This window comes from Phyllopteryx taeniolatus, chromosome 4, assembly GCF_024500385.1.
Source record: "Phyllopteryx taeniolatus isolate TA_2022b chromosome 4, UOR_Ptae_1.2, whole genome shotgun sequence".
Lineage (NCBI taxonomy): Eukaryota > Metazoa > Chordata > Actinopteri > Syngnathiformes > Syngnathidae > Phyllopteryx > Phyllopteryx taeniolatus.
The window spans coordinates 8,302,917-8,375,005 of NC_084505.1; the positions used below are offsets into that span (position 1 = coordinate 8,302,917).

General features: G+C 40.5%; 3 protein-coding genes and 1 long non-coding RNA gene across 6 annotated transcripts in view; 2 read left to right on the plus strand and 2 right to left on the minus strand.

Annotated features, from left to right (window-relative positions):
* Positions 1-25,021: 25,021 nt before the first annotated feature.
* suclg1 (succinate-CoA ligase GDP/ADP-forming subunit alph) lies at positions 25,022-57,142 on the minus strand. The gene is made up of 9 exons (XM_061772278.1): positions 56,908-57,142; positions 56,085-56,185; positions 48,313-48,429; positions 47,930-48,142; positions 47,569-47,626; positions 47,279-47,362; positions 43,522-43,673; positions 33,451-33,639; positions 25,022-25,474 (listed from the first exon to the last, which is right to left on the minus strand). The coding sequence occupies exons 1-9, from the start codon at positions 56,939-56,941 to the stop codon at positions 25,448-25,450; spliced, it is 975 nt and encodes a 324-aa protein (XP_061628262.1). The 5' UTR covers positions 56,942-57,142; the 3' UTR covers positions 25,022-25,447.
* Positions 57,143-61,962: 4,820 nt separating this feature from the next.
* Positions 61,963-64,973, plus strand: cisd2 (CDGSH iron sulfur domain 2). The gene is made up of 3 exons (XM_061772289.1): positions 61,963-62,182; positions 62,884-63,098; positions 63,833-64,973. The coding sequence occupies exons 1-3, from the start codon at positions 62,080-62,082 to the stop codon at positions 63,920-63,922; spliced, it is 408 nt and encodes a 135-aa protein (XP_061628273.1). The 5' UTR covers positions 61,963-62,079; the 3' UTR covers positions 63,923-64,973.
* Positions 64,604-72,089, minus strand: part of si:dkey-162b23.4 (sodium/hydrogen exchanger 9B2) — a 24,517-nt gene continuing 17,031 nt past the window's right edge. For all 3 annotated transcript variants that reach the window (XM_061772282.1, XM_061772284.1, XM_061772283.1), the window contains exons 9-13: positions 69,909-70,058; positions 69,667-69,775; positions 69,049-69,185; positions 68,777-68,960; positions 64,604-66,476 (exon numbers count right to left, since the gene is read on the minus strand). In XM_061772282.1, coding sequence (XP_061628266.1) covers positions 66,415-66,476; positions 68,777-68,960; positions 69,049-69,185; positions 69,667-69,775; positions 69,909-70,058 — 642 coding nt within the window. In that variant the 3' untranslated portion in view covers positions 64,604-66,414. The remainder of the gene's footprint in view (positions 66,477-68,776; positions 68,961-69,048; positions 69,186-69,666; positions 69,776-69,908; positions 70,059-72,089) is intronic.
* Positions 70,466-71,589, plus strand: LOC133477489 (uncharacterized). The gene is made up of 3 exons (XR_009788382.1): positions 70,466-70,763; positions 70,909-71,004; positions 71,355-71,589. It is a non-coding gene; the product is annotated as an uncharacterized LOC133477489 (long non-coding RNA).

Here is a 72,089-nt window from a genome sequence, read left to right on the forward strand (position 1 = left end):
GTGTGTTTTTTTGGACATACTTGCCAAATAAAGATGATTCTGGATTCTGATTGTGATTCTGATACAATCACAATCAACTTCAACCTTTGCGTGATGAAGGATGTCACTGGATTTTCTGGTTTAAAAGTTGCTCCACATTAAATTGTACCCATTAGAACATGAAACATTTTTTGTATGCATCTTAGCCAAGGTCCAGTGAGCAAATAAAAAGTTAATTGTTGGCATGCTTGAAAGGCTGCCAAACAGTTTATTGGGTGACAGCGACGTGAATACATTATGACTTGACGTCTGCTTTTTCATTCAGTGAGTTGCCAGCAGTAAATTTAGACCACAAATACATCCGTCTGGTCTATTATGGTTGAAGGAATTGCTGTCAGCTTGCCAAAATATTCAGCAACAGCAAGAAAAGGACATGGGTGGTCACTGCCCAAAAACCTGCAAGTTGGACCTGGTTCCTATCAATAAAGATGACAGTGTGATCATCCGTTTCCCAAGTTTATCTCTCTGCATGTTTTATCACCATCAGCCGCTACGCTATCCGAATAAGTAACATTATCTCTTGTATAAGTGTGCATAAGAGGGTGACTCACTTAAGTCAGGACACTGGTAATTTAACTTGGTTGCCTGCCAAATGCAGGGACTGTTTGAAACTGAAAGGTCCTCTTTGATTTACTTAAAAGTGTTTTTGACCATCGAAGGCGAGAAAGCCACATTAAAAGACTAGGCCCATCTGTAAATTTAAACATGCATCTTGAGCAACTCTCCATTGCAGCTTTCTAACACAAAAGAAGAGCGAGCCCAGTGTGGCCCTCAGTCTTTTATCACTCGGTGCCACATGCAGGCAGAGATGAAGGTTGAATGTCTTATCACAGACACACCATTTAGTCCCTCTGCTTCCTGTAGAAATGTGTTGAGCAATGGTTCCAGCCCCTGTGATCTCAGCAGAGGTGATTGACTCTGTGATGAGCTAACCAACAACAACCTTGATAAATATTACTCTGCGGACATTGTGGTCAGTCCTTTGTCACAGGGTGAAAGTAAAAATAAATAAATTTAGCCATTGCAAGTAAGTCACAAGATGCTGCCATCTGCACCCCACCGCGGATGCACTGTCTACAAAAATAAAGCCCTATTTCTCCTACTTCAGCAGCCCATTTAGGCAGCAAACTAGGTGGACCTGATTTACTTAAGAAAAGTGATGCTACCGTGAATAATGTCCATCCCTTGTTAGTATTTTTGGGCCAAGACTAATAAACCTTTCAGAGGCGTCAAGTTCTTTTCTTATCTACGGTATTCTGAGGTGTAAAACCACAAAGTTGCCTACAACACAAATATGGAGTTAACTTTTCTCAGAGTTTAGCACTAAACATATACTGTATGACCACGCAACACTTGTCATAGTAACAAATTTGTATGTTAACATATGCGAATCAGCATGTTACCTTTTCCCTGACAATTTTGTGTGTTTCACAGGAGGATAGCTTAGGTACTAATAGTGTAGCTCAAAGCATATACTGTACGTAATTCTGTGCTCACACTCTTTACACTGAGGTTTTTTTTTCTTACTGGCAACAGTGTTGCCATTATGTTATTGCCAGTAAGTTATGGAGTAAGACCATCAATTTGACCTTTTAACTTTGTGTGAATGACTGTATTCTCTTTTAAAAAAAAAAAAAAAAAAACCTTTGAAAAAGTCTGGTTCCAGACTACATTGTCTGAAACACAATTTCAAGGGCAAAGGTTTAGCAGAGCAGCACTGACTTTTGTTGGATAAACAGATTAGCCTTAGTTGAAAGGGTTGGCTTCTGATAAGTGATGTGTACTTTATTGCTGAGTAAAGATATCGACATGGCGGAGAGTATTTTTTGGGGGGGGGGAGTGAATTTGTGGGTTGAGATGCGTGCGCTCCAGATCTGACAAGTGCATTTTAGTGGCTAGTTAATAGAGTGATGAAAATACAGAAGCTGTCTTTGGGGTGTGGTCTTTGTGGTGGCTCAAGTGCACATCGTATTCACTTTTTAGTCTTGGGGCCTAACAAGTAGTCACCCCCCTTAGTCGGCATGGTAACAAAAGCTATTTGGAGCAGTAAAGGGGCTGTTTTATCAGTGGTTCAGATGCATGAGCCAAGACATACCTCTCAAAAGTGGCTAATTTCAGCCAGAATTAGGGTGCAGTGGAGTGCAGTATATGAATACTTATTTGTAATATTTTAATTGTGCTCATTTTAAACACTGTACCTACAGTATATTGTTTTCATCCTCAGGGTATTTTCTGATGAAAACATGTCACAGACATATTATTAAAAAATCTGACAACGGTTTTAAATTGTAAAAATGTCATGTCCATTAGCCGGTTTTCACTGTGAGAGCAGAAAATTGATAAATACTGACAAAGTATCCACACAAAAGTAAGATTATTGATTATTTCTTTTATATTAGGAATTTTATTTGAAGAGGAACCTTGTTGAATCAAGTTAACATCCTGATTTTTAAAGTTGTTTCCAGTTTGTGTCAATTTGCAATTTTTCACTCATTGCTGACTTATCGACATTCACATCAAGCGAAATGGCTGAATGATGAGCTACGACGAATTTCAAAACATTCTCCTATACGGTGGTAGCAATAATCACTAATTAAGCCATGAGGGAGACAATAACTTTGAACATTATCTGTTTTTAACATGAAAGTCTGTGCAGTCTGCCATGAGGAAATGCACAGATAAAGGCACTTGAACAGTCAGCAAGACTCCTCACAAAGTCTGCCAGTAACTCCCTTTGGGCACAAGCTATCTTGTAGCCAAATGACTGATTGCATTGCAGATCAATGAAAGCAAAAGTTGTAATTTTGGATATCACTAATCTAAAAGTTGTATCCACAGAATATATAATATCATTTTACTATCTGCATCTTCAGCTGCGGCTATACAGCTCTTCTTTTACAAGTGATTAAAGATGAAGGTTCATTGAAGAAAAAAATACTTTTACGGGTCTATTAACAATTCTGTACCTTTGTCTCACGGATTGCACCATCCTGGTGAGGATACTAATGGGTAGTTTCACCCCCTTGGCAATGTATGGTCATGTGACATTTTGAAAGCTTATAGTGCTCAGTCAATCTTTTGCACAGCGCTAATTCAGTAACATTGCAGTATGACTTCCGCTGCGGAGCGCTGCAATAATCATAAAAGCATTATTGGTCTATACAATAATACAAGTACAAGACAGACATGAGAACATGTACAGTGGGTACGGAAAGTATTCAGACCCCCTTACATTTTTCACTCTTTGTTATATTGCAGCCATTTGCTAAAATCATTTAAGTTAATTTTTCTTCCTCATTAATGTACACACAGCACCCCATATTGACAGAAAAAATGGAGTTGTGAAATCTTTGCAGATTTATTAAAAAAAGGTTCATTTCTGCTGCACTTAAGGTTTCTAAGAGCATAGTGGCCTCCATTTTATATATATATATATATATATATGCATACTAGGGATGGAACGGTTTGACTTTTCCGGTCCGCGTGTGTCCCGTTCGGTTCATAGGCACGCACACTTAATTTGTTCTCATTTTACTAATGTGGCATAGCAGTGAGGGAATCCTAAGGTAATGCGAACAGCACTGATACAAGCTAAGATGGCCGCGTGCGTATGGTTGCGGTGGCTATAAGGTGTGTTCAGAAATACTAATAAATAATATCTGACACCCCAATGCTACTCTGAGAAATTACGTTCCAACAGCAGTTGGAGTTTCTGTACGGTCCGGACTGTAGTATAATAATAATAATAATAATAATAATAATAATAATAATAATAATAATAATAATAATAAAGAATATTTACAAACGCACCCATAGACGTGCCTGAGTCAATGTTGAACTCTGGGTAACGTAGTCACAATGCCCGTTTGTGGCGCTATCAATGGGTTGTTATCTTACATAAAAAAATACATTTCCCGACACCTATACGTTCATCGCATAGATCGCATCGCATTTGTTTTTAGCAATTAATTGGCTCCCAGGCAACATTGTAGGTTAGGAAAAATAAGTTTGGACGCATTTCCTAGAAAATATATACTGCTGAAACAAACCTCCAATGATATACAGTATACATTTGTGAATCCTAATTTGGTATTGAGATATGTGTCAGACCGACTTCAACAACCTGAGGATACGCAATGCTAGCATGCAGCTAGCCAGCGCCCGTGAAAAGTAGCCGGCATAAAAAGTGGTCGATATACACGGTCTGTTATAATTCCTACAACGTTTACCTGATGCGGATATAAATACCCTCAAATTAAAGCTGAAAGTCTGCAGTAAAAGCAAATCTTGTTCGTTTTAATTTAAATCCGATAGTGGTGATGTTCCAAGCCAAAAAGATGAGACGAAAGTTTATGGAGTGAGCTTTATGCATGAGCGGAGTTCATTCATGTATAATTTTCATTAGATACATAAAATAATCACTCCTATTGGACATGAATTATGAAACATGTCCATCTTTGTCACATAAGACCTATTTAATAACTTCAGCTTTCAGTTCTGAGGACCGGGGTTAGAATCCCGGCCCCGCCTGTGTGGACTTTGCATGTTCTCCCCATGCCTGCGTGGGTTTTCTCCGAGCACTCCGGTTTACTCCCACATCCCCAAAACATGTGTGGTAGGTTAATTGAAGACTCTAAATTGTCCGTAGGTGTGAATGTGAGTGCGAATTGTTGTTTGTTTAATTGAGCCCTGCGATTGGCAGGCGACCAGTTCATGGTGTAAAGATTATGTGTCCTCACTGGAACTCAAAGTTCTGTCAGCGAGTCTCAACCCGAGACTGCCAAGTCATTACAGAAGAGCAGCGGCAGTGGATATTTCAGATTTGGGCAATGAACACCTGGGAAGAACGTCGTTTATATGTCACCACTCTGTTCACAAAGGTTAACATAAAGCAAAAGAAAGTTGCTGAGGGATCCCGACGCAAGTCGTCATTGTCCTACCAACTGAAGCTTCAAGATGGAACGAGTCTCAAAGTGTGCAAGGCACTTTTTTCCTCTACACTTGGTCTCCCTGAAAGAACCATTATACAGTACACTGGCTGAACAACGCCACTCTCTAAATCTGGTCCTAAGAGGGGCAAGCATGCAAAGCTTGAAACTGATGTCAATGATTTGCTTAAGGATTGGTTGAGGGACCTGCCTACTGTTGATTCACACTACTGCAGAAGCATCTACAGAAGACCTGCAAAGACAAGAAGTTCCTTCATTCAGGCACAACCATCGCCGCATCTACACCGGGAATATCAACAGGCAGCTGCAATTACTGGAGTGACGGCAGTTGGAATTCGATATTTCACAAATGTCTTCCATAAAGAGAACTACTCTCTATTCATTCCGCGCAAAGATCAGTGTGATGTTTGCGTTTCATTCAAACATGGTAATATTAGTGCGGCCGAATATGATTTTATGCTATGTTGTTATGTAGTTATGTTTTATTATCGACTGAGTTGAAGGTTGAAAATTGTTCCCATGTCCAAAAATTAGCCCAAGTCATTTATTCCTCTTCCATAACATAATTGACAGACATTGTTATGACAATGTCAATGGTCATCCATTATCATTACTTTTTTGAGTGCAATGATTAATAAATATCATATGTTCAAAATTTGGTGGTTTCTTGTGTTTTCTGAAAAATGTCAAGAAATGACTTGGGCCATTATTTTAAGAGGGTGTCGTTATTCAAGGGGACTTAGATGAGCGCCCTCTATTCACCAGCTACCGCTGAATATTCCGTCCCATCTGTGAATGCACCTGGAAGCAATAGTCCCTGAGCTAAGAGTTTTAAGGACAGGTTGGACCGAAAATGTGGATTTAAATAAACATGTCAAACCTTCGAAAAGATCCACGCTCTTGCAGGTATCTTGTGGAACAGTGCGCAAGACAAATACTTGCACCAGAGATAACAGAAAAGAGCCAGAGCGCTGTTGGTTTAGAATTCATTTTCCTGATGTATGAAGCAGAATTTAGCGGACGCAAAGATTATTCATCTGCAACCCCAGCACAACCACTTAAGCCTTACATCTCAACAACACAGCAAATTGTAAAATGTACTGGAAATTTCCATCAAGGGTTGGAGATATTCATGAGGCAAATGCAAGATCCAAAGACATCCACTTTAAGCCGGAATATGGATTTTCCCTGTAGTTGCTATTTGATAAGCACAGGGAGGCCCGTGAGACACATTACTTTATAAAAAAAAAACTTTATAAAGTCAAGCTACACAGGAGAACAACTATTGTTGACAACACAACTGATCTTTCTGTCTCTCCTGTCTATGTAGAGAAGAATTGGCAAGAAAATGAAATTCATTCAATTTCAGGTTTGATAAGCTCTTAAGTGAGTGTAAGAGATGGCCTTAGATGCATAACTGACGGCATGTTAAAAGCAAATCAAGTGCTTAATGCGTCCTCCGCCCCCACACGAGCATTTTTTCCTCTTTCATGCAAATGTAGGAAATGAAAAAGTTTTTGCTATAGAAAAAAAAAAAAAAAAAAAAAAACAGTGTACAAGCATGGAAGATACGCACAGCAAAGAAAAAAAAAAGCTACACAGACTTGAAACGGAATAACATGTCATTTTTATGGAGGTTTTCTCAGGCTACGGCCATTAAAAACAGTCTATACTTGGGACGAACGCCCAATTAAATAGTAGTAATAATGGTTTTGTTTCGTTTCTTCTTTAGAACAAAAGCACAAAGGAGTCCTTTAAGTGCATGACAAACTTCATCCTGGTACCCTTGAAAAAGTCATTTAACATGGACTGACTCCAATCAGTGATCAACTGATAACTGTTAACTGCAGCTACTCCGAGTAATAATAATAATACATTTTATTTATGTAGCGCATTCGAAGGTACTCAAAGCACCTTAGTTGTGTGTAAACATATGGAAGTAAACACACTATCAATGTTAAAGGAAGCCTGTTATAAAATTTGTTTACGTTATAAAACAGTGCCCAGGTGTCTTATTAAAAGGTCTCTGATATTCTTCCATCAAATTACACAAAGGATAAAGAATAACAGCACACTGAGCAGCCACAACCACACTGGTCGAACTTGATTGGTTTCAGGGAGGTAGTTTTGTCTCATGCAAATTCTCAGTACTGCTTGGGCATTGCAACAAAGCGAGCGTTCATCACTGTTGCTAACTTAGCAACATCATTGCTATTTGTAGCGACTTTTCCATCACTTCTCATGACTATTTTTCCAAAAGGCTATTATTCTAAACAGAGCAAGCCATTTCAGCTGCGTTTCCAAACATGTACAAAAGAAACCAGTCATAGCAAGCTTCAGGTTAAAAGGAGAGAGGAGAGCCAAAGCTTATTTCTGTGAAAATGAAAGATTATTATTATCATTATGATTATTATTATTATTAGTAGTAGTAGTAGTAGTAGTAGTAGTTCGTAGTCCTGGGAACTGTTTTAAATTGTGAAAAAAGTGCATAACGTCTCTTCTTTAAAAAAAAAAAAATACCAACACAATTTGTGACAATCAATATTATAACACAAATGTTCTATTACATCAGTATAGTGAACATCTGGTTGCATAGTCTGCCACCACATAGTTTTGGGCAAACATTGGGGTCTTGTTTTAGTCTACCTGGTAAATCTAAATCCAATATTTATTCTCCTGTAAATCCTCCTTGTTTGCTGCTTTGGCACTCTGCAGCAGTGTTCTGTTGTTGTTGTTTTTTCCTGAAAACATCTGCCATTTTTGGCAGAAAATAACATTGAGGGCAACAGTGAAACAATGGACTACAGGAACTAACTGTGATCCTGTATGAAAGGCTGAGGGGAACACTGGGTCAGCAGATCATTTTCTAAAGCTTCATCATATGCAAAAATACATCCATTGATTTGATACAATTCAATTAGTGAACGCTATTTATAATCTAAGTCAGTGGCAGCATAAATAAAAGATAAAAACTGTTCATTTAATCTCAAGAAATGACAATCATAAAAAGCCACTCAACAATTACGACACTAAAATTGTCCCTAAATGCCAGGGCATAGGCGACATAGGAGGTCGCAGAGGGCGCCATCTGCTGGAGGGGTGCACTGCCAGCGCCCTCATCCTTGGGAAAATTTTATTTCAATAAAATCATAAAATAATTAGTGTCACCCACTGGCGCCCCCTTTACGTTTCTGTCTTGAAAATAACAAAAGCAATTACAAAATGAACTAAAGTAACTATGTTTGTCACTTGGCAAGTCACGTCACATGACGTGGGGGCGCATCTCAAGTCAACGAACGAGCGATCAGTCAGAACAGGACCGGTGATTATTATTTACAATTTTTTTTCCATCATGGAAAGGACAGCTAAGCCCTCAGTTCTGCAAAAGAAGAAAAGCGGAGGAGGAAAAGAAGTCAAAAAATAAAGGCAACGTTATGTCCACATATCTTTCAAATGTCTAGCTAGCTTGAAATAAAGTAAGCATTAGCATAACACGCTGATGGCGGGTGCCCAGACGGCCTTCTTTTTTGAGACCTAAATGCGTGTCCGGCTGAAATTTCAAACTATTCAGGGATTCTCGAAGTTCTACTAGTTAGTAATTACTCTAAATGATGGTCTGAATAAAATAATATAAGGTTTATTTGTACTGTCTGTATTGCCAACTGTATATGATACCACCAAGTTAACGCAGTGATGTTATAGTGTGGATGTACTGTATGTTTGAATTTTTGAAAGTTTTTGTCGCCAACGCGTGCCAGTGCAGAACATGTCTGGTGCATCAGCTTTCACCAGTGCACCAAAACCCGAGTTTCATCCCAGCATGACTGGAGCTCCATCCAGACAAACTCTCGAAAGTCGATCCCACGAAAGATTGTTTTCTCTGAAGATGTCATGCACAAATTTCTTCAAGTTGGCTGCTTTAATTGTTTATAATTAAATTGCAAAGCTGTCTTGCAAAATTGGAGGCTGAATTTTGCTGGGCTTGAAATCAGATCTGAAAATACTTCAGCCAAAATGTCATCTATTCTGCTCCTGATGTCATTTGAAATAGACTTATTTCAGAAGCTTTTCCCAGCATGATATTGGTCATCTTTTATAGGCGTAAATGCACCTTATTGTTTTGATCTAAGAATTATTTTTTTTTTTTTTCTCACTCCAGTACATGTAACTAAGCAATTTTGTGACTGATTCGACTTACTGTACATCTTGCAAAAATCAAGCAATGTCTTGACTTGACATGCTTTAAATTTCATCAGGATCAATTACAATTACATTGCCACCGTACCTTGGGACTTGCTTGAAACTTGATCTTTCCTCTGCAAATTGTTGCCCCGCCTCTAGTTATTTAGCACTGTCTACTTGCCTGATAACTTGCTTCTGAGCGATTAGCCTCAACATGGCATGCTAATCAGTAAATATCCAGTTTTATATTCTGTAGCTTTGTCTTAACTATTATAGATCATTTGTGGAAAATTAACCTACTCAGTCGACATCTCCATTGCCCTAATCTACACTACTAACATGCATAGCGGAAAAAAAATACATTGTATATTATGTACATGCATAGTAGTCAATGTGTATCTATTGAGTTTTTTATTACATTCTAAATTATAGGAATTTAACTATTGTTAATGTTGTTTTACTTAATTTTTTTATATATAAATTAAAGCCAATTTTAAAAACAGTGCTACTCCAAGTCTTTTTTAAACGTATATAAATTGCAAATGAAGGGGGCACCAAATAAAATATCGCCTCGGGTGCCAAATTGGCTAGGGCCGACCCTGCTACATGCAAACCAAATAACCACATTGATTTGGAATTTTGTCTTGTAAGGGATGGCTTAAACATGCAATCTGTGCCTCTCGAATGGTTGGAGGGTTGACAAACATGTAAAAAAATATGTTCGAAAAGGCTAACAGGAGCGGGAACAGAAACTGATTAAGACTTTACAATGCGGCATAGCATCAGCAGATCTTCCTTGCACCCTCGCAGCCCACTGTACATTATTGTTTTTTGTTTTTTTTGTTCTTGTGTTTGTATGTACACTTTTTACAATCTTACTAAAACTAAGAAACTAACTTACTGCATAAAGTGGTAGTCACCAAAGGTGAAGCTTACTACGTTTGTAACTTGTAGTTATAGTTACCCGGCAAGTTATTAAAACATTACATGCAGAGTATTTAAAAATCATATTTTACCAGTGACAAACGTTTGACCGCAGTGATGGAACTATAATATAACATATTTCCGTCATTTAAGAATTTGTGTATTTGTAATCCAAACAAATTAAAGGTCCAACAGCCTCCAGGATTGTTGACAGGACTATGCCTGTCAAAACATTCACTATTAAACGAAACAAAATTAGAATACGTGACATGACATAATGTACAGCTTTAGAAGGTAAGGAAGAAGCTAAGGCAAGGTAATTATAAAAAAAAAAAATGTAAACAGTGGCGGTCCCGGAGATGGATGAAAGAAGGGCCCTGTCAGTTTTCCTATACACACGCATGCACTCACGCACACACACAGACACACACGCACACACACCAGTCCAGTGAGTTTTACAAACTGGTTATTGCTCAGATATAGCTCAGCTGTGTTGTTGGGGTGTTATGAGAGTACCTATGGGGTTTAACGCCAGTCCTTACTGACCCTATTTCGGAGCCTTCAAACCTATGACCTTTAAATCACTCTAAATTCATTCTCAGCCGTTTCCAGCTTGTTGTTATATATTAATATTGGAGCTGCTTCTTCAATGGATTTTGCTCTTCCTATCAACTTGCCCCCAGCCACACCAACACTAGTATTAAATCGGATAAAAGGAGAAAGACAAAATTGTCTTTAACTCTCAGAGCGGTAGACCTCTTGCCTACACCTAAAGTTTGATGGAAAGGCAGCAAATAGGAGTTGATCTTAAAACGTGTGCTATGAAGGAAGCAGTGGGAAAACTCCCATCTGAGAAAACACCACAGGAAGTCATTATGTAGAAAAATGTGAAAATGTTCTTTAGCTTTAAGTTGATCAAAAGCGCATGTAAAATGAACACAGTGTTGTGAAGAATTCTCCGACTGTGACCAATACGACAGTCAAGAGCTTGAGGTAATCATCCTCCATAGACGTCCTACAGTGAAATAGAAGTTACAATATCATCAGCGAGGTGCTCTAAAAGGCCCTGGGTGAAATGGACACTGGGTAAAAGGAATCAAGAGACCAACGTATTAAAAAGACAAAGTTGAAAGGTTTTTCAGCTGGTCTAATGCTTCCCAAGTGGGCCGGGATAATTTGTTTATCTCTTAATTTGAAAAATTAATGTCCTGTAGAATGTACTTCGTGTTATACTGCATTGACAGCAGCTCCCAAATAAACGAAAGAGAATTCATATCACAAAATATACCTCTGCACATTAAAAGCCACCTCTCTCTGTGGGATTAGGACGCTGCTGACAATCCTAAAGGGGGGAATCCTGATGAGAAGTATAGCAACAGCTGGCAGGATGTGATAACTGTCCATGGGAGCCGAACGTTAAAGGTATTACTGCAAATAGTGATGCGTGTAAACACATCTCTTTGCAGGGAAGAAAAATGCACTGTCACCCCATAGGATCAATATTAAAATAGGGGATATAATCTTGGATTACTACTGCTAAATTTACACACCGCAAGAAATGAAAAGGCATGAAGATGGAAGAGCAAAACTGGATAAATACAGGGAACAGGAAATAGAATGCGTATTAAAGTCCACAGTTGTAAAAATGTTTATCAATCTTTTGCAAACAACTACAACCAGATTTGTTGTTGTTGTTCTTTTGTTCAATAAATATATAAATATACAGTATATACAGGGATCTCGTTTGCTGTGCGCCCCGACGAACTAAAATTAGCAAAATTGCCCGTACGTGTGAATGTGAGTGCTAATGGTTGTTTGTTTATATGTGCCCTGCGATTGGCTGGCAACCAGTTCCGGGTGTACACCGCCTCCTGCCCGATGAGAGCTGGGATAGGCTCCAGCACTCCCGCGACCCTTGTGAGGATAAGCGGCTCAAAGAATGGATGGATGGAAGCCGCTTACAGGTGCCCAGTCATTTGAGGAAGAAAAAAACAGTTCCGCAACTGGAAAGCACACACATGAAAGCCATCGTGGGCACTAAACCAGTCAAAGATAGTGAAGGGCAGGGACCCTTGGTCTGATTAGTGTGTGTGTGTGTGTGTGTGTATGTGCACGTGCGTGCGCACACGTAATGCGCTTTTGAAATGCGGGCGCTCGCGTACACGAAGCTATGTTTTCTGATGGCAAACCGGTAGCTGCACAGTTACAGAAAGTTGAGCGGCATTAATGGAATTAGTTCCAAAGCCTCACGCCACGGCGACTATGTGGGAACATTTTGGATTCAAGCCAGATCAATGCGGCCATCCCGCTAACACCAATGAGTTGGTATGTCAAATTTGTATAAAGTCGCAACAAAGACAACACAATTTAAAACCTCAAAGTGACAAAGTTCATTTTAAACACAACCATCCCACTTAATTTCTTCAGCTGTGAACAAAAAAAACACGGTGGGACATTTCCCGTTTTTTGTCAGCTTGCAATTATGGAACCCTTTGCCCAACAATGCAAACACAAACGTGACAGCGTATATGGTGCATGTATGTTCACATTATATACAGGTATAGGACGTGACCACCCAATCTGTCAGAGATGTCGATCTGCACCCACTCACCCCCCATCCCCCGGCGACGATTGTCTTCCAGCCCCCCTGAAAAAACACCTGGACCCAGTCTGCCCCCCCACCCCCGCTAAAAATGGGCTAGAACTGCCACTCAAAAGGGCATGCAATAAGTGCACCCATGGAGCGATTGTGCATGGGTGGGGTTGGATTCATGAGGTCTGCAGTCATATATAAATCACCCGCGGTTATTACCAGCTTATTCTATATTTAATCATGTTGTCTTTCGCCATATCGGCCAAGTGACAATGCCGTCACGCACAGATCGCTCTCTCTATGCATGCGAGACAATCATTGTGAGTTTTTTAAAGGGACTTAATCAATTAATCCGCTTGATTCGAGGCAAATAAAGACGGTTGTGTTTACACACACCGGCGCAGACAGCCCCTTTTGTTGTCATCTCGCCGGCTGCGAGATGACAACAACCCGCCCACCTCGCAGAGTTATGCCACCTGCCATGCCAGACTTGAGCTAGTCGGGATAATAGAGCCCGTAGTCCTATTTGACATTCTTTAGCTTAGTTGAATTCCCAGTGATTTTGGTTACTATAGACAACCATGGAAAATGGCTAGCTATCAGCTCTTACATTACGATTATGAGCTATTTTTGTTCTCATCGTTACATTTGTCTAAACAACTGTACCTCTACTTGTACCAGGCATTAAAAATGAAAAAACACTGAGGAAACATGGCTGGTCTAAAAAAAAAAATTCTGTGGATGTATATTTGGGTCATTTGCATATAATTTCATCAGTAAAGGTAAACACGTTAAAAAAAATTATTTAGCAGGTTTTTTTATGCCGCCTTGGTTTTATATGGGTAAATGTCTTCCATGCTGCAACAGCCATGCTTACAGTCGTATATTCCAAAAGTTATTGATGATTTCAAACTTTAGGCATTCATAGTAAAGGCAATCCTTATTGACAGAGCAAACGGTAAAGGCCCATCGAAATACAGTTCTTTTTATAACGGCAAAAGCAAAAGTGCATAATAGTAACGACAAACAGCTTCATAAAAATCCAGTGAGTTGCACATTTTACGTGTTGCCCTTTAAACTCTACGGATACAATTGCATAAATGATCCGAACTACGCACCCATTACATTCTTGTCTTTATACAGTGGTAATATCGGTAAAGACATGCAATAGTTCCGACACATTCATTCATATCTCAGAAATAACCCCATTTATTTTGTTGTCTGCAATTGTCTGAATGCAAAAAAGTTGCCTCATCCTGGCACTTCAGCACTTTAGTGTATTGCAATAACATCATGAGGCTCTTTCCAGCGGCATTAATAGGTAAAGATAGATTGAGTGACAAAGACGGACCGTTTGTAAAAGAACCAAAAAAAGGAAGTCTGAAGACATTAAAATGCATTTGTGTCATTTTTCATGGAAAAGGCATATTAAGCAATAGGAGTAATTAGCTGTCAGAAAACATGTTGCATGAAACCTCATTTCGGACACCAAATGGTAAAGACATTTTGGCATTAAAAATTTGAACAATATTACTTTTGAAGGCGGCCGACTGGTTAGAGCGCCTGCCTCACAGTTTTGAGGACCGGGGTTCAAGTCCCGCCTGTGTGGAGTTTGCATGTTCTCCCCATGCCTGCGTGGGTTTTCTCCAGGTACTCCAGTTTCCTCACAAAAACATGCATGGTAGGTTAATTGAAGACGATAAATTGCCCGTAGGTGTGAATATGAATGGTTGTTTGTTTGTATGTGCCCTGCGATTGGCTGGCAACCAGTTCAGGGTGTACCCCATCTCCTGCCCGATGATAACTGGGATAGGCTCCAGCACACCCATGACCCTAGTGAGGAGAAGAGGCTTAGAAAATGGATGGATGGATTACTTTCGAAAAAAAAAATTCTTTTAAACAATTATGACCTTTTGATGGATAACAACGGCCAATAATTCAACTACTCATATCAGTAAAATTATTTGATTTTCAAAAGGAAATTCTACGTCTTTACCATTATCGATTAAATTATATACAGTGGAACCTCAATAGAACAGACTAATAGGGGCAGGGGGTCGTCCAAAGTAGCACATTGTCCATTACATTGAAACACTTTGTTAGGTTATATGCGCCCATATTACTGTACACTACAAAATAATTTTTTCGTAGGTTTAAAATGCTAAAACGCCTAGTACAGTACAACGTTATTGTAAATAAATATTTTTAATAAGCTTGAAAATGTATGAAAGCTTCACATATTATCCAATCTGACCATGTTAGTGTGCTTGGTCATGGTGACCTTGTTGATGTACAGTACTCATCTTAGGCGAGTCGATTTCTGAACCGCGAAGAATTAGTGTGCTTATAGACCAAATCCATTGCCAAAGGCGAACGCCCCATGGCACAGCCCGAAAAGGTAACATGGGTTCCCCTTCCCATAGGTGCACCACCTGTGGGAGGGGCCACAGGGGTTGGGTGCAGTGTGAGATGGGCAGCAGCCGAAAACGGGGACCTTGCCGCTCTGATCCCCGGCTACAGAAGCTGGCTCGAGTGACGTGGAACATCACCTCTCTGGCAGGAATGAGCCGCCTTAGCTGGTGTGTGAGGTCAAGAAATTCCAAGTGGACATAGTTGGGTTTACCTTAACACACAGCTCGGGTTCCAGTACCAGTCTTCTCGAGAGGGGTTGGACTCTCTTCCACTCTGGAGTTGCCCACAGTTAGAGGCGCCAAGCAGGTGTGGGCATACTGATTACCTCTGGTAGCCTCCCTCCGCCTTCGTGTGGGAGGATGGGTCCTGACCGTTGTTTGTGCCTATGCAACAAACAGCAGTTTAGAGCACCCATGTTTCTTGGAGTCCTTGGAGGGGGTGCTGAAGAGTGCTCACACTGCGGACTTGCTCGTTCTGCTGGGGGACTTAAACGCTCATGTGAGCAATGTGAGTGAGACCTGGAGGAGTGTGATCGGGAAGAACCGCGCTCCCGATCAGAACCCGAGCGGTGTTCTGTTATTGAACTTCTGTGCTCATCACAGACTGTCAATAAACGGTGTCCACATGTGCACTTGGCACAGGACACCCTAGGATGCAATTCAATGATCGAGTTTGTGGTCGTGTCATCGGACTTGCGGCCGCATGTCTTGGACAGTCGGGTTAAGAGAGGGGCGGAGCTGTCAACTGATCACCACCTGCTTGTGAGTTGGCTCCGATGGTGGGGGAAGAGGCCGGTCCGACCTGGCAGGCCCAAATGTATTGTGAGGGTCTGCTGGGAACATCTGGCAGAGTCCCCTGTCAGAAGAAGGTTCAACTACCACCTCCGACAGAACTGTGCCCACATCCTGGGGGAGGCAGGGGACATTGAGTCCGAGTGGACCATGTTCCGGACCCGTTGAGGCGGCCGACTGGAGCTGTGGCCGTAAGGTGGTCGGTGCCTGTCGTGGCGGAAATCCCCGAACCCGTTGGTGGACACCAACGGTGAGGGATGCCGTCAAGCTGAAAAAGGAGTCTGGCCTGTGGAACTCTAGAAGCAGCTAATGTGTACCGGCTGGCCAAGCGGAACTTAGCTTTGGAGGTCGCTGAGGCAAAAACCCGGGCATGGGAAGAGTTCGGTGAGGCCATGGAAAACAACTTTCGGACGGCTTCAAGGAAATTCTGGTCTACCATCACATGAGTCATATTATTCAAAAGTAACAGTACTCTTACTTGAGAACATTTGTTGGCTGCTCTACCTACATCTGCATATATATGGCCTCCCCCCTGGACAAAACTCCATTAGCCGCCGCGTGTTATCGCAACAAATGGCTGCTGCTATTATGTTGATTAAGCTGTTCAGTGTAAAACAGTGCCATTTTATTTCCATCCATCCATTTTCCGTACTGCTTATCCTCACTAGGGTCGCCAACGTGCTGGAGCCGATCCCATGACTCTGGGCATGAGGCAGGGTACACCCTGAACTGGTCGCCAGTCAATTGCAGGGCACATAGAAACAAACAGCCATTCGCACTCACATTCACACCTACGGGCAATTTATAGTCTTCAATTAACCTACCATGCATGTTTTTGTGAGGAAACTGGAGTAACCGGAGAAAACCCATGCAGGCACGGGGAGAACATCCAAACTCCGCACAGGCGAGGCCGGATTTGAATCCGGGACCTCAGAACTGTGAAGCAGATGTGCTAACTAGTCGGCCACCGTGGCACCATTTTATTTTATTTTATTATTCTGTATTTTATTTTATTTCTTTTTTTACACCTGTGCTGTTCAGCTGCGACACTGGAATTTTAAATTATGGTTTTCTTTGTAAGAAAAATCTGAAGCTGTGATTTTAAATTATTATAATATTTATATTATATGCACTATATACTTGTATATAATAATAAAATAATACAACAAATAAAGAATAAAACAACATTATGGACTGGTCACAGCGTCAATCACAGACCACATTTTGAGACAGACAACCAACCATTCAGTCACCATTTACACCATTGCCGGGTGGAAAATGAAGCTATACTGTCTGCGTGGAAGTCAGCCAAGCAAACCAATATTTACATAAATATAGAGAGCGAAAGAACACATCAGCCATGCTTTTATGTGGACTCTTTCAATTTCTCGACATTTCAGCACTTTGAACAGGAATGAGCAATTTTGAACTAAATTCACCCTGTTATACCCAAATTTGAGCCAAGTACTGTATAACATTCAATCAGTAAAATATGTAACCATAGTTTAACATCCTAATCCAGAAATAATTATGTGCGCTGATATTATTTCATTTTTTGTGTGTAAAACTTTACATTTGAAATTATATGTATCCATCCATTTTCCAAACCGCTTATCCTCACTAGGGTTAGGGCGCTGGAGCCTATCCTAGCAGATTTCGGGCGAAAGGCGGACTACACCCCGAACTGGTCGAAAGTCAGTCGCAGGGCACATATAGACACAGACAACCATTCGCACTCACATTCACACCGTCACTGAGTGGGAACTGAACCCACGCTGCCCGCACCAGTCAGGCGAGTGTACCACTACACCATCTGTGACGGTCGCCAACCAATCGCAGGCTATGTATTATATTGTATTATTATATGTATTCTAGCATTAAAAATATCCTCCCCACAAACGCATAAAATAATTATAAGTTTTCATAAAAAAAAGACATTTGTTCAACCTCTGAACACCCAGTGGTATAATAAACCATTTTTGTGCAAAAATAGCATTTAATAGAATGAAAGCGCTAATTAAATAATTGATTCGTGTGAGCCTCTGTTGTAGACATTATAAGGACTCAAATCAATTTCTTGCAAATCTCAATCTCATGAAAATTCATTGCTAAATTGCCTCAGTACGTCTTTAACTGCGCCTTGTGAAAAAGCAGCAATGAAAAAATTATGCAATTGATTGTATTCACTGCGGATTTTACATAACTATACTGTATATTGCACGTTCCTGCTCTGCACTGTCATACACCGCACAAATACATGTTTCTGAAGAAGAAACCAATTCCACAGATGATTGAGAACAAAAAGGAAGGAGCCCTACTCATCAATGCCTATACATCGCCTTCTCTGTCCTCATTCTTGCCCTCAATTCCCAAAGCAATCTCAAGTCAGTGGTTCTATTAAAACAACACAGCCTCATGCAAATTGCTACTGTCAAGCCTCTTGGTTTTATATCTTGTCCTGAAAACAGCTCGATGCTTTAGACGGCATCGTGCAAACTTTGCGCCATCAGGTAGGATCAATGGTATCTATAAAACAATCTGACGATAGTCATTGGCCCACATTCATGTAACATGAGTATAAGGTGACACTGAATGGTTGAATACTTAATTGGGAGTGGGTGCAACCAAAGCATGTAATTACAGCCAAGGGCAACAAATACAAGCTCACCTATACAGCTTTCTGTCTGTAACGTTTTGCTTCTGGAAATTAATTATCCTAATTGGCAGGTGGCAGCATGCGCTATTGTTTGCTATTGCAGCTAGCAACTGTTAATGGCCCACCACGTGCGCCATGTTAGCTTCTACTCATCCATGAACCTGCAGCTGAATTAAGGGTGGAGGGGGGAAAAAAACACCTCGTCTTAACTGTATGTGTATCTTATCTGATTCACTGAAAACCTAGTAGTACTATCGGTTGCCATTAGTCATCTCAGCGCCATTTAATATCTCTGCACATTCATTAGCTATTATTGTAGGTGCTGGCTGTTTGCATACATAAATGCAAAGCACTCTAATGAATTCCCCTTAACATTAACAGTATCTGCCATTTGTGGTGCTTTGTTGGTAAACACCAGGTTTGGACAAGCAATTACTGTTCAGCACTTTTGAAGGGCATAAAAGGAAAGACAGACAAGTTGACATGCATATAATATAATATTTCGAATATATCCTGATTGATATAATCAGTATGTAATACTTTTTTCTTCAATTGTTTAAGTTTTTGTTTGTTTTGTTTATGTTACAGTTGCATGCTGTTATATTGCACTATTCTATAGTATTGGTGGTTTCTATACTGTAATTGCGATCTGAAAGTGGTTTCATTAAGAGGTGGATTGAGTTAAGTGAAGTTCCTAGTGAAGGCCCAGGACCGAATGCACGGCCCACCACTGAATAATAGCTACTGCTGATCTTGTTGTCAAATACAGTTAATGGAATGGAATCCAAAGCCATTGCCGTATCAAAACTTCCGACGTCCCTGATATCGGATAATTTGGAATAAAAAATGTTTACATCTCAGGAGGAATTTTGTCAGTCAATTTTATGCTAACTCCCAGTATTTAGATCTTGGATCACCAACTTCATTTAATGTAAATTTGCTGGAACATTTTAAGGTTTGCTTTTGCTATTAAATCCTGCAAAGCTGTATAAAGCCATGTTTAAAGCAGCTAAACACCAACAAAGGTTAATAAATACTTTTTACAATACACAGTGGGAACCATTCCTCGCAGCCTCTCAACTTAAAAGCGAGAACCTCTGAGCTTCTGTACAAATACAGGAGGCCTAGAGCTCCACTGTCATTCATGATGTTAATTTGCTGTGGCAGATTAAAAAGTAAGCAAAAGAAATATATTGTAAACAGTTTCACACTACATAGACAGATTAAGCTGGCCTGGTTGACAACTGCTACGAGATATACTAAATAAGATGAAGATTGTTTAGTGTATGGCATTGTGCGCTACATTACATTCTTGAGTTTATTTGAAGATATTTTGAATGGGCAAAACAGCTGTAACCTTATCTTACCTCTGTGTTGTCTCCACTTTGTCTTATCCAGTTTTCTTTGTCTAGTGTACAGTAATGGTGATGTGTTTATCCTATAAGCTGCTTCTATGGATTTCTTTATTTGGCTTAATTAGAAGATAAACCGCTCTATTTGTATTTGTAAATAGTCATTTTAGTCACGTTTCTTATTCCAATAACAATGACTTAACATTGAAAAATAATTAACAGTGTGGGAACTAGCAGGTGTCAAAGTTTCCATGATAAAATGCATTATGAGCAAAAACCTATTGTAGGAAATATTGTGTAGACAGGTTATTAATTAAAAACAGCAGCTGTATGTGTAGCATTTCATAACATTGTAGAATCAGTACCAAAAAAAGGTTACTAAATTGTATACAGTCTAGTATCAGCTGAAAAAGAAATCTGCAATAAAAAACTGTCAGCGGCTGTAAAAAATTGAAAACATTCACCCAATGCAAGGATTTCTTTCTAACTTGACTACAGCCAGTGACCTCGCTTCAATTTTCAAATTGTTTGGGGCAAAGGTACACTGTGGTTTCCTATACCTATATGAGCTATTGCTCATATTAAGGAATTACAACCCCAATTCCAATGAAGTTGGGACGTTGTGTTAAACGTAAATAAAAACAGAATACAATGATATGCAAATCCTGTTCGACCTATATTTAATTGAATACACTACAAAGATAAGATATTTAATGTTCAAAATGATAAACTTTATTGTTTTAGCAAATAATCATTAACTTCGAATTTTATGGCTGCAACACGTTCCAAAAAAAGCTGGGTTATGTTTACCACTGTGTTACATCACCTTTTCTTTTAACAACATTCAATAAACGTTTGGGAAGTGAGGACAGGAAGCTTTGTAGGTGGAATTGTTTCCCATTCTTGCTTGATGTACAGCTTCAGCTGTTCAACAGTCCGGGGTTGTCGTTGTCGTATTTTATGCTCTATAATGCGCCACATATTTTCAATGGGAGATAGGTCTGGACTGCAGGCAGGCCAGTCTAGTACCCGCACTCTTTTACTACGAAGCCACGCTGTTGTAACACGTGCAGAATGTGGTTTGGCATTGTCTTGCTGAAATAAGCAGTGGCGTCCATGAAAAAGACGTTGCTTGGATGGCAGCATATGTTTCTCCAAAACCTGTATGTAGCTTTCAGCATTAATGGTGCCTTCACAGATGTGTAAGTTACCCATGCCATTGGCACTAACACAGCCCCATACCCTCACAGATGTTGGCTTTTAAACTTTGCATCTATAACAGTGCGGATGGTTCTTTTCCTCTTTGGCCCGAAGGACACGACGTCCACAATTTCCCAAAACAATTTGAAATGTGGACTCGTCGGACCACAGAACACTTTTCCACTTTGCATCAGTCCATCTTAGATGAGCTCGGGCCCAGAGAAGCCGGTAGCGTTTCTGGGTGTTGTTGATAAACGGCTTTTGCTTTGCATAGTAGAGTTTCAAGTTGCACTTACGGATGTAGCACCAAACTGTATTTACTGACATTGGTTTTCTGAAGTGTTTCTGAGCCCATGTGGTGATATCCTTTACACATTGATGTCGGTTTTTGATGCAGTGCCGCCTGAGCGATCGAAGGTCACGGGCATTCAATGTTGGTTTTCGGCCTTGCCGCTTAGATGCAGTGATTTCTTCAGATTCTCTGAACCTTTTGATGATATTATGGACCGTAGATGATGAAATCCCTAAATTCCTTGCAATTGTACGTTAAGGAACATTGTCCTTAAACTGTTCGACTATTTTCTCACGCACTTGTTCCCAAAGAGGTGAACCTCGCCCCATCTTTGCTTGTGAATGACTGAGCAATTCAGGGAAGCTCCTGTTATACCCAATCATGGCACCCACCTGTTCCCAATTAGCCTGTTCACCTATGGGATGTTCCAAACAGGTGTTTGATGAGCATTCCTCAACTTTCTCAGTCTTTTTTGCCACCTGTCCCAGCTTTTTTGGAATGTGTTGAAGCCATAAAATTCTACGTTTTTGATTATTTGCTAAAATCAATAAAGTTTATCAGTTTGAACATTAAATATCCTGTCTTTGGAGTGTATTCAATTAAATATAGGTTGAACATGATTTGCAAATCATTGTATTCTGTTTTTATTTATGTTTAACACAACGTCCCAACTTCATTGGAATTGGGGTTGTAAAATGAAATAGAATGTCATCTTTATTAATCATGAAGTCACCACCAGCTCAACAGAGCACTACAGTGTCCAAAAGGTTTGTGATGTTTGATGTAATCTGGAGGGGCGTTTTGGCAGCCATGTTTACTTTTTCTATTCCTGCCTTACCCATAATTAAAATTGTCTCTGTCCAATGTCCCATGTCAGTTACTAATATACTGTAAATTTACTAACTGGCCACTATACAAAGGTACAGGATACCACCCTATATAAGTAATGTAATACAATTCAGGAGCAGAATCTGAATTTTTAAATATAGGTAAGGGTACCACTTTCGATAAAGGCTCTTTACAATGTATTACAAAAGCAAATGAATAGACAAATATGTGGAAATTATTACATAATGATGAGTTTGTATATTGATGTTGTTTTGTTTCTTTGTCTCACACGATTACATAATATATATTTACATTGTAAATTGACAGACATATTGGATTTTGACACTGGTTTTGACATGATTCAAAATTATAATCTCCGTTGCACGGCGTCTTCACGTCCCACTTTACATTCAATCAAAATGCACAGAAGCTTTCCCCTACAGTGAAAATACATTTCCGGGTTTGCGAGCTGTGCCGCCGCGTTGCCTTGGCTCAAGCCATATAAATAGTATGTAAAGCATCAAATGTTGTATAAAATCAATGCTACACTATATAATAATGTATAATGTGGCTGTCGATGAAAACCATAGCTTGTGACCAGAATGTATGTAAGGTAGATCCCTTGCTCGGTACGTTAAAAAATGAATGGAGCCGGCAGCTTCCTCGCTAATTCCACACATTCCCTTTAATTCTCGCCAGCATCCTCTCTCTTTAACAACCTACTTCTTCCTTAACTCTTAATCTATCTTTTTATGGTTTAAGAAATGTGATCAAGTACAATATATTGAATATACAGCATCAAACGCCTATACAGGCTCTGCGTAGCCTACCATTCCCGCGATGCAGGAGCCAATCATGTTGAAGGGGGGGCGGGTCTTGCCGAGAAAGGCCGTGGGATTTCTAGGAATGTCTGTGAAATGGGACCTTCCCTTTGTTACGTCTTTTGTAAAAGTGTTTCTGCTTTTGTTAATGTGTTTTCTGAAATGTAAAAGCGTTTCGGTTTTTGTTAATTTGTTGTCTGAAATGTAAAAGTGTTTCAATTTTTGTTCATATTTTCTGAAATGTAAAAGTGTTTTGGCTTTTGTTAATTTGTTTTCTGAAATGTAAATTTGTTTTGGACCGAAGGTTCACCTTCCAACAAGATCCAAAGCACACAGCTAAGATAACGAAGGAGTGGCTTCAGAACAACTCCGTGACTGTTCTTGAATGGCCAAGCGAGAGCCCTGACTTAAACCCAATTGAGCATCTCTGGAGAGACCTGAAAATGGCTGTCCACCAACGCTCACCATTCAACCTGACAGAACTGGAGAGGTTCTGCAAGGAGGAATGGAAGAGGATCCCCAAATCCACGTGTGAAAAACTTGTTGCATCATTCCCAAAAAGACTCATGGGTTTATTAGCTCAAAAGGGTGCTTCTACTAAATACTGAGCAAAGGGTCTGAGTACTTATGGCCGTGTGATATTTCAGTTTTTCTTTTTTAATAAATGTGCAAACATTTCAACAATTCCGTTTTTTTACTGTCAATATGGCGTGCTGTGTGTACATTGAGGAAAACAAAAAGAACTTTAATGATTTTAGCAAATAGCTGCAATATAACAGAGAGAGAAAAATTTAAGGGGGTCTGAATACTTTCCGTACCCACTGTACCTATGACGAAAATTCCAGGCCTCTCTCATCTTTTTAAGTGGGAAAACTTACACAATTGTTAGTTGACTAAATACTTTTTTGCCTCACTGTATTTGGATGGGTGAAACGGTGACCGACTGGTTAGCATATCTGCCTCAAAGTTCTGGGGACCGGGGTTCAAATCCTGGACTCGCCTGTGTGGTGTTTGCATGTTCTCCCTGTGCCTGTGTGGTTTTTGTCCCACATCCCAAAAACATGCATGGTAGGTTAATTGAGGACTCTATATTGCCTGTAGGTGTGAATGCGAGTGTGAATGGTTGTTTATATGTACCCTGCGATTGGCTGGCGACCAGTTCAAGGTGTACCCCGCCTCTCGCCCGAAGATAGCTGGGATAGGCAACCCTAGTGAGGAGAAGTGGTACAGAAACTGGATTGATGGCCGTGTTTGGATGACTACTTCATACTTCTACTTGTGTCATATTATTCCAAAGTAACATTACTCTAACTTGAGTACAATATTTGGCTACCCTACCCACCGCTGTTTATACATATGCCGTGTGTTTTGTGTACCATATTTAAAAAACTACTACAATAACACTACAACTCTGTGGCCTTAAAGTTTGACACAGTGTATTGCATCTTTGTTAAATCTGTCAAAAAAAAAGTCAAAAGAAATTTGATCATGTCTCCTTTCTGACAATGTGCTGTAGGATTGATTTCATCTAAAGGATTTTAGATATTAAATGCCTTGCATTCATCCCTTTTTTTTTTGGTGTTTTCCTCCTCAATAGATAAATGCTGTCTCGGTCACTTGGGCTTGTCATTAGTAAATGAATGGTCAAAATTTACAAAGTATAATAAGAAATCCTCAAATTTTCAGATTGCATGCACAAATTCCATTTGACATTTATTTTAACATTTATCCTTGTGTACTGTATATACAAATGCATAAAGTCGTAAATATTTCCTCTGTAACTGGTTCTAAATGTGTAACTGGCATAAAGCAGGACAGGCTGTGATAATTGTGCCAAATGTATGCCTTTGAATCCTCAACTTGTATGGAGTATTTGAAATGCTGCATTTCATTATCATTATAAAACAAATTGGGAGTAGGAGACAGCATTTGTAGAACTGATGTCTCTCATGGAATCACAGAAAAAACAGGCAAGCAGCAGGTGACTGATGAGAAATACTTCTTATTCAGGTGGGCAGCCACTGACAAATGATGGGATATGAATCTTACAACAACAGGTGCACTCAACCAAGGGTTATAATGCCAGTCTTCCCTCAGCTTTCAACATTAAGCAGAGGAAGGAAAATAACATCTGCAAAGCTTGTACAAGGTATATAAGTATTATAGCATACATAAGGTTTTTGGACATACTTGGCAAAATAAAGATGATTCTGATTCTGGCCTCTTTAAGATACCAGCAAGACACTTTATTTCTTACTTTCATTATGTGCAAGTTCGTGACAGAATTACAATATAAACACTGAATGTGTGCTCATAGTTGCAGAGATATTCGGGGTTAGAGATTGGGAGCATATGCACGTAAAGAATCAGGTTGTTCATCTTGGAGGTCACGTGTCTTCTCAAACTGCTCACAGCATCTTCCTCTTCTCAAACTCCTGAAGACAAGCAAGAAAGGAGAAAAGCAACAGGGAATGAAGTGACATAGACAGAAGGGAATTATTAATTCGTGTTGATATCTCACAGCTCTATTGAAAGGGAAATGCTACCAAAGAACAAGAGAACCCGTTTATATTTTTCCCGAGAGTAGCCCTCACATGCCGGCAGGTTCATAACCAAGTTGCAGCCGTGAAGACTAGTCATGTTCTGTGATTGATCCTGAGAGCTTGCACCAGCAATAATCTGATAGATGCTACAGTAACTTTGTTCATCAGCAAAATCATAGTATAAATGAGCAGCATTATGTTTAGCCATTTATTAAAAAAAAAAAAAAAAAAAAAAGCTATTTACTTAGTGAATTCTGGACATATCACACAAAAAGTAGGATGGTAGAATATGTCCTTCCCTCAAAAACTTCTACTCAATGGGGTGTGAGGCGGTATCTTAATGCAAATGCCATTTATCAGGTCTGCAGAACACAAGGACTGCACAGCCCATTCCAAAGAGGCTTGAAGATACCTAAAAGTATACTGCCACCCTGAGGAAGCATTGGGTGAATGTTTTAAACCCTCTTCAAAGCCTTTAAAGCCTCTTGTTGTTCTGGGAATGGGCAAATGAATTAAGAAACCTTTTGGTGGGTCAACATGGGATTTGTGCTGGATTGCAAACAGCTGCGTTAACAAGGCATCAGCGGGGCCCAGTCATTTGGGATGAAGCTTTAAAAAAAAAAAGTGTGTAATGGCATGACAAAAAAAAGGGAATGAGAGAAAAGGAAGATAGCACACAGATGCTTTAGTGTAGTACAATGGAGTAAAACCACCGTGTTTGTGAAGGAGGAGGGGGGGGGGGGGCTGACTGACCGGAGCTCGACACCTGACGAGGACTAAACACGAGGGAATGGAGTTTGCCACTCAAACAATGTACGACAATGTCTTTTATGAAATAGCGACGAGAGCAACATCCGAAAAAGAAGTGCAAGCCATTTAGAAGAGAGCAATGGCAAGCAAAATTACATCTGAAATATGAAAACCTTGAATCAATTGTTGATTGAAGTCACGTAGATTCTTTTTTTTGTTCAATGTTCAGTCGACAACACAATTATAGCACACAAATCCATAATGGCTTGAATCAACAATGATTGGAAAGGCACAGTAAGAAGAATATAATTATTTTGTTTATCCCTCTACTGTGATGTGAAAAAGTATTGGCCCCCTTCTCAAATTCTTATATTTTTGCACAGTTTTCCTACTTTGTTTAAGATCGAACAAATGTAAATAGACTATTATAACCCAAGTGAACTTAAAATGCTGTTTCTGGAATGGTGATTCTGTTTGAGTGATTTCCTGATTGAACAGGTCTGAAGGTAAGCAGGCTTGGGTGTGATCACTGAAAATTAACCAAAAATGGTGATTAGCTACAATTAATTCATCTTTTAACAAGGGGGGTAATTACTTTTTCCACACAGAGCCAGGTAACTTAATAAATAAAATAATTTTAAAACACCATTTTAAGTTCACTTGGGTTATATTTGTGTGATAGTTACATTTATTTGATGATCTTAAACTTTAAATTAGGGAAACTATGATTTTGAGAAGGGGGACGATACTTTTTCAAGGGTCTGTATATCACGGGTATACAACTAAAATTTTAAAGTGTCTAGATCGAGAACATTTCGTGAACCAAAGGTCTGGATCGTCATCTAGCAGGGCAGGCCGTCCCTGGGCATAGGAGACATCGGCGGTCGCCTAGGCTGACAAAAACTAAAGTATGTTTGTCACTTGGCAAGTCACGTCACATGACGTTGGGGCGCATCTCAAGTCAACGAACGAGCGATCAGTCAGAATAGGACAGGTGATTTTATTTACAATTTTTTTTCCATCATGAAAAGGACAGTTATGCCCTTGGGCGCACAGTTCCGCAAAAGAAGTCAAAATATAAAGGTAACGTTATGTCCACATTTTTATTAAATAAAGCATTATCTTAACACGCTGATGTCAGGTGACCAGATGTCCTCTTTTACATGTCCTCGCTGCGGTTTTTACCGCTGCTTATGCTGTAATTAAGTGACCAATTTGAACAAATCATTACTTGGGCACGTGTAACGATTACTCTCTATAATCACAGCTAGACAATAATAATCTTATGTAGAACAACAACACACTGATGTGTTGTATGTTGGGCCTGTTGTGGATGGTTGTCCTCCTACAGCTTTTTTGTTTGTACAGAACTAAGTAAATCTACACAATAACTTTTCAGATGCACTCAAAAGATACCTTAACAGCTGCTGGAGAGGGGCCTCCACCCTCTGAGGCACCCACAACCACTCTGTGAAGCATGTAAGTTTAGCCAATTCTTTGTTGTCCAAACATTGTTCAAATACATTGCTTTGTTTTTGTTGTTATTCATAAAATGTAAACCTTTTGGAATGTTTTAGTCAATTTACCAACATTATCTGTTATCAAATGTTTCCTACATTCTTGTATCATATGGTAACAGTTGCACAATATATTTGATACAGTACACAAGGGAATATAGCTAACTGAAATACTATTCAGATTAGACTGCTTAATCAAGTTGTCTACAGGACATGAAAAGTAGAATAATTTGCCCATCAAAATGATCTATAATAAAATAAAACTGGATTCTTAATCTCTTCATGTAACCGAACAATATTACTGTTATTATCCATATTTTGTGCTTCAGATGTGTTTACTGCCTGATGTATTGTAATTTGTAAATCATTGTGCACATTTGCATGTGTGTTTAATTTGCTTGCAGGTGAAGGCCCAAGCACAGTGGGCATTATCCTGTCTCCACAGCCTGAAGACCCCCTGTCTGTCAGCCCTTCTGAACTGCAAGGAACTTCAAAGGCAACCTCTTTAGACCCCGCTGACTGGCCATCTCTTTCTGACAACGTAAGAGTGGAGTTAGTCACCCGAAGGCCATACCAGGTATCATCAAACTTTCAGTTTCCAAAAAGAGAAATTGCCATCACCACCATTTTTACAGACATTTAGTGAATGGAAAAAGGTCAAGAGAAGCTGGTTAGTCTATTCAAAGAAGAAAAACAGCCTATACTGCTTCTGTTGCAAGTTCTTCTTCCAAAAAACATTCAAACCAACCACCAAATGGATTTTTGCAAATCCAAGCTTTCAGCCCTCTAAACTTTTACTTTAACAGTTTATTCTTTATTGGAAAACATCAAAGTCCAAAAAAACATCCAAAAGAAAATGAATAAGGGATGCTTAAGGGCTGGATTACAATTCATTCATGTAAACCCCCTGAATTCATTTTAAACAGTGGTGTCTGTATAGAGATGTGGTGTGTGCTGTTTCTACCCCTAGATGTCAGTAAACCCTAAGGCATGGAGTTCTTTTAATATAGAAAAAAAAAGAGGAGGTGGGAGAAAGAGAGGACAAGTTGTTGCTACTTTTGGTTTGTCCCAATAGGTGTTGTAACAGTTAAATGCATGATTTGTTTGGCAGTGACGATCTAAAATATTTTATTTTATATTTTAAATTGTGTGGCATGTCATCATAAAAATTAAAGGCAATGTTAAAAACTATTGCTATTTGACTTTTTTGTAAACGTATGTAAATGATTGGGGGGGGGGGGGGGGGGGGCGCCATGTAAAATCTCACCTAGGGCGCCACATTGGGTGTCATCTATGTCTATTTATTGTGATATATATTTAAGTAGCCGGCCTAGTCATCTACATCTGCTTGTAATCAATACCTCTGTCAAATCCAAAAACCTTTTGGCATTTATTATTGTCAAGTAACACAGAACTAAACAAATAAGTATGACTGCTGATATGTTATGCTCATAGGTTTACACACCCTGGCAGAATTTGGAAAATATATATATATTTTTTTTTAAATAAATATGACTGATGACTGAACAAGGACCATCATTATTCTCTCTATGGTTATGTTTTGTTTAATGATTGTGCTTTTCTGCCTGACAGTTCAATTTGAATCCCATTAGACAAAATTAAATGAGTTTCATCTGGTCCTTCATGTTTTCTTGAAAGAATTGTACACATCTTGCAAATTCTGTCCAGGTAATCAAACATATGAGCACAACTGTGTGTTCTCTCATTTACTAAATAAAAGTAGGTCAGCACATTCAAACACATGAGCAAGTAAATAAAAAGATAAAGTTATAAATGTTTTCAAATAAAGTCCTAAACTTCAGAAAAATTAAGTTTGTTTTCGCCTTTTCTGTTTGGCATCTTAGCTGGCAATTGACAATTTTACATATTTTAACAAATCTTAACAACGGAACTGTTTTAGAGGTTATGTTTGTTCAAAACCTTTATTTTTTGTTTCATAATGGCATTTCTGCATCTTACTCAACTTTCACGCTGAATCCCTTTTTCTCTACCCTGCCACGTTTCTCCTAGTCTCCGTCTGTGCTGCGTGCAGTCAGTGATTACCGCCTGCAATTTGATTTGATTGGCAGAAGGGGGTGGCTAAACTCCTATTTGATTGGCCGGTATGGTTAGTCACTACCGTAAAGCCAGTCCTGCTGCGCCGATTAAAATGAAAGCGCTCTGTATGTCTTGAATCATAACCTCGTTTTTTTTGGCTATGGTGTGGGTCTGCTTCTGGGTCCGGACCCTGACCGTGGTCCGCCAGTTCGTGACCGCTGCGCTATGTTTGGACTTGCATGAGGACTTAACAAAACAACAATGGTGCAATAACAGTGCTTTGAAGCGATCCATACATCACAAAGGTGGGACTTAATTGTGAAGAAAATGGTAGTTAATAATTTTGTTAATTGCGTCAAACTGGTCGTTGATTTATCATGACCTGAAGCTATTGAGCTGAAATTACATGCACTACTAGGCTGCAACCAGCTGAGGCATTTCTACTGTTAAAAATAATGTTTAAAAAGTGACAATTAATAGAGTAATTAAGTATTAAATGTCTTCATACTTTATCAAGAAAATGTGAAATACCCAGGCCTGGTCAAAGACGTTTGTGGGCATTTGTGTAGTCCATTATGAGTCATGACAATGTGCCATAATCACAAACTACTGGCCTGCAAACATTAAAACATACCATATTTATTTATATTTTTAAACGATCCATGTGAACGGGTATCGTTTTAACATTTGTCGCCTGTACAATCACGATTCTAAAAGCAAAGAAAAAAAAAAAAACTTCCCCTTTTTACTAGGTCATAAATGTAAACGTATTGCTGTGTATCGGTGTTTAATATGACGACTTTTGTATACAGATGCCTGCAAATTAGATGGCACAGACATTTTACTCATAACCCTGCATTGCACAGCACACATTTTTTAGTCTCAATGTAATACAAGGGTCCCTTATTCTACACTTGCGTCAATATCTTGCTTCCAGGGGCTGTTCTGGGACAATAGTTTTCCCACAACTTCCACAATGGTCCCACACTCATTGCATAGCATATCGTTGCTTCTCTTAACCACTTCCATTACATGAGATTAACAGAGATGTACGAACACTGCAGGTGTTGGGGGCAAAATGTGCAACAACATTGAAAATTTTTCAACATCACACTCAATGATTATGAATTAAACTTAGGACAAAAAAAATAAAAAATGTGTGCATGCAAATCAATATCCGCATGCGGTAGAGCCAGCAGTGGTAATGAAAGTATAAGATGAATGAATGTAATACATGCATTCTGCTTTTTACACATCCTTTTAACAACACTTCTCTTGAGATGTTCTGAAATAAAAACAGCGGCCTTAACTCACCCACTGTCAAACATGCATATATTCATTTCTAACATTCTTTAAAGGTATATTAGAAGTTCTACCTCATACTTTCTACAATATATTCTCTGTTCCAAATAAATCTACTACGGGGCATTCACGTGTGTATACATATACATACACACACACACATATATATATATATTATATACACACACACACACAGTGGGTACACAAAATATTCAGACCCCCTTAAATCTTGCACTGTTATATTGCAGCCATTTGCTAAAATCATTTAAGTTCATTTCCCCCCCCCCTCATTAATGTCCACAGCACCCCAAATTGGCAGAAAAAAAAAAAAAAAAGATTGTTGAAATTTTTGCAGATTAAAGAAGAAAAACTGAAATATCACACAGCCATAAGTATTCAGACCCTTTGCTCAGTATTTAGTAGAAGCACCCTTTTGAGCTAATAAACCCATAAGTCTTTTTGGGAATTACTCAACAGGTTTTTCACACCTGGTTTTGGGGATCCACTGCCATTCCTGCTTGCAGAGCCTCTCCAGTTCTGTCAGGTTGGATGGTGTGAATGTTGGTGGACAGCCATTTTCAGGTCTCTCCAGAGACGCTCAATTGGGTTTAAGTCAGGGGTCTGGCTGGGCCATACAAGAACAGTCACGGTTCTGATGTGAAGCCACTCCGTTATTTTAGCTCTGTCCTTAGGGTCATTGTCTTGTTGGAAGGTGTACCTTTGGCCCAGTCAGAGGTCCTGAGCACTCTGGAGAAGGTTTTCATCCAGGATATCCCTGGACTTGGATGCATTCATCTTTCCTTCGATTGCAACCAGTTGTCCTATCCCTGCAGCTGAAAAACACCCCCACAGCATGCTGCTGCCACCACCATGCTTCACTGTTGGGACTGTATTGGACAGGTGATGAGCAGTGCCTGGTTTTCTCCATACATACTGCTTGGAATTAAGGCCTAAAAGTTCTATCTTGGTCTCATCAGACCAGAGAATCTTAATTCTCACCAGCTTGGAGTCCTTCAGTTGTTGTTTTTTTTGTTTGTTTTTTTCAAGCAAACTCCATGCGGGCTTTCATGTGTCTTGCACTGAGGAGCGGCTTCGTCGGGCCACTCTGCCATAAAGCCCCAACTGGTGGAGGGCTGCAGTGACGGTTGACTTTCTAGAACTTTCTCCCATCTCCCGACTACATCTCTGCAGCTCAGCCACAGTGATCTTTGGGTTCTTCCTTACCCCTCTCACCAAGACTCTTCTCCCCCGATTGCTCAGTTTGACCGGACGGCCAGCTCTAGGAAGGGTTCTGGTCATTCCAAACGTCTTCTATTTAAGGATTATGAAGGCCACTGTGCTCTTAGGAACCTTAAGTGCAGCAGAAATGTTTTTGTAACCTTGGCCAGATCTGTGCCTTGCCAATTCTGTCTCTGAACTCTTCAGGCAGTTCCTTTGACCTCATGATTCTCATTCGCTCTGACATGCACTGTGAACTGTAAGATCTTATATAGACGGGTGTGTGGCCAATCAGTATAATCAAACACAGCTGGAATCCAATGAAGGTGTAGCAGCATCTCAAGGATGATGAGAAGAAATGGACAGCAAGTTAAATAGGAGTGTCACAGCAAAGGGTCCGAATGCTTATGGCTGCGTGATATTTCAGTTTTTCTTTTTTAATAAATCTCCCAAAAATTCAACAATTCTGTTTTTTTTCTGTCAGTATGGGGTGCTGCGTGTATATTGAGGGGGGGGGGGGGGGGGAGAACAAATGATTTTAGCAAAATAAAGTGAACATAAGGGGGTCTGAATACTTTCCGTACCCACTGTATAACAATGACATAATTGTGAATATAAACTTTTTTTCCTAATACAGCTTTTGTTTCTCCTTTGATTAGGCTACTTTCAAGAAAAAAAAGATAATATAAAGATGCACCATGAAGCTTCTCGATTCCTCTTTGACAAAAAGTAGAGATTCATCATTATGTGTATATATATATATATATATATGTATATATATGTATATATATGTATATGTGTATATATATATATATGTGTATATATATGTATATATATATATATATGTGTATATATATATATATATATATATATATATATATGTGTGTATATATATATATATATATATATATATATATATATATATATATATATATATATATATATATATATATATATATATATAACAGGATCTAATTGCTCATGACTCAATTAAGATGTTCTGCATTTTTGGAAACGACTCACCTTGAACATAGTGCTGCCAAGCTGGGCAGGGGACATGCTAACTACAACTCCAGCTGACTGCAGGGCAGCAATTTTCTCTTTGGCGCCTCCTTTTCCACCAGCAATGATGGCACCAGCGTGACCCATCCTTCGCCCAGGAGGAGCAGTTAGCCCAGCGATGAAGGACACCACAGGCTTGGCGTTAGCACCCTGGACACATCAGGAAAATGTGGACAAATGGTGGGGGGAGAGTGAATAAAGGATGAGGATAAAAAGAGGTGAAAAGACACTAAAAGGATAATCATCTCATTTCCAAGTGTGAGGACTTTAACAAAGCATCCGAATGGCATAGTCATAGGCAGGACAGAAAGAAATATAGGAGATGGGCAGTGCATAAATCAGGGCAATTTGTTTTCTGCACCTGCATTTTATTCATTCATTACAAATTATACAACCCATGTCCTCCCATTACAGAGCCCTGATGATAAGAGTCTTATCTAAGCAGCCGTCTCTGTCTCAGCCTGCATTATTAAAACAAAGGGTCAATGAAGCAGTTTAATTGCATGGGTTGGTCGATGACCGGATAGGGGCCAAGGCGCCTGCCATCTCAAATCATCTCATTTCTGAGATGGTAATTAGTCATGCAGCCACTGATTAGCTCAGCGCCTGTCTGTCTATACTGCTTGCTCCTTGATGGATGTTGTGCTCAACACTTTAGATCATTTCCAAGGTGAGGAGTGCTAATATTTTATCCATCGCAATAACATAACTGGAAAGAGGGATTGAGTGTGTGAGTGCTAATACAGCGGTTCAAATCATACAGTACTTAATACACATGCACAGCTGCACACAGCATAAAAATACAAGCATACAGTGTAACCCTTAGATGAATAACAACGTCAAACTCTGAATTTGATTAATATTGGGAGGAGGGGAGGTATGCTTCTAAAGTGGCATAAAACCTTTGAGCTGTCAACTCCGCTTGCTTCCTCACTTGTTTTTTCTCTGGCTCTTTTGCAAAAACTACTCCAAAGTTAAACCTCAGTCATATATATCATCACAAGAGATGTCTGAATATCGCGCAATACCTCAGCATTAAGGATTAACATTGCACCCGTTTTGCAATACAAAAAGGACCAGCATCAACAATGGAGAAGACGAACACGAGAAAGAATGCAGTATACACTACAAAGAAAGGAGACTCATTCTCAGCCATAAGATTCTGATTACAATGGTTAACTTCCTTTTTACACGTGAAAAGTAAGAACGTTCCACAGCCAAAACACCTTTGCATTATGCTTTCGTTACTGAAGTTAAAGATGTTTTATTGTTTGCATGTCTTAATATTGCACCTCTTGGGAACATTCTGGATATTTTGTCAGGAACATTTGAGTCTCTGCCAAAACAAACACGCCACCAGAAAAACACGAATATTTTCTGCATATTTGTATTGTATTTTATTTCTATCAATCATTTTTTTGTGAAATAATATTGACAGCTTATTTTTTCTTCATTTCAGTTCTGATTGATTCAATACAATGTCTTGGCCCCAAATTGCTAAATATACAAAAATGTAGTGACAGTTATTAACAGAATGACATTACAAGAAATTAGGTTGTAGGATCCTTTAGCAAAGCTAAATTGAGGCAGTGAAATAAGTAAAATAAGATTATTGGTTTGATGATGTAACTGTAATCCGATTACTTTCCTGTATACAGTAACGTGTTGCATTGCTAATTGAAAACAGGTTATGTCATGATTGGGTATAAAAGGAGCATAATTGAAAGGCTCAGTTATTCACAAAGAAGATTGAAAACCGGCATCATTGTCTAAATGACATTGCCACGTGGGCTTAGGAACACTTCAGAAAAAAGCATTGTCAGTTAACACAGTTCGTCGCTACATCTACAAATGAAATTTAAAACTACCATGCAAAGCGAAAGCTATATATATCAACAATACCCAGAAATGCTGCCGGTTTCTCTGGGCCTGAGCTCATCTCAGATGGACGCAAAGTGGAAAAGTGTGCTGCGGTCTTGACGAGTCCACATTTCAAATTGTTCTTGGAAATCATGGCCATCGTGCCCTCCGAGTCAAAAAGGAAAAGGACCATGAGTGTTATCAGCCCAAAGTTAAGAAGCCACCATCTGCGATTGTATGGGGATGTGTTAGTGCCCTTAGCAAGAGTAATTGGCACACCTGTGAAGGCATCATTAATGTTGAACGGCACATACAGATTTTGGAGCAACATGTGCTGCCATCCAAGCAACATCTTTTTCAGGTACATCCCATTTTATTTCAGCAAGACAATACTAAACCATATTTCGCACGTTACCAACAGTGTGGCTTCATAGTAAAAGAGTGTGAGTACTAGACTTGCCTGCCACCAGTCCAGACCTGTCTCCCATTGAAACTGTATGGCACATTATGAAGAGCAAAATTCAACAATGGAGACACTGGACTGTTGAGCAACTGAAGTTGTATAACAACTAAGAATGGGAAAGAATTCCACCAACAATTAATTTCTTCAGTTCTCAAATTATTACTTAGTGTTGTTAAAGGAAAGGTGATGTAACACAGTGGTAAACATGCCCCTGTCCCAGCTTTTATGGAACGTGTTGCAGGCATCAAATTTTAAAAAGAGCAAATCATTGTATTCTGCATTTAATTACACTTCACACAACCTCCCAACTTCATTGGAATTGGGATTTGTACTAAAGTAAGCATTCCAGTTAACAGGGTGATTGAGTGTGGGTGGTTTATTCAATAAACAAGATTAAAAAGTGAGGCTAAGACCAGAAATAAGACCTGATGAAATACTGACATGGCTGCATCCAAATTGGAGGCTTGGCATTTATCTAGCTCAGTCTTCTTGCAGATGACATTACCATGCAGGGTTGTTTTCCCAAAATTACAAAAGGGTTTATGTAAGCTTGAGGGAGACAAGCTGGGCTAAAAGTCATGAAGCTGAAATGGGATGAAAGTAGTATCGCTAAACCTTCATGGAAGCTTGGGTGAAAGATACTCAAGTAAATTATCATACGCTTATCCTGTGTAAGACCTTATTTGTGAATTCAGGAAGCCAGCAATGGTTGGCAGACCTTTGATACAGGTGACTTTTAATACCATATTATGTTGGCAAGCACAGAAGAAATTGAAACCCAGTGGACCTTAAAATATGCCCTGCAACATAAAATCTGACATCAGAACCAAGAGGGAGTTACAAGGTTGTTTTTTTGGATTTTACCCAATTATGGTATTGATAGATTAACTGTGTCTCCAGGCATTTAAATAGATAAATAATAAAGTTCTTATTATTCACAACCTGAGACAAAACAATGAGTCATTAATATTAACAATCTGGCAGACAGTTGTCTGAATTCTAATGCTACACAGAATGCAGAAAATTAAATGCTTTAGAATATACGAAAGTATAATTCATAATAATTCATCCTCAGAACTTGAAAAATGTAGTCTCGTGAGAGTTAGGGCTGCGTCATTGTAATATACGTGTGCGCAATAGTTACTGCATCAACTGTAATATTAATAAGTAACCAGCAGAGGGACCTGGTTGGACATGGTAATGCAATAAGAACTGATGTTACGTTACATTATAACCCATTAAACAACACACAAGGAGCAGCCCAAAGTGTAGTATACTATTTTTTTTGTATGATAACTTAACGAGGACACGGGAAACAATTACACGCCTGCATTTACTGTATCTCTCTTCACAATGTGCCGAACGAATGCATGTCGCAATAGATTAAATTTGGGGAGTGTGTGTGGAGGGGGGCACAGCATTATTGAAAGGACGAACGTGTTTTGCTTAAACACTCAAATATAGACATAATAATGCATATGTTAAAACACAGGCGTAAAATAAGTAATTAGGTTAAGTAATTAATTAACGAATTAAGTAATGCATCATACACCCGTCTGTGGGGGAGGGGCAGGGTTGGGCTGGTGAGGACACTTGGCCGGGTGTAACAGCTGTTCCGTTCCGTAACATTTGGCACCTCTGCAAAACTTAATGGAAGCAAATACAGTTAATGCATAAAATGCAATAACATGAGTCTTGTAAGGACCAACTTTTCACTTGAAAATCCCTGTCAATATATAGTCAATTGTCAAGGACAGGTAAGTGTCCATTGTTCTGCTTGACCTCCAGCCTGCCCTCTGGCCCTCCATGCTTCTCTCCCGCAGATTTTTAATGCACGACACACATTCGCATATCCTTTGGGGAGCTGGTCGGCCTGGGTGGGGGTGACGGTAGCGGGTCATTATTGCCCTGTGACCGTCTCGCCTCACCCCCACCAGTTTCTTCAATTTTAATGCACTGAACCCCAAACTCCACACAGGCGAGGCCAGATTTAAACCCGGGTCTTCAGAACTGTGAGACTGATGTGCTAACCAGTCATTAACCGTGCCGCCCAGAGTAAGTAAATGTGAGTAAATTGAGACATGACCGACAATATTTCAGTATATACTGTACACTCGGGCTGCATGATTATGGCCAAAATAATAATAATGATTATTTTGATCAATATTGTAATCATCTGTGATTGGCTGGCGACCAGTTCAGGATGTACTCCGCCTCCCGCCTGAAGATAGCTGCGAGGCGCTCCAGCATGCAAGCAACCCTTGTGAGGATTAGCGGTACAGAAAATGGATGGATAAATATTGTAATGATTATTAATCACGATTATTCCTCGTTAGGGAAAAATCTATTTTTATTGCACTACTTTTCAACAAACAATATGTAACAGTTTTCAGTGAAAAATGAATCCTTCAATAAGAATGATAGATAAAATTAAAAAAAAGAAATGTACCCCAAAAAAATTCTACTTTACCAAGGGCTTACTGAAGAAATATGCTTTTTTTAGAGTGCAATCACGAATTGCAACTTCAGAGCTGCCAACCTATATAAATTCACTTCCAGAACAATTTGTCCAAATGTATCTGAATTTTCATGTTTTCAAAATTTTGCCAAGAACATTACCGCAGGACAGTTATTTCAGTATATTTTGTCGGCTTAAAGGATAAAAAGGGATTTAAAAAAAATCTGCATACTGTTCAATTGCACAACAATCATATCTCTATAATCATAAGAGTTAATAAATTATGGCCTTAATATATGACATTTGAATGTTTTAATGCATCAACCTTGTAATTGCGGACGCAGTTGCAGCCTGAACCAAAGTATATGATATTTTGATATGTCATCATCAAAAATATACATCTATCGATTAGGTCGCCTTTACCAATTCTGTTTTCAACCTGGGTTTTCAAAAAAATAAAAAAATAAATTTAAAAAGAGTTTGAGTTTGATGTCACATTTCTGTCGTGCCAATTATACATTACTCGTGCACTCACTGTGGTGGTCTCGCCACGCTGCGCTATTTGCATATCTGTTGTTGACCAATACTGGCCACTCATGCCAGAGTAGCATCTGCATCACTTGCACACTGATTGAGGAGTATCTGCAACATTTGCACAATCAACATTGTTCCAGATTATCGCACTACTAGTCACTTTATACTGCATACATTCCTTGAAGTCTCGGCGCCCTTTGCACAATGGTCATTGCACCGGACTATTGCAATATTAGTCATTCAAACTGCTCTCAGTGCTAGAGGACTCTGCATCTTTTTGCACAATTGTCAAAAATAAATAAGCATAATATTGTACCGCCATTACCAGATAACTAGCAACCCTTCATTGCTCAGTGACTGTTTTTCTCAAAACTGTTCTCTGTCAATCAACTGTCTGTTGTTGTATTAGAGCGGCTCCATTTAATCGTGGCAACCATAATCGCGATCACGAATAAAATTGTGCAAATTAAAATGTGTGATCAATTGTGCAGCCCTAATAGATACTTTTTGTAACATTTGTTTGGTGGTGTGCCATTAGATTTTTCTAATGTAAAATGTACCTTGGCTCTAAAGGTTAGGAAACCCTGGTCGAGTCAATTGATAAAGTAAACCACATGAATTGCAAAAGTGAACCTTGACTACAAGTTACCTTTTAAAAGTACAATTACAACTAGTAACTGATCAATTTATGGTTGCACAATTCAAAAGTCGCAGGTCACAAAATTAAGTTTAGTAGATAGGATTTAACCCCTACTTAAATAAATGCATTTAATAGTGAATGTTGACAACTGGAAAACTAAAAGGCGGGGAATTAATCCCTGGTTATTTACATATTTGCATTAAACTCACACACTCTTGTCTTCACTGTCTGACTTTTTCTTTTAATCACTTTAAAATAATTGTAAAAATCCTGTTCAAAAACACCCAAAAATTTTGTTTTGTACTGTTCCTAATTATTAAGTAGATCACTTTCTGTCCAAGGTTCTACACAGTCGACTTTCAGTGTAAGATGCGTTACCTACTACCTCACTTGCTTCATTTGAACTGTGCCTCAATGTCAACACTTTGGGTAACGGGCTGTGTTGGTTGCTGTTTGTACTTATTTGTGAAGAGAGCGAGCGAGCGAGAAGTTATTCTCTTGAAACGCTTGCAGAAGATTTGCATGCATTAGAGTTACTGAGGGTAAATCAAATCAATTTCTCAGCATGAGAGCACCATGAACACACAAAGAGAGAAACAAAGCACACACACAGTTAGTAGCAAAAGTGCGGGTGTTGCCTGGATTTAAAAAAGTCAATTACAGTTTCTTGCTGCACAAGCGAATCATCTGGGTGCTCTATATTGTCACAAAAGACTAGCTGTTCACCAACACGGTACATTTGCGAAACATGAGTAGAACGCTCAAACACCCATCTGCCATTCTTCTTCTTGATCATGTTAATCACAATGACTCTGCAGGCAAAAAAAGGATGCCTGGGGCTGTGATCAAGAAGAAACACTTTCAGAGATCACATTGTGCTCTTGACTTAGGCTGTACTATTACTAAGTTATATTTTAAAATACCTTATATCGCTACATTAGAAATACCATCCCCTCCTTGAACTGTCACCTTGTCGTGGTGGAGGGGTTTGTGTGTCCCAGTGATCCTAGGAGCTAAGTTGTCTGGGGTTTTATGCCCCTGGCAGGGTCACCAATGACAAACAGGTCCTAGGTGAGCGACCAGACAAAGCACGGCTCAAAGACCCCTAATGACGACGACAAACAATGGACTTCGTTTTCCCTTGCCCGGACGTGGGTCACCGGGGCCCCCCACTGGAGCCAGGCCTGGTGGTGGGGCTCGAAGGAGAGCACCTGGTGGCTGGGCCTGCACCCATGGGGCCCGGCCGGGCACAGCCTGAAACGGTAACGTGGGTCCCCTCTTCCCATGGGCTCACCACCTGTGGGAGGGGCCATAGGGGTCAGGTGCAGTGTGAGCTGGGCGGTGGCCGAAGGCGGGGACCTTGGCGATCCGATCCCCGGCTACAGAAGCTGGCTCTAGGGACGTGGAATGTCACCTCTCTGGCAGGGAAGGAGCCCGAGCTGGTGTGTGAGGTCGAGAAGTTTCGACTACATATAGTCGGACTCTCCTCCACACACAGCTTGGGCTCTGGTACCAGTCCTCTCGAGAGGGGTTGAACTCTCTTCCACTCTGGAGTTGCCCATGGTGAGAGGCGCTGAGCAGGTGTGGGTATACTTATTGCCCCCCCGGCTCGGCGCCTGTACGTTGGGGTTCACCCCGGTGGACGAGAGGGTAGCCTCCCTCCGCCTTCGGGTGGGGGGGACGGGTCCTGACTGTTGTTTCTGCCTATGCACCAAACAGCAGTTCAGAGTACCCACCCTTTTTGGAGTCCTTGGAGGGGGTGCTGCAGAGTGCTCCCGCTGGGGACTCCATTGTTCTGTTGGGGGACTTCAATGCTCACGTGGACAATGACAGTGAGACCTGGAAGGGTGTGATTGGGAGGAACGCCCCCCCGGATCAGAACCAGAGTGGTGTTCTTTTATTGGACTTCTGTGCTCGTCACGGATTGTCCATAACAAACACCATGTTCAAGCATAAGGGTGTCCACATGTGCACTTGGCACCAGGACACCCTAGGTCGCAGTTCGATGATCGACTTTGTGGTCGTGTGAAGAGAGGGGCGGAGAGGGGCGGAGCTGTCAACTGATCACCACCTGGTGGTGAGTTGGCTCCAATGGTGGGGGAAGATACCGGTCCGACGTGGCAGGCCCAAACGTATTGTGAGGGTCTGCTGGGAACGTCTGGCAGAATCCCCTGTCAGAAGGAGTTTTAACTCCCAGCTCCGACAGAACTTTGCTCATGTTCCGGGGGAGGCGGGGGACATCGAGTCCGAGTGGACCATGTTCCACGCCTCCATTGCTGAGGCGGCCGACCGGAGCTGTGGCCGTAAGGTGGTCGGTGCCTGTCGTGGCGGCAATCCCCGAACCCGTTGGTGGCCACCAACGGTGAGGGATGCCGTCAAGCTGAAGGAGACCTATTGGGCCTTTTTGGCCTGTAGGACTCCTGAGGCACCTGATGGGTACCAGCTGGCCAAGCGGAATGCAGCACTGGTGGTCGCTGAAGCAAAAACTCTGGTATGGGAGGAGTTCGGTGAGGCCATGGAGAAAGACTTCCGGACGGCTTCGAGGAAATTCTGGATGAGATTCGCCCGGAGTTCCTAAAGGCTCTGGATGTTGTGGGGCTGTCCTGGTTGACACGCCTCTGCAACATCGCATGGACATCGGGGACAGTGCCTCTGGATTGGCAGACTGGGGTGGTGGTCCCCCTTTTTAAGAAGGAGGGTTTGTTCCAACTACAGGGGGACCACACTGCTCAGCCTCCCTGGTAAGGTCTGTTCAGGGGTGCTGGAGAGGAGGGTCCGTCGGGAAGTCGAATCTCAGATTCAGGAGGAGCAGTGTGGTTTTCGTCCTGGCTGTGGAACAGTGGACCAGCTCTACACCCTCGACAGGGTCCTCGAGGGTGCATGGGAGTTCGCCCAACCATTCTACATGTGTTTTGTGGACTTGGAGAAGGCGTTCGACCGTGTCCCTCGGGGAGTCCTGTGGAGGGTGCTTCAGGAGTATGGGGTACCGAACCCCCTTATACGGGCTGTTCGGTCCCTGTACGACCAGAGTCAGAGTTTGGTCCGCATATCCGACAGTAAGTCGGACTCGTTCCCGGTGAGGGTTGGACTCCGCCAAGGCTGCCCTTTGTCGCCGATTCTGTTCATAACTTTTATGGACAGAATTTCTAGGCGCAGCCGAGGCGTAGAGGGGGTCCGGTTTGGTGGCCTCAGTATTGCATCTCTGCTTTTTGCAGATGATGTGGTTCTTCATCAAGCCGTGAGCTCCAACTCTCACTGGAGCAGTTCGCAGGCGAGTGTGAAGCGGCTGGGATGAGAATCAGCACCTCCAAATCTGAGACCATGGTCCTCAGTCGGAAAAGGGTGGCATGCCCTCTCCAGGTCGGGGATGAGATCCTGCCCCAAGTGGAGGAGTTCAAGTATCTTGGGGTCTTGTTCACGAGTGAGGGAAGAATGGAACGGGAGATCAACAGGCGGATCGGTGCAGTGTCTGCAGTGATGCGGACTTTGTATCAGTCCGTTGTGGTAAAGAAGGAGCTAAGCCAAAAGGCGAAGCTCTCAATTTACCGGTCGATCTTTGTTCCTACCCTCACCTATGGTCATGAGCTGTGGGTTGTGACCGAAAGAACAAGATCCCGGATACAAGCGGCCGAAATTAGTTTCCTCCGCAGGGTGTCCGGGCTCTCCCTTAGAGATCGGGTGAGAAGCTCGGTCATCCGGGAGGATCTCAGAGTAGAGCCGCTGCTCCTCCGCATTGAGAGGAGCCAGATGAGGTGGCTGGGGCATCTGATTCGGATGCCTTCCAGACGCCTCCCTGGTGAGGTGTTCCGGGCACGTCCCACCGGGAGGAGACCCCGGGGACGACCCAGGACACGCTGGAGAGACTACGTCCTTCGGCTGGCCTGGGAACACCTCGGGATCCCCCCGGAAGAGCTGGATGAAGTGGCTGGGGAGAGGGAAGTCTGGGCATCCCTGCTAAAGCTACTGCCCCCGCGACCCGACCCGGATAAGCGGTAGAAAATGGATGGATGGATGGATAGAAATACCATCAAAGAAGTGTAAGAAAGAGCATAAAGTAAACAGGTCTGTGTCCCTTACAGAGTTGTGTTGCTTAAGATACTCCGCTGCATTCTCCTCTGCATTGCCTCCAATCTCCCCAATCAGGATGATGCCTTCTGTCTTGGGATCCTGCAGGAACACCTCCAGGCAATCTATGAAGTTTGTACCGTTGAACGGGTCCCCGCCAATACCTTTGCAGGAGACAAAGCAAACGTGTGTTGTGTACCCAATGACTCTCTCAGGAGCATCCACGTGAATATTTGAGGACCACATGGAAGCACAGCCTGAAAACGGAATGCAAATCAGGCAAAGCGAACATTAAGCCTGATATGGTCTGATCATCCCAGCAGCAGCGGGTTCTTTCATGGCTCTTCATTGGGGATTTGTGAAAACAATTCAGCACAACTGGAATTGCTTCTGGTGAACAAACAAATTATTATTAGATGGATTTACTTTGAGCATGATTTTTGTGTATTCTACATGTGTACTTCTTTAAATCTGCCTCATCAGGGGCTGACTCCTACTTCAAACAACTACACAAGTATTGAGACCTAAACTTTTGCACACTACAGTACTTTTTAAATTCAATTAGGAAAAAAGATGACAAACAAAGGTTCCCATTGTATTTCCTATTCTTTAGGGCATTGAGCAATTTTGTTGTTTTAGAGTCAGGTTTCTGTCTACCAGATGTTTAAATTATCATCATCATACAGGTCCTTTAAGATATTACTGAGGGAATTATCCGCACTTTTCACAACTAAATGTTAAAAGTTAAAGACTTGATCTGCGTGCTTATTAAGCAGGGCAAAAAACAAAAACAAAAGCGAAGCAAATTTATTTACAGAGCGCATTTCATACACAAGGTAACTCAATGTGTGCTTTACATGATTAAAAGCATTTAAAAACATCATAAACATTTAAAACAAAGAAAAAAAACAACTAAAAATTACAATTAAAACAGCATACACTGCAAGAAATATTTAAAAGTGAAAATACTCTAAAAAGCATGAGAAAAAAATTAAGAGTTTTTAACCTGGACTTAAAAACTTTCACACTTAGAGCTGACGTCACTTCTGCTGGGAATTTATTCCATTTGTGTGCAGCATAATAGCTAAATGCTCCTTCACCATGTTTGTTTTGGACTCTGCTCCACTATTTGACCTGAGTCTGTCGATCTCAGAGCCCTACTGGGTTTATATTTCATGCATTTCTTTCATGTATTCAGGACTTAAACCATTGAGTGATTTATACACCAGTAGCACAACTTTAAAAATATATTCTAAAGCTGACTGTTTTGTTCAAAAGGTTGAACAAACACAGAGGACTGTCACTTAAAATCCAATATTAAACAAATGGATATGAAAAGAGAAACCCTTAAGCAAAAGGACCTGTATTCTTTGCAGGAGACAGCAAAGGCCAAGTCCACTGGTTGCAAAAAAGATTTTCAAATGCAGCATTTATGTAGCTCAGAGAACATTTTCTAGTTCATGTTGCTCGTGTCAACTCTTCTTCAATGATACATTCATGTTAGTGTCAGGATGTGGTTAAATCCAAGCTGGAAATTGATATGTTTAAGGAAAGTTGACTTTTGTTTTCCTCGTGAAAAGTTAACTGCGCTTTTCCTAAATGGTACAGTATTTGTTCCACCACACTTGTTTCCTTTCACCGCCAAAAAGATTTCCACAGACATCAGAGCCATTAAGCACTTTCTAAAAGTATTTCCACTGCAAGATTACACCACCAGAAGGCCAATCTTCACATCAAAGTTGTGTGTATCATTAAAAAAATACCCGGCAATTTCATGAAGAAGGAAAAGTTATGAATAATAATCAAAGAAAAGCATAATAATGGCAACACAGATATTAAATATTGTATCAACAGTAATTTGAAACAGCCCCGCAGGTCAGAGTGAGACTTTAAAGACTCTGTCGCAGTACCACCAATAAACCACTTTAATAAACTCTACAGCATTAAAATCCATTGCAACAGTGTGGCCTTTATGAAGTCAGACTGGAGGACACGTCATAATTAAAATGTCAAAATCATAATGAACCAATGTTGTTTTTGTGTTATTTTGGTTGTCAAACTCGACCTGGCAGATAATTTGGCCGTACGATTTTGTTTGTATTAGTGGTGTCACGATACCAAAATTCTGACTTTGATACTATACCTGCAAAAAATACTTCGATACTGGTACTGCAAAAGCATCAGTAAGAGCAGTGGAATGAAAACTGACAAAATGACTTCAAATACTTTTATATTTTTTTTAATTCAAAAAAATGATATACTTGAAAAATTATGTAATAACGGAATCAGCCCAATCTTAACAGTAGTCATTTTTTAATTAGATCAATGCCTGCATGATATATGAAGAAAATGTGTGTGCGTGGGTGTGCATACAATTGTAACACTATAAACAGTATATGTATGATATACACAGTCATTAAAGAAAAATATTACACCACTCGTTTGTTCAATGTCTTGTTCATTTCAATGCCTGGTACCATTAAACACATTTTACCAGAAGAATGCATGAGCTTTATTGCATTATTAAATATGTTTTTGGTTATTATCAAGAAAACCATTGAAAATTGCTACAGCTAGATATCAGTTCTTATATTGAACTCTTTTTGTTGTAATCATTACATTTGTCCAAGCAAATATACACTTAGTTGCATCACACATTAAAATAAACAACAAACTGAAGAAACATGGCATGATTTCTATCTATGCGCAATTTACTTTATTCATACGTAACTGTACTAAGCTTTTAGTGTGCAGTATTCTTGTATTTGACTGCACCCACTCAGTGGCAGGCCGTCCAGTGCTGTTTTTCATTGCGTACGGTGCCACGACTCATTCGAAAAGTGGACTGTTTTGCTCCACTTGGATCTTAAGTGGTTTTCCTTTTGCATTCGGGTGGATTTTTATTCTTTGCAAACTCCTCGATTTCCGGTGTGGTCTCGGACGACGAGTGTAGCCTGTATCCGGGTTGGAGCGCTCCAAGCTGAGCTCTCGTGCTAAGTCGTCCTATGCTATTGATCTCCTGACTCTCGTGTGCATCGAATGCTGAGTTTCCCTAACAGCACAGGAAAATCCTCTGAATAGAATACTGACTTTGCTCACATAGCCTTGTGAGCTACGGACACTGAGGTTATGTCCCCGTGGCTAACGCGTGCTAACGTCTCCTCAGGAGGCAGGAGCTAGTGGGCGCACGCACGCACACAACCCCAATCCCTCACTCCACACTTATCGGCATGTCCTAACTTGTCAGGAGACAGGACGTCATTGGCTGACTGTCGGCACTTTTGTGTACTGGCCTTTAAGACACTGTATGTGCGCTGTCGTATTTTTATTTTTTTTAAAACTACCATTAGAAAAAAAATGTTTTTAAATGTTTTACCGTGCGTCAAAATTCCTCTATCCGGTACCGCTACAGATACTTGGTGTAACACTAGTTTGTCTAAAATACATTTTCTTAATACTAATAACTGTGTTGTTGAGAAGGACCTACGCTCACCACAGTGGCCAACTGATACCGACACACAATCTAACTAGACAATATTCAGAGAGCACAAACAGTATGAACCGTCTCACCAGCAGTGACAATATGATTGACTTTATAATTAAGTTCTTAGCACAGTGGGGTGATTTAGTGAGACACATTAGCATATTTCATCTAAGTGTGAACAGCAGAGGACTAAAAGAATATTTTCCTGCATGAATGATGGCCTTATTTAGCATCATGACCCGGTGTTTAATGTTAATGCAGCATGGCAAACCACTGTGATCTTACCAATGCAGAGGGACTGGCCAAGGCCAACTTGTGTAGTTTGGTGCACAGCCTCATATGTCAGAGTTCCTGATCTAGACACAATACCTAAAAATAAGACCGAGACAGATATTATAATGTTATTTTGGGGAAAATACTGTTGATCAAACATAGATAGCACTTCTGTAATGATGACCAATTAACAATGAAACATGTCTGTTTCAGGTTAAATCTAAATGCAGGAACCGATTAAATAACTTTTCCATTTACTTAGTGTAGATCAATTCTAAATAAAACAATTCTGGAAAACTTACCGATCCTTCCTTTTTTGTGAATGTGGCCAGGCATGATCCCAATCTTGCACTCTCCAGGCTGAAAATATACAGTTTAAATAAACAGTTTACATCATAACCATTTAAAACAAAAACGAGATATCGTAGCACGACTTTTTGTAGCTTCAAAGTCACTTCTTCATACGGTTCAATTCATGAAAACATCCAATTAGCTAGTCTCTGTTGAGTTTGCACTCCATAAAGCCATACAAATAATCAGCAAACTATTACTTAGAATCCTTTTCACCAGAAAATGTATTTAATTTGACGACTGTGAGTGTGTGTGCATTCAGCCTTGTGAATAAGAACAACGACAAAAAAGATAATATGTTCATGTGTTTACATTAATGACTCCTGGGCAGTTGGGGCCAATGAGACGAGTGGTGTTCTGGCGCAGAAGTCTATGCTTCACTTTCACCATGTCTTGCTGGGGGATACCCTCTGTAATGCACACCACCAGTGGAATTTCAGCATCAATGGCCTCAATGATGGCAGCTGCAGCGAATGGAGGGGGCACATATATCACGGTGGCATCAGCTCCTGTGCCTTCCTTCGCCTGAGGTAAGGAATAAAGGTATTGTAGGTGGATTAAAAACGGCAACTGTGAAATTGTTAAACAGTGCCATCTAATGTCTATTCTGAAAAATGAGTCCAAAAACACATTTTACATTTTCAAAATGTAACTACATAAAAGTTTAAATTAGCGCTGAAAAAATTCACACCAACCTCTTTGACAGAGTTGAAGACAGGCAGGTCAAGATGAGTCTTGCCCCCCTTGCCGGGGGACACACCTCCGACTAACTGCGATCCATAGTCAAGAGACTGCTGACTGTGAAATGTCCCCTAGATGGAAAGAAATGTCAGTGTGAATGGGTGCGAGATGAGGATAACTCACTCACTGCTGCAGTGTTCAATTCAGAGAAATTATTCACAAGTAGATAAAATGTGTCATCCAGCATCATCTCTCATCTTTTACCAGGGCTACATTAAAGGATACGAAAGACAATCAGACTTCATATATAGACAAAGATGCTGACAGAAATGCTCAATAAGAAGGCAAGGAAATTGTCTGAGCAGAAAAATTACGAGGGTGCAGTTTAATCTCCTCCCTGAATAGTAGGGAAACATAATGACAAAATACATTTAGAAAATATAAAATAATTCACATTCTGTGACTTTGTATACTAAACATTAAGGTTTTATATCCTTAAAATAAAATCTGATTTATTTTTTCGCCACAGTAATGACTGAATGATATTTACCTTCAAAAAAGTTTAGCTTTACAGGAATTAAAGTTGTTTGTTGCTTTTTTGAAAAGAAAAAAAAACAACTTTATGATGGGTAGGAAAGGTCGCTAAATATAGGAACCAAATTGCTAAATTTGAAACACTGACTAAACTATAAACTATTTCTGCTCTATTCACGTAGTGGAAGCACTGTATGTCAGTGGTGACTGAACTACGGAAGTTATTTAAAAATAAAAAATTGAAAAAAAAAAAAAATTGGGGGGAAATTAAAAAAAAAAAAAAAAAAAAAAGGGAAAAAATTGGATGTCGTGACAAACTAAATAATTGATCAATAACCCAGCCCTACAGTATATCCTCAAATTGTGGCTCGCAAGCAGTCGCCAACCTTTCTTGCCCCTCGGACCAGTAATGCAGGGTACACACATGCCAACAATGGGGAATAATGAGCATACCCCCCCCCCATTGCAATTAAATTATGGCTACAAGCAGAAAACTTCAACACCTTTGTCCTTGTGGTCAGCACAAAGTTTGCCTAGCCACAGACTCCGTGATTGTGACATGAAACGGAATGATAGCCAATTAGGAAGCCACCTGATGCATGCGTAGTTGCCGGACAAATCGAGACGCAACTGGCTGTGTTATGTTTGTACAATGTGTCACCCAAGTCATTCACCATGACAATGGGAAGAGTTTGCAACTACAATCTAGATAGAGAAAAGCTAAAAGTTAGCAGAGCTTGACAACAACGACCACTACTATTACTAGTATTCCTCCTCCTATTTCTTCTTTGTATTTTTCATCAGTCTGGATGTCCTGTGGCAACATGCTGTTGCTTACTGGTCAGTATTAGTACTAAAGGGGAAGAAATCTTGCTTTTTAAGATTTGTTTTTCACTCCATTCCTCCCGCTTGCTCAAGCTTCTTTGTGTGCCTCTTATGGCCGGTAGCCGTAACGCACATGCACAGTCGTGGTCATCCGGTGACGTACCCGGAAGAACCACCGCAAACAGACGATAGCTCCTCTCTGGGTACTCTGTCATAGGCTTTCTCTAGCTCTACAAAGACATAATGTAACACATTTTAACCTTCTCTGGACTTCTCCAGCAACACTCTCAAGGCAAATAATGTATCTGTGGTACACTTCCTAGGCATGAAACGATATTGTTGCTCACAAATACTCCTGTCCCGAGTCTAGTCTCCACTACTCGTTCCCATAACTTTGTAACCATAACATTGTGTGGCTCTCGACTTTATTCCTCTATAGTTCCCACAGCTCTGCACAAAAATGGGCACCAACACAATTTTCTTCCATTCCTCAGCCATCTCACCCACTCGAATTCTGTTGGACAACCTGGTCAAAAACTCCACAGCCACCTCTCCTAGATGATTCCATACATTCACAGGTATGTCATCAGGACCAACTGCCTTTCCATTTTTTATCGTATTTAGCACCTTTCTAACTTCTCCCTTATTAATCACTGTCACTTCCTGGTTCACCACACTTTCCTCTTCTGCTCCTCCTTCTCTATCATTTCCCTCATTCATCAACTCCTCAAACTATTCTTTCCATCAGACTGGCACCAGTCAACAGATTTCCTTCTGTATCCTGAACCAACCTAACCTGCTGCACATCCTTCCCATCTCTCATCCTCTTTTTGGCTAAACTGTATTGGGGTCTTTATCCCCTTCTTTAGTGTCAAACGTGGCATACGTGTCATCACATGCATTCTGTTTGGCCTTTGCCTCCTCTATCTTCGCCCTATGTCGCACCTCCGTGTATTCTTGTCTCCCCACAATGCCCCACTTCTTAGCCAAGCTCTTTCCTTGTATGATTTCCTGTACTTTAAGATTCCACCACCAAGTCTCCTTCAACCCTATCCTACCAGAAGACACACTAAGTATTCTCCTGCCTGTGTCTCTGATCATCTTGGCTGTAGTGGTCAAGTCTTCTGGAAGGCCCTCCTGCCCACCAAGAGCCCTTCTCACCTCTTCTCAAAAAGCCACACAACACTCTTCCTTTCTCAGCTTTCACCACATGGTTTTGTGCTCTGCCTTTTTGTCTACTACCACCTGTCCCTCCAAATTCCTTTTCTGGATGCCAGACGTACCAATCACTTCTTTGTCACCCCCGTTTCCTCCACGAGCATGCCCATTACAATCTGCACCAATCACGACTCTCTCTCTGTCTCGGATGTTCAAATGCTCTGCATTTATCTGGGCTTGGGACCGTCCTCCAGTTGTTCCAGTTCCCTCGAATGTACAGTGTGTGTGTGTATATCTGTGTATGAATGATGACAGTTTGTTGAGCTCCGGAGACAAAACAAGGGGAGGAGCGAAACATGAATCTTTATTTGTCTTGGTTGCGTGGCACAGTCTTTGTCTCCTTCAGCATTAATGGCCACTAATTTGGTAGAAGCATGTACCAATTGGCTTACATGGAGAGTTTACCTAAACCAATCATCATCATCACTTGTGGTTCTCTCCTGCTCCCTCATGAAAAGATATATATATTTTTTTATATAGGTTTATATATTATATATATATATATATATATATATATATAAACCTCAGTTACGAGATCTCACTAGTCTGATAAAAACAGATTTAATGATCCAATAATTAAAGTAAGGTGCTGCATAATTTGGGGAATTTGGCTTAACAGTAATAAGCTTACACATTACTGAAAAAGTGAATCAAATTAGTAACTCTGTTACTTATAACACAGTTACTACAATCACTAGTTAGCTAACATACATTTAAAACTTTTTATTAGAGTCCATGGTATAATACAATTTTTCAACTGTATGAGGAGTCCTATTACTTAAAAGGGGTGAATCATACTAGCATGTCTGTTTTAGGTCATCTGTGTATCAGGTACAAACCTGACTACGTTTATTGTGAAAATAAACAGGAGGAACTGCATTATGAATTGAGATTTTTTATTTTATTTATTTATTTATTTTTAATTCTTCCCATTGCAAATTGGTGTGCCAAAGCAGACGAAATAAATTCTCAGCTCAACAAATCCCATTCCATGTCTGTTAATTGCCACTGAAGATGCTGAGACAATGCAGTGGGGCGAAGGGTCATACTGCAGAAAAGAGGATAAAGTAATGATTTTCGAGTTGGGATTGCAATCTTAGTAGGAGGAATTAGAAGCTATGAATCAGCAGTTCCATTGAAATGTAATGTAATGCTTTGCTGTCCTCCCCTACCCCCACCACCATTATTATCACAAATGGGTCAATTAATTTGAAGAATGACTTGCTTATCAAGCTAGAACACAAAATGTGTTTTCAATATCTCTGGCTTCATTTCTCATCCTTTTGTAATTACCCAGTGTTCACTGGAGCCATTTTATTATGTTGAAGGCAAAATGGTGGATGAAAAATGGCATGTAGAAAGGCACAAAGGGGGATATAAATATGTAAAGATTCATGTTTCTGGACTGTCAAACACACTTGGCAAGTTTTATTATTATCCTTCAGCACACATGTTCACAGTGTATCAACAGAGTTTTGTCCAAGTGCTTTTTATTGATTGAAACAAGGACTTGGACACAACTGTGGGCTGCGACTTGCTGGTTAACACGTTTAATGTGACCGACCAATAAATAAATAAATAAATAAATAAAAAGATGCATTGTTTACTGATGCAAGAACAGAAGATCAAGGCCATGTCCACAAAGCTCATTTCCAATGGAACTGCCAAAGTTTAAATGGTTGAACGGTGGTTGACTTTGAAGTTGTTTTAACTTAAAAAAAATATTCCCTACAAGAAATTATACTGACATGTAATGGAGAGGGAACAGAAAAGTGTCATTTTATAGGTATTACTGGAATAAGTGGGTGTCTATGAGCAGGTAACAAGAGGTAACAATAGGCTCTTTGCACATAATATCCTGCATTGCTACAATATGTCTCAGTATTTTCCAGTTTTGAAAAAATTGCATTATTCGGCGTACCACAGATGTACTTAGTCTTCTTACGTTCTCCTCCATAGCATCAAGAAGTAAATTAAAGAAAGGTGTTGTATGTCTCTTCTTACAGCCACTGATATGAAAGTATAAATCAATATTCATCCTAATGTTGGGATTACGTTATAGGTTACCAATATGCTGATAAACTTTTTCAGTTTGTGATAAAATGGATGTTTGTTTGTCTGAACATTTCTAGTCACTTAGGCAGGAAATATCCAACATTGAGATCTGTGCATTTAAGTTTTTGCTTTTTTTAAATGTTTTTATCTGTTTTGCACTATTTTATTACTGTCAAATAAAGAGAGAGACTGACAGACACGAAGTTGCTGGGGTTTCTAATTCAAATTCATAAAGCAGCACAAAAAACCACAGTGTAAATGTACGGCTGCTTAACATTATGGGTAGCTTTCTTTCCCCATCTTACCTTGTATATAGGCTAAAAGGTCATCATCGGATCCGGCAAATCTTGTTCCAGGATCGCTATCTTTAACGTGTCTATTTCTCCTTTTAATTTTATGTTTTCATGCACTGTAGTCTCCTGCAGATAACTGAATGTGATTTATTGTTCTCAAATTTATAATGGAACTGTGAGGCTTCAGGCTATACACCTATTTTCCAGCTAATAATTCACATCAATAGTCATCTGTTGCACAATTTACACCATTTGCAGAATTATTAGGCAAGAAAGTATTTTGACCATATAATGACTTTTAGGCAGATTTCCGAGCTCCCAGCTGGATAAACCTGGACTTTCTTCAGGCAGTGGTACAGGAAGAAGTCTGCATCTTTCAAAAAGACCCTGATTTCTACGCAGGACTATGCTCCATCACATGCATCCAAGTGTTCCTTTGCGTGCTTGGTCAGTATGGGCTTGAAAGACTAAAAACTGATGACATGGCCCCCTTCCTCACCTGACCCGAACTGAAAAAAAAAAAAGACTTGCCTAATAATTCTACACACGGAGTATTTAGGTATGTCATCTCAATAAATTAGAATAATATATTCTAATTTAATGAGATGTACCTGTACTTGCAGACGCATGTAACGTCATGACCTCCCCAACATGGCCGCCACGTTGGTACAACGGCCGGGCTGCTACCGCGCTGGCATATCTAGTCTTCATATTTATGGTTGGGAACTTGGGACCACTGCTGGAATACACTGCGGACAGAGGATCTCCAAGGGTTGGGATCACTTTAAAACAAAAAGGACAAAAATGAAGTAGTTGCAATGACTGCAAATGCGGAGGTGGCCTAAAGGCCTCTTTATACTCTCGCGGTCGACGACGCCCACATTGCATCACGTGACCGACGAATTGGCCCGCGCGACCCCTCTGCGTAGCTTGACGCGCCCACGGCAAAAATTGTTGCTGCGCGTAGAATGCCGCAGAGATCATCTCTCGTGATTGGTCCGTTTTAGTCACATGCTGTGATGATGTAATCAGCGTTTCTCCCGGTTCCACATCGCACCTACACCACTGCCTTCGCAATCAATTTTGCAGCATAATTAAACGCATCATCTGGTCATCTTGGTCCATTTGGTCTAGCAGACTCTGTTCCACAGTCGCCATTGTTGTTGCTTTATTACTTGTTACGGAAAGAAAAGTAAAAACGGCTACCGGAAATGGCCACAAAATGCAGAGGAAACGCCACCCTGTGGCGTCCTAGCCACTAGCCGTAGCGACACGCCCAACTTGGAGAACTGCAGCACACTTTCAAAACAGCGCGCGAGTTGCGCTCGAGTATAAAGGCAAACTGCGCGCGGGATAGCCGCAGAGACGTCAGCGCGGTCGCCGTTCGTGCGCGTATAAAGAAGCCTTAACACAGCAGCTTGGAATGGACGAAACATTCACACGAGACCTGATGAGCTTTGCTGCAGACTAAGGTGTGTGCGTGTTGTTTTTTTTTTTTTAAATAACTTATTAGCCAATATACCCTACAACCTCTAGTTATAACTTAGAACGTACAGTAACACTACAATCGCTAGTTAGAATGCATTTGTATCGTGTTTCTATGCGTTTCATTTATTGTCGTGACGTTGAAGCTGACATTTTTTTTGACAATGGCAGAGATTGAGTGAGAGTGAGTGAGAGTGAAAATAATTTAAAAAAAAAAAATTACATTTTAAGGAAACAAAAGCATTACAAACAAACTTCTCCTGTGCTCGTATCTTTCACCTACAATAACAAAGTAGCCTATACAAATATAGACCCTTTCCAAAAAAAATTAATATCATGGAAAAGTTTATTTCCATAATTCCATTCAAAATGTTAAACTTTCATAGATTATAGATTCAGGACCCCCAATTTAAACAATGTCAAGTATTTATTTGTTTATTTTAACATAATTTGGGCTACCAGCTCATAAATATACTCATACCAGCCTCCTTAGCTATGAACTTTTGTGGCTTACCCATCGTGTGGAGGGTATCAATGATGGTCTTCTGGCCAGTTGTCAAGTCTGAAGTCTTCCCCATATTGAATCAAACTGAAGCAATTTAATGACACCTGGGGAAACCTGTGCAGGTGCTTTGATTTAGTAGATGATTAGTGTGTGACACTCAGTTTAAAACATTTATGGCCTGCAAAATTTGGGCTGATTTCTTCACAGTATGCAAATGTTTTGAATTCCTGATTTCATGGGTTTTATGAGCTGGAAACCCAAATTATGTAAAAATAAACAAAATAACACTTAAAATTGTTTAAATTGTGGGCCCTGAATCTATCATCTATGAAAGTTTAACTTTTTTAATGGAATTTTGGAAAGGGTCTGTATATACAGATAAGTGACAAGACAGAAGTTTCACAATAATATTTATGAATCATCATCATCTATAGGATTATAAAGACAGAGATAGGGGTAGGGGTTTTGCTTCTTCCTACTCCTCAAATATTTTTGTTCAAATCTTTTTTGTTTTGTTGTTTTTCTGTAACTTTTTCACATTAGAAATGAATAATTCAATCAATGTATTTAGAAATAAAACCCAAAAATGACTTGACTGGGTCTTTAAACTTTTCCTCTTTGCTAATCACTGTTATCCTTCCATAGTGGCATCTTTAAAAACAAAGTCAAAGAAAAAACAAAACACTATGTATTACTTTGGATGCTCGCTGAGCTAAGGTCTCACGGGATTTGTTGACATCTGATGCATGACGACGGTTTGAACTTCAAATTGTGCTTGATATTTGTTTTATTATACCCCCCAAATTTTGGGTTGAAAAATGTCTACTTTGTGCATGATGAGCATAGCAAAAGTGTTTGTTTCAGAACAAACCTGCTTTCCCGTAAAACCCTGACAGATGACCTTGGTGTTCTTGGTGATGTAGAGGTTCTGCCTGGTTCCTGTATAACAGTGCCTGACGCCACTTTGCTGCACTGAACCGAGACAAAAGAAAAACCAAAATTGCAACACATCATTTGCAATTTGCAACACCTTCACATATTTTTTCCAAGGCGAACTAAGCACACCCTATTAAGAAGCTAAATTAGGGTAATTAAGGTTAGCCTGCAACTGACTGTATTGGATTAACCAGTTGAGATTAAACCAATGTCTGCATACCAGAACGATAAGAATGAAGCCTGAACTTTGGTCTGTCGCACCTCAGACACACAACTCGTCACTGGCTATTGTGCAAAGTTCAGTTGCAAACACGAAAACGAAGACCAAGATAAAGTTGCTACTAATGTCTCAAATTCTGAAAGCAGGCTAACACTGACTGACTAGAATAGCAATTACAAATGTGCTACACAAACAATATACAAGTAGCTGAAAGAGTATGTAGTGTGTCTCAGAAAAAACGCTGGGTGATAGTTAAACAATTGCCCAGGCCTGTGAAGCAGCTGTCAAGAGGGTGAAGTTAAATTCTGGCAGGGAGTTAGCATAAACGAGCTGGTTAGCTCACAGTGCCTTTCCCCTCAATTGCAGACGCTAAGGACGCTAACTTGCCTGCTAGCATGCTAACTGTCAGACAACACTACGTGCCACTTCTAGCAAAAGCAAAACAGCGCAAAAATGTTTAGCTAATACACAACACCCAATACACAGCTCTGCAGAAATTGAGCAACAGTTGCATGACTGTATTATGATGAATACTTACAAAGCAGCCTGGCAAATAACCTGCCGTGTGACATATTGGGTCATTCACCAATGACACTGGAGGCTCAGGACCTTAAACACGGACACGAGCTGCCCATAAATATCCCCCTTTAAAATGACAACAGTTCGATTGACGTTAACAAATACTTTTGTTCATCCAAATACGGTACAGTGCATTTTTCTAAGACTCGTTTTGGATTAAGAGGGCATCACATATCAACAAAATAAACTATGGTTCCAGGCATATAATCGGCCTCTTTATATGGCTGGTGCATTATGGATATTGTAGTGACAGGCAACAATTATCAAAATCCAACACTGGGGGGCGCAAACAGCAAGCGTATACGGTTTGGGAATATACACGCCGCACTGGTTGGTGGTGGCTGGTGGAGACATGTCGTGATGGATCGGCAACAACAGAACTGTGACTAAATGGCGGGCCAGCAGCGGCAAAATTAAAGAAATAAATTGAGGATAAGCGTTATAGAAAATTTATAGATTGATTGAATTTGTCATTAATTATTGAATTTAGATTTTTCAATGTATCTAATTACGTTATCAAAGGAAAACTCAACCAGGAAGTCCCTAAATACAAGGAGCACATTGACTCTTCCACCAGGGAAAACAACATTCTAGACCACTGCCACATCACACTAAAGAACTCGTACCGTGTTATTCCCCATGCAGCTTTGGGCTTTTCTGATCACTGTTTAATTCACTTAATACCAACATACAGACACAAACTTAAATGTGTGAAGCTTGTGGTGAAAACAGTTACGAAGTGGACAAAAGAAGCCAAGACGGAACTTCAAGACTGTTTAGACTGCACAGATTGGAGTGTCATTCAAAATTCAACTGGCTCCTTTGGTGAATATGCAGACACTATTACATCCTACATCAGCTTCTGTGAAGATGTTTGTGTACCAACTAAGACATTTTGCAGGTTCTATAACAATAAGCCATGGTTCACTGGCAAACTTCGCCAACTCCGCCAGGCTAAAGAGGACGCCTATCAGACTGGGGACGGAGCCCGGTACAATCAGGCCCGAAACCAGCTGACAAAAGAAATCAACATCGCAAAAGTAAATCATGCAGAATAGCTGGGAAACCGGTTTACTGCTGGTGACTCTACGTCAGTTTGGCGAGGATTACAATCACTGACCAACTACAACCGATCTTCCCCCCAAGCAGAGCACAATAAAGGACTGGCTGACGACTGGAATACCTTCTACTGAAGATTTGGTCACACTGCACACTCACCCAGCCGCACCACCGACCGCCATCAAACCTCTGTTCTCCCCTCCTCCCGCATTATCATACACGAACAGAACGAGAACATGTCTTTAAACAACAAAAGATCAACGAAACGGCAGGCCTAGCTAGACACAGTCAACATGGGACTACATTGCATCCTGGAACACCTCGACGGCGCAGGGACCTATCCAACGATCCTGTCCGTGGACTTCAGCTCTGTGTTCAACACCATCATCCCCGAACTCCTCTCCTCCAAGCTTCTCCAGCTCAACGTCTCGCCTGCAATCTGCCAGTGGATTTACAACTTCCTGACGGGCAGGACACAGGAGGTGAGGCTGGCGGACACCAACTCATCCACATGCACCATCAGCACAGGTGACCAAAGGATGTGTCCACTCTGCGCTCCTGTTCTCTCTCCGCACGAATAACTGTACTTCAAGGCACCCAGGCGTCAAACTCCTAAAGTTTGCAGAAGACACTACAGTCATCGGCCTCATCAAAGACAGTGACGAGTCTGTGTATCGACAACAAGTAGAGCGGCAGGAGCTTTAGTGCAGCCAACACAACCTGGAGCTTAACACACTTAAGAGGGTAGAGATGATTGTGGCATTCAGGAAGCATAATTCGCCACAAGTGCCCCTCACGCTGTCCAACTGCCCGGTGTCAACCGTCAAGACCTTCAAGTTCCTGGGAATTACAATTTCTCAGGACCTAAAGTGGGAGACCAACATCAACTCCATCCTCAAAAAGGCCCAGCAGAAGATGTACTTCCTACAGCTTTTGAGGAAGCACGGCCTGCCACAGGAGCTGTTGCTGTAGTTCTACACAGCAGTCATTAAATCGGTTCTCTGTTCATCCATCAGTCTGGTTTGGAGCTGCCACAAAAAAGGACCCGCGGTAATGTTTTTTGACAAAACTTTAAAAAATATGGAACTTCAGACAAATTTGGGCAAATTGTTCTGGAAGTGAATTTCTGTCAGTGGGAAACTCTATATAATATTATGGCACCCTATTGGTTTGTATACACCTGCATATGACACAAGAAACTAGTCAAAGAGAAATTGCCACTCTCGGACATAGAGAGTAGACGTATAGCCTAGCCCTGAAGTGGAAATTCAAAATTCAAAGTACAGTTTAGTAATGTGACAAAAGAACATTTAGGCTATAATGCAGCAAAAATACAATCACAGAGAGAAGGAGAAAGAGAGAGAGAGCATATACAGTGCCATGACAAAGTTTTGCTCCATCACCCCTTCTCATATTCATAGATTTTTTGGGCAGTTTTCCCACTTTAAGATCATCAAACAAATGTAAATATCAGACAAAGATAACCCAAGTAAACATAAAATGCAGTTTTTAAATGGTGATTTTATTCATTAAGGTAAAAAAATATATATATTACAAGCTACCTGGTCCGATGTGAAATAAGTTATTGCCGCACTTGTAAAATCATTTCTGTGTCTAATCAATTTTGGAAAAGCTGAGTTTATTTTTACTGACAATCAAGAAATCACTGAAATAGAGCCTTTCTGACAAAATGAAGTCGGCCAAAATATCTAAACCTGCAATAAATGTATCGATCCAAAGAAATTAAAGAACAGACGAGAAATAAAGTAACTGACATCTGTCAGTCTGGAAAGGGTTACAAATTTATTTGTAACGCTTTATAGGATTCCAACAAACCATGGCGAGAGCCATTATTGTCCAATTGAGAAAACACGGAATAATGGTTAACCTTCTCAGGAGGGGCTGGCCTATAAAATTTACCCCAAAAGCACAGCGACGACTCTTCCTGGAGGTCACAAAAGTAGCAGTTAGGTAAGTAGTTTTGGAAAGAAAGAAAAAACTTTTATCACATATGTTATAACTCCCTGCATGTCATGACAGTAAAAAAATATATATTTAAATGATCTTTGGAAAACTCATCCCTATCAGGCCCCATCTAATGCTTCTAATTTCATTTTCATGATTAATTCAGAAAGTCTCCGTGACGGAGAGAATTGTCCAATTAGACACTGTACAGACTGGAGGCGTGGCCCGGGAGTATGTCAATCATTAGTTTGTGTACGTGCATTTACTGTATGTCAGAAGGAAGCTCTGGGAACAATGGCGGATGCGGAGGCTTTTGGCGGCTATCCCTCATTTGCCAACAACTGTGCCTTCTAATACAAGGAAACACAAGCAGAGCAAAGGGACCAGAAAGGCTAAACAGAGGGAATCTGATAGAGAAAGAAACAAAACTAGGATACACATACACAACTGTAGCTATACTAGTAGCTTACCAGCACTAAGGTGTGACTGTGGAGTGAATGACTAATTTGTGCAATTGTAAAGTGTCCTTGAGTGCCTCGAAAGCGCTATATATAAGTGTAATGTCATTTATAATAGTAACCTAGAGGGAGAAGAGGGACCCACCATCGAATAAATTGTTTATTAAATTGCACAATATTTGTCTGGTGCATCTCTTATGACTTCAAAATCAAGAATTTATGTATAATGATCTCATCTCCTTGGCTTGTCCGGGATGAGTGGAACAGCCTACAGCCACACAACCAACCATTTTGCCAAAACGCGCCCAAATCCATTTAAAATGGATGGGGGGGGGGGGGGGGGGGGGAAATCTGTCCAAGGATAATTGAAGAAGGCAATGCCGGGATTAGATAATCCCCGCTAATCCTCACTAGGGTCGCGGGGCGTGCTGGAGCCTATCCCAGCTGTCATCGGGCAGGAGGCGGGGTACACCCTGAACTGGTTGCCAGCCAATCGCAGGGCACATACAAACAGACAACCATGCGCACTCACAGTCACACCTACAGGCAATTTAGAGTCTCCAATTAATGCATGTTTTTGGGATGTGGGAGGAAACCGGAGTGCCCGGAGAAAACCCACGCAGGCACGGGGAGAACATGCAAACTCCACACAGGCGGGACCGGGGATTTAACCCGCGTCCTCAGAACTGTGAGGCTGACGCTCAAACCAGTCGTCCACCGTGCCGCCACAACGGAAAGCATCCATCCATCCATCCATTTTCTGAGCCGCTTCTCCTCACTAGGGTCGCGGGCGCGCTGGAGCATATCCCAGCTGTCATCGGGCAGGAGGCGGGGTACACCCTGAACCGGTTGCAAGCCAATCGCAGGGCACATACAAACAAACAACCATTCGCACTCACATTCACACCTACGGGCAATTTAGAGTCTCCAATGCATGCATGTTTTTGGGATGTGGGAGGAAACCGGAGTGCCCGGAGAAAACCCACGCAGGCACGGGGAGAACATGCAAACTCCACACAGGCGGGGCCGGGGATTGAACCCTGCACCTCAGAACTGTGAGGCTGACGCTCTAACCAGTCGTCCACCGTGCCGCCACAACGGAAAGCATGTGACGTATATTTAACTAATGCAGAGCAGTGCGGTGTGTTCAAGCATATCCGGATTTTGATTTTGCTATAGTGGGATTCATAATATTGTGTCGGTGATGTATGATAGGCCAAATAAGACAATGCTCTTCAATTAGATGGCAGAAGGAGCACTATTTCTTAACCTGTGTATAAACCTTTCGTGACATGGTTTGGTGGTGTCCCGTGATGTTTTTTTCCTGGGTCTGCACGCCGCAGACGGATACGTTTTTATCTTTTCGTTGTTCACATTTCCAAAGTTTATGAAGTAGTCTTTTAGAACCGCCCTCATACTGATATCCAATCAAATTTCACCAACTCCTCGGATAGTGATTGGTTGCGCAGTCCGTTCTTAGGCGTATTCACGACATTAATTACGCTCTTTTTTCAGCTTCTCCCAAATATTGTAGCACCAGAATTACGTACCGGTAAGCGACTGTACTGGGAGAAGAACGCACAGAGCATAAATGAAGCGTAGGGACTATTCAAGTCAAAAGCTCAAGCTGCTGTACTAAGCATTTCAAGATGGTTTTAGAAACTATTTCGAGGATAATAAAAGTTCAGCTCCCAGCATACCTGAAGAAGCTTCCCCTTCCGGAGACGATCGGCGGATTTGTAAGGTTAACAGGTGAATAAACACTTGCAATACAGTATCTTGTGAATGTCCTGACGTCTTGACTAATGGTGACACTTATTAGCTCCAAGCGCCTAACCTTCACTTCACTTACGGCATACAAACAAGTGCAACGAGTCGGTCGCTGTAAATGGGAATGTCCGTTTAAGTAGACCTTGTAGAATATAATTCTAAACCGAATTAATTATTGAGGAACGTGACATTCATGACTTGGATGATAATGATTGCATTACTTCAACTACTTTGAAGCGTGTATTATTGTTGTGCAATGTAGTTACGGTTGTTTTTCATACATTTCCTGAAATATATTAAGTACTTGGACTTTGGCACGAGACTACTGCATTGTACACTCTACCGAACATGGAAATGATGGGAGCTCCTATCATTTCCATGTTCGGTGTGGCATTTGACGTGTTAGGTGTTAGATGATTAAAAACCGGCATATGGCGACAATCATCACACTGGGAAGGAAGTTCAGAGGGTAACAGGTTGTCAGTACAAGTGGATAAACAGCAGTAGAAGCAAGTGTGTAGACCCATTATAGTTTTTTCTGTGTGTCTGAAATACCCACTTGGATATGGTACATACTAGTTTAAAATTGGACATATAGTTTGAATTGACTTGTGAAAGAAAAACTGTTCCCCCTCATGTGCCGTGCACCTTCTTAACAATCGTGTACATTTACGTATCCGTAGTGTCCGAATGGCTGCGGTTGCTGCCTCTGCTGGGCATCTTGGCTCTGCTAGGCTACATGACCATTCGGCCCTTTTTTCCCAAGAAGAAGAAGCAGAGAGACTGTCTGATCAACCTGAAGATTCAGAAGGAGAATCCCAAAGTGGTCAACGAGATAGACATTGAGGACCTTAACAGTGCAAATGTGTGCTACTGTCGCTGTTGGCGCTCCAAAACTGTAAGTCAATTTCTCAGTCCACGCCATCTTCTCAGGAAGTGAGAAGTCTGTACAGTATTTATTTTTTTCCATTTGACATGAAATGTGTTGTCATTGTAGTCACTGACTAGGTAAGCAGGGGTGTAAAACTCATTTTCGTCACAAGTCACATCTTGGTAATGGTTTCCCTCAGAGGGCTGTTATGGCTGAAAACTACTGTATATACTGTACTGTATTGTGAATGTGTAACTTCCCCATCCTGTAATTACATGTACACAATTGCTCCTGCATTTGATTAATATATACCTGTATATTTTTAACAACAAATTGAATTTGAAATATGTGACTGGCTGGGATAGGCTCCAGCCAGTCGCCTAATTACCGCCTAATTCGAATTAAGCGGTATAGAAAATGGATTGATGACTTTGACGTCAGAAGTCAAAGAGCTTGAGTTTGAGGAGTCTGTTCAATTCCAACTCCGTGATGGTTTGAATCTCAGTGTGAATGGTTGTCTGTCCCTATACGCCTCCTGTGATTGACTGACAACAAGCTAGAATGTTCTCCAGCTCCCCACGACCCTGATGAGAATAACTCGTGTGTGTGTGTGTGTGTGTGTGTGTGTGTGTGTGTGCGTGCTATCATAATGTTTTATCTCTACAATATATGTATCTAGATTTTAAACCTCCTTCAGGTAGAAGGATACAGTAAGTGGTTGGGCAGCTGGCTATTAACATGAACACATTTCCTCTTTTTAGTTTCCTGTTTGTGACAAGTCACACTTAAAGCACAACGAGCTGACTGGAGACAACGTGGGACCACTCATACTCAAGAAGAAGATCCTATAATAGACCACCTACTTGGAGATTTCCCTCTCCCCAGTATTTAGATTACATTTATTTACACTGAAATCATTTATTTGCACGTACAGGTGAGAAATTTAGTGTCATGCAGTCATCATCTGAAGTAGTCCTGATATAGTGACAAAGGAATGGTTAGCCTTTTTTGTGGTTTCAGCAGACTCACTTACATACAGTGGGTACGGAAAATATTTACACCCCCTTAAATTTCTCACTCTTTTTTTTATGTTGCCGGCATTTGCTAAAATCATTTAAGTTCATTTTTTCCCACATTAATGTACACACAGCACCCCATATTGACAGAAAAAAACTGAATTGTTGAAATTTTTGCAGATTTATTATAAAAGAAAAACTGAAATATCACACAGCCATAAGTATTCAGACCCTTTGCTCAGTATTTAGTAGAAGCACCCTTTTGAGCTAATACAGCCATGAGTCTTTTTGTGAATTTTTTTGGGGGAAGTTTTTCACACCTGGGTTTGGGGATCATCTGCCATTCCTCCTTGTAGATCCTCTCCAGTTCTGTCATGTTGGATGGTGAACGTTGGTGGGCAGGCCTTTTCAGGTCTTTCCAGAGATGCTCAATTGGGTTTAAGTCAGGGCTCTGGCTGGGCCATTCAAAAACAGTCTGAAGCCACTGTATTTTAGCTTTGTGCTCTATTTTAACAATGAGTGAAACATTTAAGGGGGTCTGAAAACTTTCTGTACCCACTGTGTGTGTAAATTAGATATTGGTCTCTCTGGAAGCTTTCATAAATCAGTGAGACCACTTTGAAAGTACAACATACAGTAAATGCAGTGACTTGATGTAATGGCCTTTAATAAGTATAAATGTCCAAGGGCAACAATTTCCCTCTATTAGATGTGAAGTAAAACTGCTATGCAGTCTGTAATCTCATTGTGCTACAAACTACCAATTTTAGCCACCTTGTTGAGTTATTGTGACAACCAGGCCTTTTTCCTTCATTGTGACTGTGTACCAAATTTAAACTATTGCAATATGAAATACTCATGCATAAATTATTATTTGGGAAACTCATTGCAACCTTTCTGTGCCCATTGATGTTACTCAATCATTTCAAACCATAACACACTCGAGTTGTATCAGCATTGCAGTAGAGTTTTACAAAGCCTTATTGAGGTTCATGTAAGTGAACTAAGCCTTGTTGTTTTCAGCCCGTTTCTTTTTATGCACTGTACCATAACGGCTGTAAATACTTTACTTCCTTCTGAAGTAATTCCTAATACCTACCAATATTTTTACATAAATGTTTACATCATCACAGTTGTATTTTCGTGTTTCCTAGATCATGGTTTGAATTTGTTTATTCTATATTGGCACAGTAATGCTTTGAACTAAATGCTAGCCCGTTAATACAATACTCCGAAAAGGTTTGGAGACACTCTACTAAATGAGAATGCTCATGGGATCGCAACTTTATTGCTATTCATCTAAAAATTTCAACTTTTGGTCGACGGTACTACCCTAACCCTATAACTGAAGTACTAAGCAAGAGATTCAACTTTTTTTTTTTTAAATAACTTTATTTAAGAATATTTAGTAGAAAACTAATTCTCAGTTCCATATATATCTCATAAATACTAATACTGAAAACAAAAACTTTGTATCACATAATTTAAATAAAATGAACAGCTTGAAGTTCCTTAAAATACACTGCAGATTTTTTAAAATAAAAGTAACAAAAAGTGATTTAAAAAATGACTGCTAAAAGATATGTTTAAAGGACTGAATAGGATTCAGCTTCCATTTTGAAACAAAGGGAAATGTGTGGATTACTGTATACACTTTCCTGAGCTTTTACACATTTTGATTAAAAACAATAGGACTTAAAATGTGTCAAACATAAGCTCATGTTAAAAAATACACTACTGCTCATTTTAGCAACTAACGCAATAGGCTTACTAGCTGCAATTATTAGTATTACCACTTCAGTCAGAGTCCCTTGTTTTAACAAATAGGAACAACCACAGTCATTTTTAAAAATGAAAACCACATTCATAAAATTATTTCATTCAATTATAAAAAAACAACGTTTTGACTCTGAACAGAAACTACCTCTCGTACGCTTGCATGACCGTTCACATGTTCAGATGTGAGTCATTGGTTTGAGGCGTAGAAATCACCAGTGGCTATAAATACATAGAGTAGTCATTATTCACAGGTGTGCTCCTGCAGGAGAGAGAATAGCAGGAGCTGTCTGGAAGACAGCAAGATGTAGCAGGCCACTCGGTGGCTAAAGGAGAGCTGACATATCCAACATGTCATTCCAGTTATTTTGTTTCAAATTAAAACTGAGTTGAGTGTTCCCTCAAGAATAAATACAGAAATAGATGTGAACAGTGAGGATTTCCACGATGATAGACAATACTGTTGCGGCACTTGCAGACAAATGCCATCAAATCCAAAATGAAAGATTATTTCTTTCAACACCCCATTGGCTGCATTGAGACTGGTGATGTCAGAGAGTGCTTTCATAGGTGACCGGCGTTTCATTGTCCTCATCGCCACCTGCCGCAGTGCCTGGAGGAGATGCAGAGGGAGCACAGGCAATAGTTGATGACATTTTGTGTCATGCTTTTTCCATACTTCTCAAAGTATGTTCCAGAAGACCCCATGTGGTCTATAAATTAATGGTTGAATGCTTTGATACCTGTACTAACTAGTGAACAGGTAATGTTATAAGTAACACATTTCAAGTAACTTTTTATTCGTAACCTTTGATGAGCACCACTTTTGGCACGGAGTTCCTTATTTTAATTTATTATGTCATCATTACCATTTAGCTTTTTGGCTTATAACTGATACTCCAGTGAAATGATGTACAGTGGACCCCTGCATATTTCTGGTTTGGTATTTGCGGCTTCACCTATTTATAGAATTTTTGGGGACTCTATCGTTATTCGTGGAACCACACGCTTATTTGCAATATTTTTTTCCAGATCCCCCAGATACTTTCATTTTTTTTTAATCCAATCCCCTGCTTATTCAAGTTTCTTTAAAGAAAAAAAAATCGTACCCGAAATATACATTTTCATGGTAATTATAATTAGACTTTACACCTTTATCGGTATCGGCCGATAATTAGCATTTTATACTGTTCGGCTGATCGGCTATGTCATAATTCGCCGATCCGATCAATGAAGTCATGGATCGGCTCCGCAAAAGACATTTATTTACTCCGCGTAGCCATCGTGCACAGTATATATGAATCCAAACGCTAGTTTATTTTTAGCCTTGTCACGTGTCTTTTGGCGTAGTCGTGTTAATATCTGACGGCCAATAAAGTTATTTTAAAAAAACATGCCGGCGGTGTGGAACAGACAACACGGCTGAGACAGACAATACGTAATGCCCGGATCAGACTACAAGACAAATTTGCTCTTTCACGATTGCACTATGTCAGACTACTGCAATAAAATCTTGTATTCCGATACCACCGCATCCCGTTTTTTCCGATCACTGGGCTTCATTGTATCAACGCAAACGCGACCGGATACACTCGTTACCATGGCGACGACAACAATAATGGATCGCGCCGTGTGTAAGAACAAAATGGGGGAAAATGTGTGTTGGTGGTCACCGGTGCTCAGGACAGGAGAGGATGTTCGTTTAAGGCTTGCTTAAACAGGGATGTTCACGTACTTTTAATACGATACGGCTCGCAAGCAGGCAACAAAAACGTTATGTAGCCTAGCAAGCTAGTGGTACCACGAACGGTTGGACGTAAACATGCCGCCGTTCTGTCAAATAATGCTCTAAAGTTTCGGTGTGGGCGAAGTCATTTCATTAAAAATAAAGTAATTTAGCGGCACGGTGCAGACTGGTGAGAGCGTCTGCCTCACAGTTCTGAGGACCTGGGTTCAATCCCCGGCCCCGCCTGTGTGGAGTTTGCATGTTCTCCCCGAGCCTGCGTGGGTTTTCTCCGGGCACTCCGGTTTCCTCCCACATCCCAAAAACATGCATGAATTGGAGACTCTAAATTAACCGTAGGTGTGAATGTGAGTGCGAATGGTTGTTTGTTTGTATGTGCCCTGCGATTGGCTGGCAACCAGTTCAGGGTGTACCCCGCCTCCTGCCCGATGATAGCTGGGATGGTAGCTTAATTGAAGACTCTAAATTGCCCATAGGTGTGAATGTGAGTGTGAATGGTTGTTTGTTCATACAGTATGTGCCCTGCGATTGGCCGGCAACCAGTTCAGGGTGTACCCTGCCTCTTGCCCAAAGTGAGGATAAGCGGTATTGAAAATGGATGGTGGAATATTGCACCTTTTAACTTTTAGGTCAAATTCCAAGTTGTTTTGATTGCTGAACCACCAACTGATTGAGTACAGTGTTGACTCACACTTTTCTACTTACAGATTTTGCAGATTTCATTTGAAACCCATCATCTGTTATTTGCTAAAAACCTTACCTAGTGAGTTGAGGCGCTTCATGTAGTGCTTTGGCGCCATGTTATGGAATCTATAGGCAATTGTAAAGCTTTTTATGGGGCCATGAATTACAGATTTCCACTATCTGTGGTAATGCTCGGTCCCAAAACACTGTAATAGGCAGGCCTACTGTTTTTTTTTTCCAATATTAAATGTGTTGGGCAGGATTTATTTAGTGGTTGAGTGGTCCATTTTCTCAAGAAACTACTCTACTGACATTACTGCAGTGGTTGAAAGGGATGATAGCCAAGCTAAAGTTGTGTTACATTTACTCATTACTTCACGACTACGAGGCATGGGTGATGGAATCTGAGCCGGGTTTGTTGATAAATATGCCCCCACGTTACCTACCTAAGAAAAAGGCTGATAAATTAGTTTTGACTCGCTCACCACAGGCGGAGTTCTTTGGTTTCTGCAGCAGGCATGGTCCACACAGGCCAATGATAAGGGCTCCTACTGGCGCCGTGAGAAGAATGGAAAGCACAGCTACAGTCAACACGTCCATGCCATACTTCTGCATCTGCTTGTCTTGCCTAGTTCTGGCCATGTCCAAAGCTGTGGAGCCAATGGCTGCCTGGTGATTTAAAAAACAGTTTACCTCTATGGTCCCTCATGTAACATTCAACAAACGTCTGAATGAATGTTTTTTTTAAAGAAACTACCTGCACTGTGGCCTTGGGCATCCACGCCAGCGCAATAAACACCTTTTCTCGAATGTTAAAGCCGGCGAACAACACGCAAAGATAGGTGAAAAGAAGTCGAATCACCAGGGCAATGAGCAATGAAGCAATACCCAGACCTGCAGAACAAAACAGATATGTACAATACTGTCACATAAATTTTGTTGAGAGCAGCCACCTCTGTTAATTTAAAGTCAAAGCATACAGCTTTCAAGATCAATCTTTCAACATTTCCAGCACCATTAAAGCTTACATGTGTACACATAGTATAGTATAGTAATTTACTGGTCATATACCCCCATAAATGTTTTGTAACAGCAGAGAGAAAGAGAAATGAAACAGGCTCATCAGTAAATGTCAAGTTTTAATGAAAGCTCTGAAATAAAAATGTAAAAATGTTCACATTAATCACATCCTGTATGTTTTACCATATTTCAAATCCAATGTGATGGTGTATACAGACAAAAAAAAACCTCACAATCCAAATACATCGAACTTAGTAGTATATTTGATTTCATCACAATTCAGTTAATTGTAGCATTTTCAAGAATTGTTAGGACCCGTGTGAAGAATGTTAAGTGATTCTGTATGTGCTCTCACCAACTATGTGTCCCTCCAACTCGGACACTCGTATCTCTGCTCCGATTAAACCAAACAGAAGTGGCTGAAACACATCCCATGCCCAGCCCACCACTTCCTCTACGCGTGCCTTAACACACACACACAGAACATGATGTTAATGCCTGCTGCTTCTGGCATGAAGCTGAGTAGGAAAAGTATGTCACTGTAAAAATGTTACCGATGTTTGTCAGTTAAATGATAAAAGCTGTGAAGGGGTTTACCTTTTCTGTACCCCATCCGAGACCAGCAAGAAATGCCAATACCAGAGTGCAGAGGCCACCAGAACCAGGAAAGCCAGCCACACCACTGCCAAACACAGCAAAGACAGACAGGCCGAGTACCAGGAAGGATCGCTTCATCACCAAGTGTTTCTGCAAGGTCAAAAAACAGCCAATGAGTACACATTTTATGTTTTAAACACCATTTTGGCCAATCGCAGTTTTAAGGTTAATCTGAGCTTTTCCAGAACAGTATCATTCATAAAAATCAAAGATAAATAAACTGATAATTGTAGTTTGTCACCTGTGTTTTGCTATAGACACAAGCATGTTTTGAAACAGGAAAGTTAGTGGAAATTGAAAGTGCAACCAAGTTCATTTTCGTGTTTTGTTTCCAAATACATTATGTTTGAAGAGCTGAAAACATCCAATGACTGAGAACAATATAGTACTGAATTGTTAAGATTTCACCCAAATTTTCCTGATTTTGTGGGTGGGGCTAAAAACTAGCCCTGTGACATCTTGCGGTTGGGGCGTATACCGCATTATATAAACACCAAGTGCCCTTATTCCATGCGGTGGCCATTTGGTGGAATTGCACTTCTTTGTTCATAAATTCACCCAGTTCTACCAGTGTAACGTACAACTGGCCATGAAACTATTGCAACGTTCCATTTACCTTGGAAATGGGACATTGGAGCTGGGAATGACATCACCGCCGAGTTATCGGCGTTCCATTTACCAAGTCGGAAAACAAGATGGCGACCACTGCGAAAAAAACTTCAACTTCTAGACAAACGTGGTCCTTCTGCAACCTTCACACATGGTGGATGAATAGGAAACACAAAGACGCAGAAGGTGACCTATTTTTTGGTTCGGTGTATTTCATTGCTTACAAGGGTGTTTGTCTTTGCTCTGTGTTTGTGTTGCTCTTTTTCTTTCTTGGGTTTAAAATGTTATTGTGTCATATTCTTTACTGAAATACGTTTTGTCTCTTGTCTAGGATAATCTAGATAATAATAATGCTGCAGCATACACAGTGAATTGAAGACTGGAACCGATCATGCTGAGTTTACCATGGCAAACCAAAAGAGCTTCCGTGAGATCTACTTTTCCATGATAACTATTACTTTATAGAACATCAATGTAACAGCAGTATCTTGGATTTTGATGAAAAAGATTGACTAACACAAACAAAACAAAAACACCTATATAATATACTATCTATATTGATACGACCTCCTCATTTTGTAAATGATCATTTGTATTTATTTTTTGAACTGGTTGACCTTTTGCACATTGTTTCAGCTCTCCACTCATCTTTTCCGTAATTCTCACTCCATATTGATATGCTGATTTTATTATTATTATTGTGGTTCTGCATTTTTGGATAAACTTTGGCTTCTCTGTTAATTTAAACACCCTCTCTTTTTCTTGAAACACTTTCAGGATGAGGTGCAAGTGGAGGCGCCTACAAGATCTGCAGAACACCCGGATCGATGCAATGGTGATGATCATAATGGCGGCTTGTTTTCTCCACAACATGTGCATGGGTGCTTTGGAGATCTGTCAGAACATCCAAATGGATGCCCAAGACCGGCAGATGAAAATGAGGCCATGCTGTCAAATGATCCGGCTTTCTTAAAATGTTCATACTGTAAATAGTTATCAATAATGCACTGCTGTCATTACCTTTTTTTTTGCCAATACTTTACTGCAATAACTTCAAGTAGAAATGTAATAGAGTTGAATGAAATACTCAAAAAAACACAACAAAGATTCAAATTGGGAAAAATAAAGTTTCTCCCGGCAGTAAGGTAGTGAACATTGTGCAAAAGTGTAAACATAAAATGTACATTAAATGAAAAGTGTTATCAATGTAACTCTTCCAGTTGATCTATCAGTCGACACATCAGGGCCTCAAATCCTTGCTGGGTTGACTTCAGTTGAGCCAGCAACTCTTCATGGCACCTCTGACTAGCCTCCTCGGACTCACGGAGGACTTGGATGGCATCATCATGTTCCCGCCGACGCATATGAGGCCGTGTGGGTGTTGGTGCCATGTGGGTGCTGGTGCCATGTGGGTGCTGGAGCAAGAGGCAGGGTGACACCTGACGGTCCAAGCTTTTCTAGTCTTCTTACTTTAACCCTCGCTGATGCGCAAACCACAGGAAAGACATTAAT

Bases quoted from the DNA above. Each gene is read 5' to 3' on its own strand.
- cisd2 (XM_061772289.1), top strand. From the start codon at position 62,080: ATGGTTTTAGAAACTATTTCGAGGATAATAAAAGTTCAGCTCCCAGCA. The intron at 62,183-62,883 runs GTGAATAAACAC...ACGTATCCGTAG, and splicing joins CGGATTTGTAAGGTTAACAG to TGTCCGAATGGCTGCGGTTG. The intron at 63,099-63,832 runs GTAAGTCAATTT...TCCTCTTTTTAG, and splicing joins GCTGTTGGCGCTCCAAAACT to TTTCCTGTTTGTGACAAGTC.
- suclg1 (XM_061772278.1), bottom strand. From the start codon at position 56,941: ATGTCACACGGCAGGTTATTTGCCAGGCTGCTTT. The intron at 56,186-56,907 runs GTAAGTATTCAT...GTCTCGGTTCAG, and splicing joins GTTATTTGCCAGGCTGCTTT to TGCAGCAAAGTGGCGTCAGG. The intron at 47,627-47,929 runs GTAAACACATGA...GTATATTTTCAG, and splicing joins ACTGCCCAGGAGTCATTAAT to CCTGGAGAGTGCAAGATTGG.